Source organism: Saccostrea cucullata, unplaced genomic scaffold, assembly GCF_032062105.1.
Source record: "Saccostrea cucullata isolate Sc308-1 unplaced genomic scaffold, CSIRO_AGI_Scuc_v1 ctg348, whole genome shotgun sequence".
Classification (NCBI taxonomy): Eukaryota; Metazoa; Mollusca; class Bivalvia; order Ostreida; family Ostreidae; genus Saccostrea; species Saccostrea cuccullata.
In genome coordinates this window covers 387,362-448,309 of record NW_026933269.1, presented here as the reverse complement: position 1 = coordinate 448,309, position 60,948 = coordinate 387,362, and the positions used below count along the sequence as shown (strand labels likewise).

General features: G+C 31.5%; 4 protein-coding genes and 1 pseudogene across 4 annotated transcripts; all 5 read right to left on the bottom strand.

Annotated features, from left to right (window-relative positions):
- Positions 1-493: 493 nt before the first annotated feature.
- Positions 494-9,541, bottom strand: LOC134237860 (ryncolin-1-like). Its single transcript, XM_062720011.1, has 5 exons — positions 9,397-9,541; positions 4,002-4,147; positions 2,376-2,472; positions 874-1,038; positions 494-769 (listed from the first exon to the last, which is right to left on the bottom strand). The coding sequence occupies exons 1-5, from the start codon at positions 9,536-9,538 to the stop codon at positions 525-527; spliced, it is 795 nt and encodes a 264-aa protein (XP_062575995.1). The 5' UTR covers positions 9,539-9,541; the 3' UTR covers positions 494-524.
- A 10,826-nt stretch (positions 9,542-20,367) lies between these two features.
- Positions 20,368-21,643, bottom strand: LOC134237858 (uncharacterized). The gene is made up of 3 exons (XM_062720010.1): positions 21,440-21,643; positions 20,658-20,801; positions 20,368-20,458 (listed from the first exon to the last, which is right to left on the bottom strand). Exons 1-3 carry the CDS (start codon positions 21,621-21,623, stop codon positions 20,406-20,408), a joined length of 381 nt encoding a protein of 126 aa, XP_062575994.1. The 5' UTR covers positions 21,624-21,643; the 3' UTR covers positions 20,368-20,405.
- An 8,229-nt stretch (positions 21,644-29,872) lies between these two features.
- On the bottom strand, positions 29,873-38,315 carry LOC134237847 (ficolin-1-A-like; annotated as a pseudogene).
- A 4,288-nt stretch (positions 38,316-42,603) lies between these two features.
- Positions 42,604-45,578, bottom strand: LOC134237846 (ryncolin-4-like). Its single transcript, XM_062719989.1, has 6 exons — positions 45,525-45,578; positions 45,067-45,368; positions 44,405-44,550; positions 43,968-44,064; positions 43,568-43,732; positions 42,604-42,671 (listed from the first exon to the last, which is right to left on the bottom strand). Exons 2-6 carry the CDS (start codon positions 45,350-45,352, stop codon positions 42,604-42,606), a joined length of 762 nt encoding a protein of 253 aa, XP_062575973.1. The 5' UTR covers positions 45,353-45,368; positions 45,525-45,578.
- Positions 45,579-48,381: 2,803 nt separating this feature from the next.
- On the bottom strand, positions 48,382-51,703 carry LOC134237845 (techylectin-5A-like). The gene is made up of 4 exons (XM_062719988.1): positions 51,560-51,703; positions 50,394-50,490; positions 49,328-49,492; positions 48,382-48,629 (listed from the first exon to the last, which is right to left on the bottom strand). Exons 1-4 carry the CDS (start codon positions 51,701-51,703, stop codon positions 48,382-48,384), a joined length of 654 nt encoding a protein of 217 aa, XP_062575972.1.
- Positions 51,704-60,948: the final 9,245 nt, after the last annotated feature.

Here is a 60,948-nt window from a genome sequence, read left to right as displayed (position 1 = left end):
TTATGTTATTATTTTCGGAAGGAGTAAAGAAAGAGGAAAGAGAATGTACTGAAATTTGCCTTGTGTCTTCGTTTGTAAGGATTTTTATGAAGTTTTGGAATACACTATAGATTTGGTAATTCAAATCAATTCTGGTTGTTAGAAATATTAAAAATATTGAAATCTGACAAATGATTTTGAAGACTTTACTCCTTAGAAAGAGCGCTATGGGTATAAGTTAGATTCTTAGAGAATTAAATCCCAGTTCTTTTAGTATACATTTAATATACTGTGCCTTACACAAATAGAAAATGCTGTTACCTCGGCTGGTTTGTTACAGGTAGCATGGTAAATCATCATCTGACACTTTTATTTCAAAACAATATTTTATTCTTTTGAACTGTTGATATATAACGAACAAATATACACTTTTGAAGAAAGAACAAAAAATAATCAAACAAAATGAACATTTCCATGACTTTTTACATTCATATCTGAAAAAAAATTCTCATTATTTGTTTGACTCATTTCATATCTTTTACTATTTAGACTTTCGATTTCCTGATTTTCATATCGGCATACATCAAGGAATAATTATATCCTTTCCAATCAAACCAGTTCACACCGTCAGCAAATGATTTGTGCTCTCCTCTCAAGTAGAGACCGTTTAGGTTAGCTCGGTGACATCCTGTGTACCACCATCCACCTTTAAATCTATTTGCACACCTTTTCTCATTGTCATGATCCTTAGTGTAGAATCTGGCCTTAGTATGGGGATAAAATGAGTCGCCTAAATCAAAGGAAATTGATGAGATTAGAAATAAGATAAGGAATATAACATTACGCTGGTATCAAATAATGATAAACATAAAAAGGATGACGCAAGGAACATACCAGCATCTCCACTGTAACCCGAGACATTCAGAATGTATCCCGACTTCTCGCTTCCGACATTGAAGGTGCTGTAGCTTGCATATCGAGAATTTCCAGAGAAATCCTTCAAGTCGATTCGTAAAGTGTAATTCCCGGATGCTGTAATCGTGTGGATTTTCTCATTTCCTGTTAGAAAAAAAAATTAGCCCAAAATCAGACACATGTTAAGGATAGAAATAAATGCCGAGTGGATACCAAGAACGGAATAATACTTTTACATAAGTATAATACACATAAAAAAAACAAGTTTCGGTATTAAAGAGCTGCAAATCAATAAAACTGTATAATTATCATATTTAAAAAAAATAATCATAAACTTTTTTGGCATCAAATTTGATATATCCGAAACTGAACTTTAAGAAGCTGTTTTAAAATCAAAGTCAGCTAATTTTTAAATGAAAGACTTTTCAAAAGTATTGTCAGACTTTCCGCCACATTTTTACTTGCTTGTTTTCTGCAAGTATAGCATGTTCAAAACCCTAATGAATGTTAATTATGTGGAATTGCGTCTTTGGGTTACATTAAGACAGGAGTTAACGATATCGGAATGTGTTTCTTATGGAATTTTTACAATGTTCGCCATGTCTAATTGAAGTTCAGAGTAGAAATGGTTTAGATCGATTAGAAGCAAGCAAAGCTGAAAGCTGTAACTAGGCACTTAACGTATCCAAAAGAAGCGCATCTCGCCTTTAGGATAGCTATCGAGAACATGGATTAACTTTCGACCTTCCAAGGCTGATTAAAAGCACTTTCATAAAAAATAAAACAGCAACATCAACTGATTGAAAGCTTTCCAGAAGACGTACGTAGGATCTCCAACCGAACACTAAATAACCGAATATAAGATTCTGGCATCCGAACAAAATATCATTTGACATCTGTTGCTTGAATTAGAACGATAGTCAAAACAGAGTTTTATGATGAGTGTATGGAATTTGGCCAAAACAGTGTTGGAAGTGTTTTGTTTAGCGTAGAATCAATGTTTTGGTCCCCCGCATAGATGGACATCCGATTCAGACATAGATGTTTTGTTACTGCCTGGATCCAGGAAATCAACAGATTTGGAATTGGAATAGGAGTCTAGACTGCAATATCCCACAATGAAATAACAAGTCTTTACCATTTATATGAAAAGTCGAAGGCGGATTTTGCAGATGGATCCTTATAATGACCCCCACTTTGGTACCAAAAATACATATAAGTTTGTTTGCTAAGTCCTCTAATAAGTATTTGGAGTAATTATTTGGATTTTATTAATATTTCTCAATTCTTTTATTTTAGAAAATGTTCTTTTCACTCCTACAGAATTTTCTAGAAGAGGTTTGAGGTTATTAGAAAAAAGAAATATTTGATTCAATAAAATTGCAAAAACTTACTTTCCATCGATACGGTTTCCAAATATTTGTAAAAATATTTCCATAAAATGTAACAAATAAAATCATAATAACTACACCATACTTAACCTAGCCAAAACTCATTTGACAGATTTCCAAATCCAGTTTTGTAGTCATACAAGTTTCTGAAGAAATTTTCTGATCCGTCCTGCCTCCTTTGTACAACCTCCAATAGAAATATATGAAAAAAAGAAATTATGATTACAATGTACTTCTTTAATTCAAAGGTAATTTAAAAAAAAAACCTACTCTTACTTCTAACTGTTTAGAACCTTAAGAGATCAATCTGGTAGATGGAGAGAAGAAGCAACATAGTTTGAGATTGATTTATCGAGATATTCCATTTCAATCCATCATATTGTTGCATATTGTTGATCTCGGAAACATCAAAAGATGGATAGGATACTATGGGGGAGTGATAATACCCTGTTGATCGCTTACATCCGCCGTGACTGTATAATTCTTGTACGATTTATGGCTTGTTAAAACCAAACATATGTATCCGGAGATACTTAACAGGCTTCAACCAACAAGCGTATGGTTTTTTTTATGATATGATTAATAAAATCAATTTTACATTATGGAGAAGTTATGAATGAAATATAAATTTATTTAATTCATAAAAAAAATACAGATTATTATCCACCAATTTTAGAAGAAAAAAAGAAATTTCATCCTTTTACAACTGTGTCGTAGTTCTCTTAAAAATATTTATCGTTCTAATTCATTCTCTTGTTATTTTAGATAATTATTTCTTCTTTTAAATAATAATTAATTATATATAAATAAATATAAATAATATTTTTTAATACAAAAACAATCTGACGGACATTAAAATTTAATGAATCTTGCAATTTAGTTCTTTTAATTTTTTTTTTTTTGTTTTCGGAAAAAAAATAATGATATATTTGAAATCTCGAGTAGAAAATGATTTTATATTTTTTTCTCCTTTTTTGACAATATTCTCAGATATTTAGATAATGGGAGAAATTTTCATCAAAGGATGTTTCACTTAATTTTACTAATCATTGTTCAAACTTTTTCAAACCAAAACTATTCATAGCAACATTGTAGGTACAAAGAATTATTTTCAATTCACAAAGAATTATTTTGTAATTGTACTGTATGATAAAATGAAAAATAATAATAAACAAACAGGCGTCCTTTGTCATTTACATTTAATTTGTTCGACTCTAATAAAAAACCTAATATAAAATTACAAGTGATAAATACACATAACACACAAAACCAAATCACCAAAGCTTGTATGGAGTATGAATACCTGGACTATGCCGTTTTTGTTTAATCAAAGCGAAAAAAATTATGTCTGTTATACGATTAATTTGTATTTCTTTGCTGAAAAAATATAGCTGATCATTTTAGATTGAAAAAAGAAATTAAACTTTGATTATTGTGCATTATTTTTGTTTTCGGATTAAGCTGTTCCAAAGGCTGTTCTATCAATTGCAACTTACATGAAGGACAAGACGGGAATTTTAAATTGAAAAAAAAAATCAAACTTGTGGAAAATACAGAGGATACAAAATGTAAAAGTAAGCATTTCATTATCATTTTTTTAAAGATGCAGTCTCATAACTGCAATGATGAGTGCAAACAAATTGAGTAACGCGCGTTAGCAATTATATATGAGACTGCATCTTTAAAAAAATGATAATTTAATGTATCGTTAATTACCGTCCAGCCCCCACCGTCTGTCTTCTGGTCACAGAAAACTTCGAATCTAGACTCTTTCGTCGGAAAAATTGTGTACACCCTACTCTCCCCGTGACCTTGTAGCAAGAGGTCCTGACAATCTCTTGGATAAAATACGCCACACGTGTCTATAAAAATGTATGATTACACTGTGGTACATTTTATAATTCAAATGCTTGTTTCAATATGAATGATTGAATTGAAATTAAACAAAAATAATTTTAAAAGATTCAATAAGGGTAGCTGCCGAGATTTCCAATTTATGGATGCAACTAAATAAAAAAAAACTATTAAATCAATTATTCCGATGTGGGTGAAATTTGGCTAAACGTTTACATATGACATATAAGACGAATCATATACACTGTATATTTCTTCAAATTATACTCAATGAAAGACTCTTGAAACAGAAAAATAAGACAGGATTTTGATCTTGATTTAATTAACATAAATAGTGAAGTGTTCACACTTTAATTTATTGCGGTTCACGTAAGAAATGACTCTTTATAATAAATGTCAATATGAAAATAAAACAATTTTTTTTTACAAAAAATCTTTTTTTTTTATGATAAAGCGTATTTAGTCCTGTGCTTTGTGACCATGGTCAATCAATATTGTAATCATAGTGATATTTTGGTTTATTTCTCTTTTTTTTTTATTTGAACAAAAGTTTCACAACATATAAGATTTTTCTTTCAAATCACAAATTAAGACAAAATTAACTAAATTGACATTTAATGGAAAGTCTTAGAACTAAGGATTAAAAATAATTTAAAATACTTGTATTTAAAAAAAATATATTAATAATATGGCTTAATATGTGACCTAATTTTGCAAATTCATTGTCAACTTCCTTTGTAATAATAATAATAATAATAATAATAATAATAATAATAATAATAAAGCATTAATTTAATTTTTTTATTTTTTTTTTAAAGGGAATCATAAATTGCATATAAACGTGATTATTGAATTTTAACTTTAATAAGGAGATGCAAGATATGCAATCAAAAGTCAAATGAAAAAAAAAAATTCAGTTAACCTTCTCTACAGCTCTGTAAAAACCCACGCATTGACATCAATTCTTGTTTCATTGCTCTCATATCTTCTTTTTTTATTGCCCGCCTGGGGCAGGGGTTAAAGCGTCTGCTCTAGAGTCGCTATGTAAGGAGTTGATCCTTATGTCGCGGGTTAGAATCCCTCTGTGGGACGTGGAGACCTGTCCTTTTTATGAGACCCTATTAACCGAGGTCCCGTGTCGTAGAAGATGCTGGCACTAAGAAGACCCCCCCCCCCCCCCCGATCAATTGCCCTTACACTACTGAATTAAATATCCCCTTAGATTCCAAAAAATCCCCTGTTGTCCCCCTGTCAGTCCCTGACATTTTCCTGTCTCTCCCTGACGTTCTCCTATGATCCCCTGTCGTTGTCCCTGCTCTCCCAGTCCAGTCCCTGTCGTCCCCTGTCGTTGTCCCTGCCTTCCCTGTCTACTCCTTGTCGTCCCCTGACATTCTCTGCTCTCCCTGTCCAGTCCCTGTCATCCCCTGTCGTTGTCCCTGCTTTTACTGACTTGCCCCTGTCGTCCCCTGACATTTATTTTGGCCAAGAAAAGGAGTTTAGAATACATTTTTGTTGCATTTAAGAGTGAAAAATGATGTAGTTTTGAATTGAAAACTTCAAGTTTTTTTTTTTTTTTTTGAAAATATAGACTTTGTAAAAAATTAACACATTTTTAAATGCCTTGACAAAATCCCCTGTAATTTAGTTTCTATTACATATATCAATGTGATTTTTTTTAATTTTGGTAGCATTTCGGGGGGAGAACGGCAGAGAATAGCATCGATTCTAAACAAGAAATAGATTACCAATTTATTGCATCTTGTGATGCTAGACGGCATTTACATTGTACTTTATGAAGCTTTTATATATATTTATAAACTTTTTCATTTTTCATTTGATCCACTTTAAAACATCTTTGAGTGTAATAACTGTCTTTGTAAAAGAACTAGATTTGAACATTTAGGAATACATTATCAAATCTATGCATGGCATATTTTTTTCCCAAAGTATTAAATGAATAAAAAATTACTAGTAATTGAAAGGAATGATATATAAATGCATTAATAAAATAAATGTCTAAGTAATAAATAAAAATCATTAAATAAACTATTAATCTATTTTATTCATTTACTTTTTTTCGTGAATAAATCTACTAATCGACTGAATAAAGAATGAATGAATAAATAGATAAATAAATCAATAAATAATTAGAATTATATAAATTTATTTATTTTTTTTTTTAAATTTATCACTCATTTATATCCCCAAAATTTGATTTATTAGTTTTATTTTATTAATTTGATGAAATATGCTACAAAGTATTTTCTTAGCGTATTGAAACGACTTTTTATTACCTTAAGTCCATGATGGATATCAAAATAATCGTCTCATTATGCACAATATCAATCTGTCAATTAGATTTTTGATACATTGATTTGATTAAAAAATCGGTTTTCAAAACCCTAACACGGTTCTGAAAGAACATCAAAGCTATTGATGTTTACCAGTAATTAACTCGGGGTACACGGTCATGACACTGATTATCTTTTTCACTGACCGCTATACCTTGTTTTTTGTTGTGGCAGGACTAACGTGTGTAGTTTGCAGCTGTTTGAAATAACATTTTCTCTTTGAAAAATACTTTTATTTTGTTTTGATTGAAAAAATCAGTTCTCATACAAAGAGAAAATGTTATTTCAAACGTGTACATACGGTCGTCCTGCCACAACATAAACAAGGTATAGCGGTCGCTGAAAAAGATAATAGGTGTCATGACTGTGTACCCCGAGTTAATTACTGGTAAACATCAATGGCTTTGATGTTCTTTCAGAACCGTGTTAGGGTTTTGAAAACCGATTTTTTCAATCAAAACAAAGAATCAAAAATTTAATTGACAGATTAATATTGTACATAACATGCATAATGAGACGATTATTTTGATATCCATCATGGACTTAAAATAATAAAAAATCGTTTTAATATGCTAATAAAATACTTTGTAGCACATCTAAGGAACGTCTAAGCAACAGTTTATGTAAAATACCCCCCCCCCCCCCCCAAAAAAAAAACACAAAAAAAAACCAACAACAACAACAACAAACACCAAACAAACAAAAAACAAACAAACAAACAAAAAAAGCAATAACAAAAAGCCACAATTTCCTGCGGATATAAATGATTTACCAATTTTTTGTATTTTCAGTTTTAAAAATAAATGAATAAATAGATTGATACTTTGATAATAATTTATTTTTTCATTTATTCTATTTTATTTATTTACTATGTAATTATTTTGATGTAATTTGTTTTATTCATTAATCAATGGAGTGACTTTGTACCTTTTGTAAAAAGAAAAACAAAAAGAAAAGACAGCAGGGATAATGGCGCATTTTGGAAAATTTTAGTTTTTAAAATCAATGTAATAATGGATTTTAAATAGTTAATAAATAAAAAAATTAATAAACTAATTAACTGCATGTATTTAATCATTGCTAAAACAATCTTTTTATTTTTAAAATTGAACATACAAATTTAATAATTATATACCCGAAAATAGGATTTGTTTGGCTTATTCTATGTAAACTAATTTACGATATATATGTACCAAAGTATTTTAAAGAATACTTAAACTACTTCTAATTATTTTACTTCCATGATGGATATCAAAATAATCGTCTCATTATGCACAATCTTTACCCGTCAATAGTTTCTTTGATACTTTTATTTTGTTTTGATTGAAAAAAAAAAACAGTTCTTATTCAAAGAGAAAATGTTATTTTAAACAGCTGCAAACTACACACGGTAGTCCTGCCACAACAAAAAACAAGGTATAGCGGTCAGTGTAAAAGATAATAAGTGTCATGACCGTGTACCCCGAGTTAATTACTGGTAAACATCAATGGCTTTGATGTTCTTTCAGAACCGTGTTAGGGTTTTGAAAACCGATTTTTTAATCAAATCAATGTATCAAAAATCTAATTGACAGATTGATATTGTGCATAATGAGACGATTATTTTGATATCCATCATGGACTTAAGGTAATAAAAAGTCGTTTCAATATGCTAAGAAAATACTTTGTAGCATATTTCAGCAAATTAATAAAATAAAACTAATAAATCAAATTTTGGGGATATAAATGAGTGATAAGTTTAAAAAATAAAGAAATAAATGAATAAATTTATGTAATTCTCATTATTTATTTATTTATTTATTTATCTATTTATTCATTCATTCTTTATTCAGTCGATTTGTAGATTTATTTACGTAAGAAAATAAATGAATAAAATAGATTAATAGTTTATTTAATGATTTTTATTTATTACTTAGACATTTATTTTATTAATGCATTTATATATCATTCCTTTCAATTACTAGTAATTTTTTATTCATTTAATTCTTTGGGAAAAAAATATGCCATGCATAGATTTGAAAATGTATTCCTAAATGTTCAAATCTAGTTCTTTTACGAAGACAGTTATTACGCTCAAAGATGTTTCAAAGTGGATCAAATGAAAAATGAAAAAGTTTATAAATATATATAAAAGCTTCATAAAGTACAATGTAAATGCCGTCTAGCATCACAAGATGCAATAAATTGGTCATTTAATTCTTGTTTAGAATCGATGCTATTCTCTGCCGTTCTCCCCCCGAAATGCTACCAAAATTAAAAAAAATCACATTGATATATGTACTAGAAACTAAATTACAGGGGATTTTGTCAAGGCATTTAAAAATGTGTTAACTTTTTACAAAGTCTATATTTTCAATAAAAAAACTTTAAACTTTTCAATTCAATGCTATATCATTTTTCAATCTTAAATGCAACAAAATATATTTTAAACTCCTTTTCTTGGCCAAAATAAATGTCAGGGGACGACAGGGGCAAGTCAGTAAAAGCAGGGACAACGACAGGGGACGACAGGGACTGGACAGGGAGAGCAGAGAATGTCAGGGGACGACAGGGAGTAGACAGGGAAGGCAGGGACAACGACAGGGGACGACAGGGACTGGACAGGGAGAGCAGGGACAACGACATGGGATCATAGGAAAAAGTCAGGGAGAGACAGGAAAATGTCAGGGACTGACAGGGGGACAACAGGGGATTTTTTGGAATCTAAGGGGATATTTAATTCAGTAGTGTTAGTGCTGAGTAAAGGACAAAAATTTCAGCTCTACGCCAGCAAGTGATGGCGTCTTTATATGAGTGAAAAATTCGAGAGAGACGTTAAAGGATATAAAATCAATCTTTTATAGCCCATTCTATGTAATTTACCGTTTCTTGATTCCCTCAAATTGTTACATTTTAATTTTAAGTACCTTGTAGTTGTTTTACAAGTTGTGAGGCAAGTGAAAGGGACTTCTTTTCAGTCACACATGGATCCGTTTGTTCAGGTATATTTGCGGTTGTCAATACGAAGAAAAGTGCAAGTAGTACGATGCTAATTTTGTTGCTCATCATCTGTGATCTAGTTTACAATCAAAATCAATTAAGGAATGCTTTTACGTTTTGTGTGAGTTATTGGTGTGTCAATCACACAGATTTCTCACGTGGGCATATTTCATGAAGCGCGCTAGCGTTTTTCATAAAACGATGAAAAATTGTAGTGTTACTTTGTTGACGAATACTTGCAAAGTTTATAGATGGTTTTTTTTTAGCTGAACACCTCTTATGTATTTTGAATCTTGCAAAAGAAAATCAATAAACGAATTAGTTGACAATTTTATTACATAATGTAAAGAATGAAATCAAAAACAAAATTTTGAATTTTCCACTTACCTTTGATACGTTAGTTTGTTCTCTATAGCAAGTACGATGTATATGCATGAAGTTCAATTATACCGCTTGTTTTATTCCATTATTCTATAATAATCGTAACTCTTTTAATACAAATATGCATCATCTTTGTTGCACGTGATGAAAAACCGTGACTTGTTTCTCAAACTACCTCAAGCTTAATTTCTATCCTTCCTGACTCCAGCTGCTGGCTTCTAGTTGATCACTGGAACACATGTACCTCTGAGCTATGACATTGACTGATATCAACACACTTATCAATATAGTGACATTCTGCATACATTACGTCTTAGAGATAACGAACAGCATTCAAGCTCAAAAGTCCATCAAACAATAAGAAGTTTGAAGCAAAGTGAACGAACAGGAGCCTCTTTAGCATTAGTAAGAAAAGTTGCCATTGCAGAGTGACCACCACATAATGCCCGGTGACAACAACTGTGTGCTCTTTGTCATAATCGGAAATAATGGGAATTCTTTCAAAAATTAAGAATTTAAATACTGTAAAATAACATATTTTCTTGTGGTCAGATTTTGGAGGTTTGGGGAAATAATATTGTTCTGTGCGGATTTAATATTGCTGTTGAAAAATACTTAAAAATAATACATGAAAATTTGACATTTCGTGGTGGTCATAAATTTGTGGGTCTCTCCACACCTCTAAAACAAAGAGAATTCAACCCTCACGAAATTTACTGATTTCACACTAATGGCCTTACGATCAACAACGACTCAAGCATAGGTTTTCGAGCGTAATTTGCAGGTGCTCAAACCACTGAACTTTTAAGATTTAATATCTATGATTTAAATATTTACATTCAGTTCTCTACAGTGAATTGCCTATGCTTCCACAGTTATGTTGCGGCTTTTCAATTAATTTTTTTTTATATACAGGAAACGTAAACGTTGTTGGTTGGTCTGTTTCAGATTGAAATGTCTAAAATCACTTTTTGGTTCGATAAGTATTCGATATGTTCATAAAATGAATTTCTAATCAAAAACTATGTATACTCAAACTTATAATACAGTGTGACATGACAGCAGGATTTGAATGTTTTGAAAATTTATAACCATAAAAACAAATAAGTTAATGAGATCAACGTAAAAATAAACTGAGAAGAACATGCAATATAAAAAGAATTCAATTCAAGTTCACATACCACGAAAAGAATGAAAATTATGTAGCAACAGTTGTATCTCAAATTATTCTACAGCGTCCAGACCCAATAGATTTTTCCTTTATAAGGATTGATTGTATTGTTTTTAGTCCCATTCACTTTTTTTTTTGTTTATATAGAGACGTCACCATATACTGGGCTTAAAATTCTTACCTTTAAAAAGATGTACCTGGCACTCAGGGCAATTGAGCTGTGACGGATTTGAATAGTGTCATGTCATTTCTCTCTAAAACTTTTTTTCTTTCCAAGGTTATTTCTCCCTCCTACCATTTAACGGTAGGTCATTTCTCTCTCTAGGTCATTTTACCCGATTAATCTAGTCTGATATAATTATTTACAATTCCATTCTTGTGTTACTAACTTTTATCTTGTCAAATAAATTAATTTTATCGATTTATCAGTCGAGTTTGATCAGCCTCTACTGGCAAGGAAACCTTGCCTTGTATGGAACCCGTCCTCCCATACCATTTTGGAATCCATATTTTTTTATTGTGCAAACCATTCAAGTAAGGAAACTAAATGAACCAAGCAGATCCTTTTGAAAATAACATTCATTTCCTAAGTAGACATGGAAACCGAAATAAATAATGTGATTCGATAATAAAAAAAAAAGACACCCACCACCACCTCCCTCATTCAGAATTAAATTTTCGTCCTGTTAGTGGCTTTCATAATTTCTATCGGACAAGCTGGCATACAATGTCAAGATCTGACTCTAACTCCATTAATTAAATTCTTTCAAGTCATCCCAAGGTCAATGACCTTTTGACCTTGACTGTGTTCTATATGCTAAAAATAGTTTTTTTTAACTCTGTTGCCGCCGGGCGCATAATGTTTCACAAACACATCTCGTTTTATATAAGAAACTGATAGTTATATCAATTATTAAATTATATAAATGTATAAATGATTAAAGAATATGATTTTGTATCAATTTTGAAGCAGTATAGAAATAAATATCTTTTGAGCCAACGATGTTTTTGTTGTTACGTTCGAGAATGTAGAATCTAGAATACTTTACATAATAATCATAGACCCATAAACTTGCAATATCATTCGGAACTGCGAATGGGAAGACAAAAATACATGAGTGCTCCATCATGACAAGGAACACACGGCGGGTCTTACCGGTCAGCAGTGGATGCTCACTCCTCCATGGCACCATCTCGGATGTTTCTGAGGGCCGTGTTTGCTTTGCTCCTACTTTATTTTGTTTTAAAGACTTTGATATTGAATATCGCTTGTTATTTCCATATCCCTCTTGCATAGATATACTGTGTTTTGTTTTATAGACTTTGATATTGAATACTGTTCGTTATCTCCATATTGTTCTTCCATGGATATGTCTACTCTTTTTTTATTTTTCAAATTCTTAAGACACTCTACCGTTACTTCATTGGATTATGGTACTTTTTTATTTCATGATGCTGAAAAATCAATAAGTTTCTTTTTAAATCAAAGTAGCAGCCCTTATACGAAATGCCATTAGATTGCCATGACTGTATCACAAGTGCTGGTAGTGTCGAAATTCGCCCATCAAGAAAGGAAAAAAATCTTTTGAATTAAAACTTAAACATAAACAAATTAGTAAAAACCAATGACAATACCTTACAGAACTTTCAAGATTAGATGACAACAAAAGATATCACTGATAACTTTGAAAACAAGAGGCCTTGGGGCCACATCGATCACCTGAGCAACTGGCTAGTTAAAAGCAAAACTAAATATAAAAAGTATTGAAAAGTTTAACCATAAAAGTGGGTTCAGGGGAGAGGGGGGTATTTGAACAATCTATAAATTATACTCCCTATGGATGCTCTTAAATTATTATGATGCATAATAGTTTTTCTGTTAATAAGATAAGAAGAATAATTAAATTTATATCACCTTTATATTCCTTTGTATAACTATGACCCGCTTTAATGGCTTTTCTTTTTTCCTGGTTGGTCATTATTTGAACAAACTTAAATCTACATTAACTTTTTCATGCTTCTATATTGATGATAAATCATGGCTTTACTGTTCTTGTGCAAAATTTTTAAATAAATTCATATATATTCCTACATAAAACCTTGATCACCCATTGTGACCCCAGGGTCATGATTTGAACAAACGTAAATATACACTACCCAAGGAGGCTTCCATATAACTCATAAATATGAACAATAGCTTTGCTATTACCAAGAAGAATTTTAATGATTTTTTCTATGAAATACTTCTTAAAATTTTGATCAACCATTATGGCTCTAACCTTGCCCCAGGGGTCATAATTTTGACAAACTTGAATTAACACTACAATTAAGAGGATGCCTTAATATAACTATGAACAATCATCGATTTGCTGTTATTGAGAAGAGGATTTGTCAAAAAACGCATATGTATTCCTTTGATCCCTTATTGTGGCCACAGCAACTAACTTGGGTCTTCATTTGAAAAAAAGCTTGATTTTTTTTATTGATACAAAATCTTATTCACACAAAGTGAATGGGATCGGGCAGCAGGCAAAGCTTATTTTAGCCCTCTCCCTACAAGGTCAAATATATAGATTTGAAATAAATAGACAAACATAGTGAAAGAGAAACAAGAATGTAAATCAAAACGTTTGGTTGCTGCGATGTAAGCATGTACTGCTTCAATTTTTTAAATATTAAAACTTAGTCCATGATTAGGACTGCCATACAAAAACGAAAAAAAAAATTGAATCTACACTACCTGAGGATACTTTCATTTAACTATGACAATTCATGACTTTGCTGTTCTTAAGAAGAGGATTGTCAAAGACTTTTACAATGTAGTCCTATTTTAAACTTTGATACCCCCTTGTGGCCCCTGGGGGTCATGATGTGTACAAACTTAAATCTAAACTACCCGGGATGCTCCCACATGAATTTCATCTTTTCTGGTCGCGAGGTTCTTGAGAAGATTTTTAAAGAATTTTCATTTCTAGTCCTATGTTAAATTTTGATCCCCAATTGTTCCCCACCCTACCCCCGTGGGTCATGACTTGAACAAACTCAATTCTACACTACCTGAGGATGCTCTCACATGAGATTTATCTTTTCTGGCTTAGTGGTTCTTGAGAAGATTTTTAAAAGATGTCATTAAATTTTCACTAATTCAGACGTTTGAAGAGGGCATGGCCCTTTATTTGAACCAAATCTAATCCCCTTAACCCAAGGATATTTTGTGGCAAGTTGGGCTGAAATTGACCCAGTGGTTCTTGAGAAGAAGATGGAAATGTGAAAAGTTTACAACGAGGACGCCAACAACGACAACGACGACAGACAACAGACAACGGACAGTTTTTGATCAGAAAAGCTCATTTGAGCCTTTGCTCTGGTGATCTTAAATCACTCAAAATGCGATGGATAGTCGACATTTTATTAAAGGCGTCAAAATTTTGAATTGGAATATGTTGAATTCAATCACCTTGAACATCATTCCTTGCAGACCCGTTATACTACAGGGGGAGGGGGTACGTCTCGTCGTCTATGAGATTAATCAATACGACACATTTCTGTTGATCGACAGGCAGTAACAAACTTAATGAGAACTATTGGTAGGTTGGACGCTGTGCAAGGAATAAGATTAATCACAGTCTTTAGCCACAAGTAGTATGCAATACGTCTAGGTTATTACATTATGATACAAGATTTGATGCTTATAAACGATACAATGTTTAAATCTTATATAATGCTGTATTAACTACAAAAATATAACTCAGCCAAGTAAAAGTCATAAATAAAAGACTCAAAAATGTCATGTAATGCATTTATTTATTCATTGAAAGAATTTACTCTTACAACTGGTCTTCATTTAAAAGTCATTTGTTTCCTGAGTTTCATCTCAGTAAACATCAAGGAAAAGCGAAATCCTTTCCAGTGTATCCAGTTTATAACGTCACCAGATTCACGGTCTTTACCTTTCAGGTAAAGTCCGTTAAGGTTAGAAAGGTGACATAATTTGTACCACCAAGCACCTTTGGATGTTTTTGCACATGACATCCTATCATCAGGATCCTTTGTAACAAATTTAGAACCATTGTGTCGAGTCGCAAATGCGTTGCCTAAAGAAAAAAAAATATATCAGTGGTAATATTAGAAACATTAAATGTAATCAGATAAGTATAAGCTTATATTAAAGCTGAACACGACTCGTAAATAGCCAAACGTCAATTTCGATATCATTATCTACGATACAATAGCACCAGGGTATTCTCTTCAAATTCGTCATACCAGACTGCTTTATTTTCACGGGTATAGTGGTGGCAACACGTGTTCGTGCTGCTTATCTTGCATTACCTTTTTTACATTGTATAGCAGTTATGTGTTTCTGTGTTTGTTAGTATACTGCACTGAACTGTAAAACTATAATTGTAAGTTTCTGTGGTATCCTACTTTCCTGCATTAGACGAAGTATTACGTTATATTGTCGCTACCGAGTGCTGTATAGCAAACGTCCGTCTCCACCTTTGTCGGCTGATTACACTGAAGACAGAATACGTCCTACAAAATTCATAGGGGTCTGCAGATATAGCGATTTTCCGAACAAAAAGGGCGGACAAATTCTATTCACGAATCGTGTTCAGCTTTATTGACTGAAGGAACTTACCAGCGTCTCCACTATAGCCTGAGACCTTTAAAAAATATCCCGACTCCTCATTCCCAACATTGAAGGTGCTGTAGCTTGCATGTCGAGAATTTCCTAAGAAATCCTTCAAGTCGAATCGTATAGTGTAGTTTCCCGTGTTTGTAATAGTGTGGATTTTGTCATTCCCTGTCAAAAAAAAAATGTGTCGTTTGTTCATAAAGATTGTTTTGCATCATTTAACATATATGTGTGTATTTCTACAAAAAAAAAGTCTGAACAAAATTATGATAAACACAGCGAATCTTGTGTTACGCTTATGATTTCATTAAATACTTATTAAATTTAATTTATTTAATTAAACCAACGTTTATAAGGATTCAAATTCTAATAAAGGAAACAAATAAATTCTAGATGATACAGATCCCAACGATTCTCTTAAAAATTACCAATTGCATTTGCTAGACCTAAAACTACTAGGTCCAAAACGTACTGACATTCCCATTTTTTACTGACAAACTTAGAAAATTTCTGACGATGTGCTGTCTTTACTGAAAACTTAGAAAATTACTGACCTTTTTACTGCTGGTGCTAATAAACTTAGAAAAGTGCTGACAATCTTAGTCGGTGCTGATAAACTTTGACAATTACTGACCCGTTTACTGTCCCTGCTGAAAAACTAAGACAAGTGCTGACATTTACTGATAATTACTGTCCATATTGTTCTCGCTCTCGGGGAAGCTGCAGAAGTGTGATATTGATTTTTTTTTATTTTACAGAGATTTTTCTTTTATTTTTAATAAAATATTTTCATATTCAAATGATCAAATGACAGTTTTGAAAAGCTCTAATTATCAATTTATATAGAAAAAATATCATTATTCTCGAGTGAGGGGTAGCAACAATGATTTGAAAATGTGTGTGTTATTGTACTTTCAATTGAGAAACAGTCTTCTTTAAATTTATTTGAAACAAAGTTTCAGTTCTAGGAAAGAATACTTATTATTGATATCATATCTGTACAATAATTCATGACAAAACGCTTAATTAATTAATTACAGTGTATGTGTGTAATAAGTTTAAACAGGGACCTATATAGTATATAGGTCCCTGGTTTAAATAAATGTGTTGAATAATTTCACTTCATCCTTATCCCTGTTCAATCAATTTATATAAATTGCCGGTAACAAGATACAATGTAGTTTTCATCATATTATTCTTTTGAAGACAGATGCTAAAGATACCCCTATTTAATTAAATGTATAGTTGCATATTAAGTATTTCCTGTTTTCATCGATTGGATTGTTTTTTACATGTATGACAAAAAGACATCTTTAGTTCTATAAAAATCTAAATAAATTCTATTCAAATTTGAATTATAACTTAATTCGATAATTTCATTTCTAAATGGCCTTGGACATATCTGTTCAAGTCATGCATGTTACATATACATATACCGCTGTTTGGGATTTCCGGTTTGAATCGATCGATTATAAATGATCGCGAGTTTTCTACTGAAAATGAGAAACATGGTAAATTTCTAGCGCTTCAAAATATAAACTGCGCCCGGCAATTTTGGTCATAAATACATTATATTATAATGAAAGGTTTATACCTTATAATATTAGCACTTATGCATGTACTAGGTTACATGTAAAACGCAATATTTAGTACACATGAAGACGATTTATTTTGCATTGCACAGATTCCTCTGACCACCTGGTACAATCTACAATTGTAATTATTATATTTCAGGTTTGATTTATACTTTATAACTTTCTTTTTTAATAAGATGAACATTTTTAATGTTCACTGAATGTCCCCACCGTCTAACGTGTCGAGTTGCCGTTCGTCCCCCCCTCTCTCTTTCTCTCTTTATCTCTCTCTTTCTCTCCCTCTCTCTCAGAGAAGTTAAGAAAATATACAGTTATTCCCAGCTTACAAATTTAAATCATTTTGGAAGAATAAAATAAGCACATTAATATAATGAACAGTAATTGTAAAATGAATTGGTTCATTTATATACTGAACAAGAGTTCCTGATTACACTATGAATGGTCCATTATTATTCTATTTTTTTTATGTAAATGGCGTTGAGATTAATAACACTTTTTTGTGGTGATTCTTAAAATAAATCCTCGGAAAATAAAAGTTAGATACAAAAGAAGTGGATTTTTATGCATACTCAGGAATCTATATAGGCCAATAGGAAAGTTAGTATATACATGATGATTAATATGTAACTGTAGGTCCCTGATAGAGTTATACATACAAATACGATTAGTTTACATAGTATCGTTTAATTTACAGTATCAAATTAGGGTTAAAATGTTCTACTGCACCATAAACTAACGAAATGTACACATTGCGGTACGACATCAAAACCTCACCATTTAACCAAGCGAGAAACTGTCAAAAATTGTTCCGATTTTATTGACAGATCAATCGCCATGCAGCACAAAAAATTGAAATAAAGATTATTACTGGTTCAAAATCTTCACAGACATTGTAAATTATTACCTTAAACACCTTTGAAAAAGCTATCGGAATACTCTCTTGGTGGCAGAGGATAGTTTCGAATAAAGTACCGGTCAAAAAATAGAGAAACCTGAGGTTTGAATGCAAATTATAGGTAATTTTATAGCTAGAATATTTTATGGGTGCATTTGGAGGGAATTTGTGGCCTTGTATATTTTATTGAAATATGACACTTTAGTGTCACTACTACTGTTTATGGGATATGGACTAGAAATACGAAACTAAGCTCAAAACTCGCTCTACCGGTATTTCACCAGAAAAGCGGGGTGGGTTCACAGGATGAATTGTAGCTCGAAAACGAGGTGGTTGAGCCATTATCTCTTGCTGTTCACTGGTATGTACAAATGTTATTCTGCAATTTGTGCGGTAGCTTAGGTCAGGCGCATGGGCCTGGAAGCAGATGCGGCTGCGGCGAAATAGTGAAAATAGGCTTGATTCACATGAAATTTTGAGATTGTCCCTGCGCCATCTTTAGGGCTCGTTGTGTAAGTTGTACATGTTTTATTCCTAAAAGCTTTAAATTTCTCAAGGGACTACATCATACTATTATCACATGTAGAGGGAATTTAAAATTTTTCAATGCACATTTTTAAAGTAGCTCAATATTAGGTAAACCGTCAGTCAAACGTTTTGTTTGCAAAAAAAAAAAAACTATCCTCTGCCACCTTCTTGCCCATGTAATGATTTGATAATTCGAACTTTGAAAAGTTTGTCAAGTTACGAACGTTCGTAAGAGGTAGGGTCGCGTATCAAAACAGCTGATTTTATTCAGATTGATTATCTATTTGCTCTCTTTTTGTGTAAGCATAATAATGTAGGTATACCAAATTTATGATTCATCAGTGAGACATGCAAACGTAAGACAGAAAAAATAAATAGGAGAAATAATTAAACACGGTTATTACTTTTATTGACCTGCATGTGTGCCAGATTGTGAAAATTTATAATACATCTTGATTAACGATAGCATGTGTCATGCGCCCCCCCCCCCCCCCATTTCAAATTAAATATTACTTCAAAGAGTATTTTTCTTAGCTTGAAAGGCATGAATTGCCGTCAATATATCTGCTAAAGTTCTTTCTAAAAATAATTATTATCCATTTATTTATTTATTCTATCACACAATACAGATCGAATAAGTTGCCGTGCATTACAAATTATAATTACAGTTACAAATTTCAGACATAGAATTCGACCTGGAGATGTTTTCTGTTAAAAGAAATAAAATGAGTATAAATTGAATAAATGAATATTAAGGATTAATGAAAATGAATATAGTTTAGCAAAAAAAAAGAAAGAAAGAAAGATAGACATTATTAAGAATTACATTGTAAATTAAAGGAATATGAATGAATAAATAGATAATTTTTTTAGTCGGGAGTAAAAAAATTCATGGCTGTATTATGCTGTAAATATTGTGCTTCTGAACAACATAATTTTTTTTTATTAACATCTTTTCTGCTGAAAAGCTTGGAAGTTTTATATATTACCTTATGATATTTTTAAGACACATAATTCTTCTATAAATTGATCATACAATCTTTTTATAAATATCATTGGGGCATATTGTAATAAAAAAAATATTTTTCAATAATAAATAAAATTATTCACTTAAACAATACTTTAAAAAATCAAATAAACCCTCTTTGAAATAAAAAAAATCAATTTCACACCACACCACTGCAGCCTTTCCGAGAGTGAGAACAACAGGGACAGTAATTATTGATCAGTAAATGTCAGCACTGATCTAAGTTTTTCAGCAGGAACAGTAAACGGGTCAGTAATTGTCTAAGTTTATCAGCACCAAATAAGATTATCAACACCGGCAGTAAAAAGGTCAGTAATTGTCTGAGTTTTACAGTAACGACAGCACATTCTTAGAAATTTTCTAAGTTTGTCAGTAAAAAATGGGAATGTCTGTACGTTTCTGACTTAGTAGTGATATATTAATAGTATATGCTAATATAATTATATACTGCATAATTATACTTTTATTATTTCCATTGATCTTTAAGTTTTCACTGACTCTTTTTTACTATTATGGCAGAAAAACTGTGGCTGCTCTTAAAATATTTGCTATTAAGTTAAGTGAAAAGTGAATTGACTTTAATTGAAATAACTCGTCTTTGCCTAAACGAACATGTATGTTTCAAGTCAACTACCCTTGTACATGTGTTTTATAAATACCAAGCCAAAATTCATTTGATAAGTTTCCAAACCCGTTCTTGTACTCATTCCAGGTTCTGAAGAAATCCTCGGATCCATCCTGTCTCCTTTGAATTACCTGTTAATGATAAAATTAATTTAATACACTAATTACTTATAATATAGAAAAAAAAATCTTGAAAAAATAAACGTTACTCAAGAGAACACATGGCTCAAAGTATCTAATAGAATATGACCAAAATTACTATCCTGCAACAACTTAAAATCAGGAAATTGTGTATGTTGTCAATTTCAATTAAATGTCACGTGATGATTACCGTCCAACCCCACCATCTGTCTCCTGATCACAGAAAACGTCAAATCTAGACCCGTTGTTTGGAGAAATTGTGTACACCTTACTTTCTGTATGGCTTGTAGCAAGAGGTCTTGACAGTCTTGTGGATATGACGTATTACATGTGTCTATCAAAAAAAAATTATGAAAAAAAATCTAATATTTTTAATTACCAGTTACACAAGTGAATGCCTAGAAATGCCATTGGAAAAAAATGTATAAATTGCAATATCAGTTTGAAAATCTGTTGTATTTTAGGTTATGCAAACTTGGAATAAACTCAAACTGGGAATTAACTTTTTACGGACCTGTTCTTTTCATAGAAAATCTTCATATGAAACATTATTATCATTACTATCCTTCATGAACCATATCTGTTCTTGTATGGTATATTTAGCTAAAAAAATAATTAGAAAAAAACTTTTATCATCATATTAGGCAAAAATTCATTGACATGTTCTTATTTATTTGACCCATGAAAACATCCCACTCTGAGAAGTTTTCCTTCCGATATATTCGGCATTTTTTAAGACTAGTATAATTTCATTCTGAAATTGAGCTTAAATTTACATTTTTAAAGATCAACTACAATGTCTTAAAGAACGTCATGGGTGCAGTTTGTAATTTATGCAGACATTTGATGTGGTTAATAGTTAGTTAGAGCTCATAATGCTCAGATTTGCAAAATTGTATCTGGGACAACACTTTAATTGTTAAGAACTGATTTCAAAATAAAACGAAAATTAAAGACTTAATTCATTTTTACCTTTACTGCAACATTGACAACTTTGAAGTGAGTCTAGCATTGCTGTCATTTTCATGTTCATTTTACTGATATCCTCCTTCAATGTTTCACTTTTATTGTAGATAGCTTCCTGCACTTTTACAATATTTGAGGCAAAGTTGAGAAGTGTATGAATTGAGGTCTTTTCTGTCGCACATTGATCCATAGGTTCTGGTAAAATTGCACTTGTAGTTGGTACCAGTAAAAGTACAAATATACGTTCTTCATTTTAGTGCAAATCGTCTGTTAATAACATCAAAAGCAAACTAAAAATCAGTATGTAAACTCAGAATGTCAAATCTATAACGATCAATAATATATATACAATATAATCATAAATATAAAATCTATAACAGAGATAAATTGCAATAAAAATCAGCTTCCACCAGATCGCTTATTGTAATTTTTTAGTAAAAAAATGCTTGCGAAATAAAAGGATATCAAATGAACATTTATATCAATAGTTCAAAATTCCACGGAATTAGTTGACACTATGATTGTATAACATCAGGAATTAAATTAGCAGTTATAATTGAAAGCTTTTCCACTTACCTTTCCTATGTAAAACTTTTAAGCTGTAAAAAGTAAGATATATTAAAGTGTAGCACATGTGGTAAGCTTGTTTTATTCCGTCTCTCCCTACACATCGTGACGTCGTTCAATTAAAATTTGCAGCAAATTTGTTGCACAGATGGTGAAAAATCATATTTGTTTTTTAAAACGTGTTTAATTCCTTACTCCGCCTCAAAGCCTCTGGTGGATCATGTCAGAGCTTTTACCCCTGAGCTATTTAAATCAGATATCTTGACAGATAATCTCACACTAGTTAACCTGGTAACATGTTTTTCCTATTTATCAGGAATCAAACCTTGGACTTCAGGTTCACCTTGCTAGACAAGCGTTTTCACCACTTAGCCATGGTGATATATAGAGTAAAATTTAGACTTATGTAAAGCCGGAAATATATGTATACTTGCAACGTTAACGTTTCGCGGTTCTGCTGTTAAATAAAAGAAAGTTTTCCATGTCGTCAGGTTTATAATTCGAGGATTTAGGATGAAGGAGAATGCGCAATTTCATATCACGAAAAAAAACCAAAATTATATTCCTCCTTCTCCTTGCAAAATATCTACTTGTTGTTTGATTCTGTTGTTGCGTTTTAGTTTTAGTTCATTAAAAATAGACATGTATATGTCTGGTTTCGTCGTCGTATGTCTTACTTCTGTCTGTATGTCCTCAGTTATGATTTCCAACAGAGGTACTACTTTGTATAATTTTGGGGGTAAACATGTTTTTGATATAAGCTTGTTTAAGAGGTGCAACAAATCAGAATGGAACCATTTGAAGTTGCTGTTATTGTGCCTGTTGCTTATCTTTTTTTTCTAATGTTAAAACAATCATTGCGGGAATAATTAAGTAGTACGAATGTGATGATTAGTTGAATCACCAGTAAGTAATGTAAATTCATTCACTTAATACATTTCTACATATCTGACTATGTAGTATCAGTTTACTACCTTAGTATGTACCCTCCTTTTAAACCTAATAAATTGATGAAAGATACCACGGTATTCCATATTCCCAATTTAGTTGTCAGCTTCAGCTAGATTCTTTTTTAATGCGATATAGTTATTTACAGTGGATATTCTGTATAAAAGAGGATTTCAAAATCGATATTTTACCTTAAACATGCCTCAGATCTGAAAAGTGAATTTTATAAACAAAAAAAAACTGTGTTTAATCATTTTGAATGCTTTGATTATTTTTCTGTTCACTAAATATCACAGAAACCATTTTTTCAGTGAATAATAAAGTTTTAATTCAATGTTAAATCGGCAAATGTTGTTCTTAGAGGGTATCAAAATCTATGGGAGATAAATATTGTGTCTTAATATAGGGTATATTATAAAAATTCCTTTAAAAATAAATTACCTCATATATAATAGTACGAATATTTTCTAGCATTTTGCTTCTTTTCAGTTTTTCCAACAATCATGCTTCACACGCAAAAGAAAAATATAAAACTTAGTAACCTTCTTTATCGCGTACCACAATTGATAGTACACAAAATATTAAAAGACTTAATGTTCGTGCGTTGCATGTGGATGATTTGGATTGCAGATATTCGAAGACTTGATTCAACCTCAAAAACACAAGCAACGAATGCAAAACGTTTGCGAAAGCTCGAGCAAAGGTAAAACATTTATAATCCGTTCGTTCGTAAAGTCTTGTGAAATGCTCGTGCGCCAATTGAAAATGGCCCTTTAAGCATACATTTGTAAAAGCCAAGAAAATTTAGATTAAAAATCTAAAGCAATAAAGATTTTATCAACATTTTTATGAAAATAAATAGAAAGGTAGCCCTCCATCAGCAAGTCGTGGTGTCTCCATATGAGTGAAAAAATTTGAGAGGATCGGCAGCAATCAATCAACCAATTGATCCTAAAAAATCATAAATATTTTCATATTTGATCAGAGAGAGATAAAGAAAGACAGAGAGCTCTCTCTGTGTCCTCTCTCTGTCTTCTCTCTCTCTCTCTCTCTCTCTCTCTGATCTGGACGTTTTGTGAAACTGAATAAGAAGTACCATGAGTTGAATATCTCAAATGTTAAGCAAATTGTGCTTAAATGTTCAGTTAAACGAATTCACTTGCAAGAAATCGGTATAATGATGAAGTAAATAGTAATATTGATCGATCTAAAAGAATCTATAAGCATTAAACATAAAACACAGGAAATTCTAAAGTTGGGATCAGGTGGCTAGGGGGAGTACGTATTCCATGTGCACCGGCCTGTTAACCGGTCACACCTGACGTGAGCTTATATAACATAGAAAATAAAAAAGTAACATATGTACTTTCAACTAACCTTTCCAAAGTAAAGCTAGTACAAAAGCAAGTCAAAATATTGATGGTTGGCACAAGATAAACGATTCTCTAATTCTCGCCTCGCCCTTACAAACATCACGTTTTGTCCATTTATAAAGAAAAATGCAGTATATTTGGTCGTAAAAATGTATACTGGTGTCTCATTATATCTCGGTACTTAATTCTTTTGCATAAAACTTGTAATTTCTAATATTTACTGTAACTTACATGAAATGAAAAATATAATTCTAGCTTTGGTCTAACTTTTTAGTGTCCAATTATTTTCCAAGCTTGCCTCGTTTAATTTGTTGTCTATTTTTAAAACAGGAAGTCTTATTTACCTCCTAAATTGGAGAGTCTCATTGTATCGCAGTATGGGAATACAGGGAAACTTGTAAATGACACAGACCTCAATTTTTATTTTTGAATTTACTATGTAATTCTACATGAAATAGTTAACAATTGTATAAACTAAAGACTTTTAAAAGATGAACTTTATCATAATTTTTACGATGTTATAATTCTAATGGTCTAAATATTATTAAAACGGGACTGGAAATCTAAAAATTTGGTTTTATTTCTTTTTCAAACGGATGTTCCGTACTTCTTAATCATCAAAAACTTAAACATTCAGACAGCATTCAAATTGTCTATCAACAAAAGGAATATAGGCTATGTATCCACATTTTCGCGATATACCGCGATACAATGAAACCCGCGAATTAATAGGAATCGAGTATATATTTTCTAAAACATGTCTAATCAATTTCAGACTCAACCACAAGATATCTTCTAAATCGTGGCATCGCTTTACTTCTTAGATATTTCATTCTGATAGGCTGTATAATATGTACACACCTATTGCCTTGGTGACATTGTCAGTTTTATACATCGTCTCAACCGGGACTCAAACATAAGGTTTTGAGCTATCCTGGTTTGCCTGTTATCAATAAACTCATAAGACTTGATTTATTTAAGGGATGTTTTCAAGTTTCGAGTGAATTATTAGTGTGTAAATAACACAGACTTGATACGTAGGATAATACGTAAATATGCCTACGTGCAAGTCTTATGTGATTTACCCACCAATATTTCACACAAAACTTAAAAATATACCTAATATTAACATTTTACATGTTTCAAAGTACCAAAAATATACTTGATATTTGAATTTCTCGCTGCACTATATCGTTAATTTTTTACATAGCCACTTTGTGATGACACGCTAGCACACATTTCTCCGTATATATTTCTGAACGTGAGTATACACGAAAATGGTATTCAAATCAATTTCACAGTTGGTTAACTAGAAAAACACAGCAAATGTAAATATTGACTGATATTTGCATCAATGTTACCCTAAATACTCTATCAAACTGAGCATATTATCAGAATATGGCATTTATTTTACGTCAATGTGAAGATAGAATAAAAGTGTCATCGAAGTAAATCATACTGAGTCCGAATCAATTATCACAGGAAGAAACAAGACCTTTCAGTTAAAACTGAAAGGCGGCTTTCAGTAACTTTTCAGTGGCCATTCTGCCACTGAATGGCACATACATTTCAGTGACCTTTCAGTCACATTTCAGATACCTTTCAGTCATCATTCAGCGGACACATTTCCGTGAACTTTCAGTGGCCTTTCCATCAACTTTCAGTGACCTTTCCGTCGTCTTTCAGTGACCTTTCCGTCGACTTTCAGTGAACTTTCTGTCGTCTTTCAGTGACCATTCCGTCGACTTTCAGTGACCTTTCTGTCATCTTTCAGTGACCTTTCTGCCACCTTTCAGTGATATTTAAGTCTCAATTTAGCAATGTTTTCACTAGCGTATTATTTTATAATCAGATATTTTTCCCTAAAAAGGAAGCAATATTTTGAATAAAGATTTATTATTCAATCTTAATTGTGGTTTTTTTACTTATCGTGATCAAATTCGGGTACCTTAAAATATGTCTAAGTAATTATTATAATTTTATAAAATATGTGAGACTTATTCAAAATGATATTTAATTTTCTAGTTACATTTAGAAAACAAAAATTCTTCAAGTGATAAAAAATGATGATCCGATAACCGATTCAACATTTTAAAAAAAATGCATAACATTCTATAGTGCTTATACGTGTATTTTTTCATGGAAATATATAGTTTTGATTGATGAGACAGAACCAGTTCTGGAAGATTGCAAGTATTACTGATCAATTTCGTTTCTTAATTATGTCATTGTCAAAACTGCAGGATAGTTAGTTTTTGAAAGACATTATTTTAAATTCATTTTTAATTACAAGAATAAAGAAATCGTTTATACATGCCTCTTGTAGAAAAAAATATAGTAGATTTTAGCTTTCTAAATGATATTGATTTAATAAAATCATTCTACTAAGTTTCTAGATAGAGAATTTACAGCGATCTTAAATCTTTGACAAGGAACAGGTCCCCGTCTCTGATAATTGTCATCATCCCGATAGGAGATGTGTAATTAATTAGTCTGTCCCAAAAATCTGCGCAACTAACATAGAATATACAAAAGATATACAAGATATATACACATTGCAGCTCCTCGATACAACAGGTGAACTGATTGTTCCATCGATTTCTATAAATTAATTGATTTTAAATCCATATTTCTCAACAAGAAGTTTTAGGGTAATCGATAAGGTCGCGGAAACCTGAGCCGGAGACCAGGGTTCGATTCTGGGCATGGGAGCAATTTTTTTTTTCTTGTATTAATTTTTTTCCTTTTTTTTTTTTATTCTATTTTTTTTAGATACATTTAATGCTATTATACCAGGAAAAAGTGAAATAAAATTTTTAGGTAAAAAAATAAGCCGATTATTCAATAAAAAGATTCAACTGAATGATCACGGAAAGGTCACTGAAATGTATGTGCCATTCAGTCGACTGAATGGCAACTGTATGATCGCGGAAAGGTCACGGGAAAGGGTCTTTTCAGTGACCATTCAGTGGCCATTCAGCCACCATTCAGTCGACTGAATGGTGGATTTTCATCCTGTGTATAAAATTATGCTTAAAAAAATACAATAATTTTAAAGGTTCAAAAGAAGACAATTTCATGTCATGTGCTATTGAAAGAACTTACAAACGAAAACTTCAACCTACTATCATTCATTATTCCAAAAACAGCGTATCACTTTGCTTGATCGACTGTGGTGAAAATTTCACAAATTGATTACATTGTGTATCATATCATTCATCGATTGCATGTATGGTTTGAATGAAATCAATACTACTTTGCATATAAAAAAAACAATCCAACAATACCCCGATAACACTGACCAATCGTATTGAATGATTGTTTTTCAGCGCGGCATTTGTAGTCACCGGCAACACGTGGTCAGTCTAAGCCCGTTTACTGTTCACCTAAAAGCACGTGTCACATTTGTGGTGATTTGACCGAATGTAGTTAATTTTGATACGTATGTGAATATTAAAAGCATGAATAAGTATGGCTAAACTTTAAAATTATTATAATAAATAAATATCATATTGCAGCGATCAATTCCATCATTATAAGGATAAAGACTTGCGTTGTCTCTCCACATGTGATTATTGTTTACTGTATTCTCGTGAATAATCATTCAATACGATTGGTCAGTATTGTAAGTGGTATTGCTGGGTTCTGTATTTCAAATTAGTATTGCTTTCATTGAAATCAAACATCCAATCGATGAGTAATATGGTAATCATCATGTGAAACTTTGCCACGCTTGATCAAGCAAAGTGACACGCTGTTATTGGAATGATAGTATATGTAAACCTCTTACATGTAGGTGAACATTGCAGCCTTCATACCTGAATCAGAATGATCAACAATTAAACGGAAGAAAAAATGAACATAAACATTAATTAAATGACTCAGTTATATAAAAATGCATTGGTATCTTTCTGTATTCTAGAAATATTTTGGTCTCCAACACTTAATGTTGCTTTACCGCACACTCATTCTTCAACTTGGAATCACATAGTTAAAATACAATGGGTACATTACAATCAAATTCAGGTATATTTTTAATAAGTATCTGGATTACCTACATGTGTATTGACTGAATTGACAACATCTCATCATTTAATTACGATTCGGCGTCTTAAATCTAGTAAGATATTATATAATTATTAAATGTCCGAGCAGCTAATCATGGAAGCCCATTTAGGACCTATCAAAAAATATTTTTGAATTCGTTATAACGATTTTTAGTATTCGTTATAACGAATTTAATTTGCTATAACAGATTTATTGAATATGTTATAACGAATTTGATTTGTTATAACAGATTCATTGAATTCGTTATAACGAATTTATTTTGTTATAACAGATTCATTGAATTCGTTATAACGAATTAAATCTATTATTAAAGATTTGTTGAATTCGTTATAACCTATTCATGAATTTGTTTTAACGAATTTTTGAATTGGTTATAACGAATTCAACAAATCTGTAATAACAGATTAAATTCGTAATAACGAATTCAATAAATCTGTTATAACAAATTAAATTCATTATAACAATTCAATAAATCTGTTATAACAAATTAAATTCGTTATGATGAATTCAATTAATCTGTTATAACAAATTAAATTCTTTATAACGACTTCAATGAATCTGTTATAACAACTTAAATTCGGTCTAACGAATTTAATAAATCTGTTATAACAAATTAAATTTGTTATATCGAATTCCAATAATCGTTATAACGAATTCAATAATATTTTTGATAGGTCCTAAATGGGCTTCCGTAGCTAATACAATGTAGTCCTGAATATTTTTTCGTGGTTGCAGGGAACAGCTCAGTGTGTTCTATTGCTCGAGGCCAGCGGTCTGTTCCTTGCACCAAGGGGAAAAAATTGGTCTTTGACTGCTCAGACGTTAAAAACTGTTGCAAACCTAATTAAATTTTCATTAAAAAGTGTTAACAATTGTATATTACAAAAGTTTTCCATACTATTTCATGTATAATGTACTACAATTATTGTAAACTAATACATGTACCTAGATGATCTAAAGACAGATTTTAAGAATGCCATATAAACATAAACAGTGATCTTTTCATGTTTTATTAAGTAAAATGTATAATGGATAAATGAGTGTTTGTTTGCCTCTGACGTCTGGGTAATGATACATATAAATCTAAAACCCAGATGGATTTTTCTTCCGAAAAACGTTGCCAGTCCAATGGATTGCAGTCCATTGACTGTCATTTCAATAGATCGGTTTTAAAGAGAAACAGAATACACTTACAGAATAGATGAAAATATTATGCAATTATATGAAGGTTTAACGCTGTGCTAGGAACATGATTCAAAGATAGCTTCAGGTCACAAGGAGAATGCAGAATGTAGACCATTTGAAAATATTAAACCATTGCAAATTTTCTATAAAAAGTCCATTTTATGATTTTATGCATTTGGTCGATACAAATCCAAATTCAAGGCTTTTCAATTGATTTTATAAATATAAATATTTTCGAGAAAAAGGGCATAAAAATAACACAATAAATAAATGCAATATCTTTATTAAAGGTTCTGGATAGTTACATGCCTAAATTCAGTCTTCATTTAGAGTCTTTTTATTTCCTGATTTTCATGTCAGCAAACATAAGGGAATAGTGATATCCTAGCCAGTTACGCCAGTTAACACCATTAGCGTAGGATGAATGATTTCCTCTTAAGTAGAGACCGTTGAGATTAGCCCGATGACAAGCTCTGTACCACCACCCCCCCCTTTGAATCTATGGGCACAAGTCTTATCATCATCACGGTCCCTTGTGACAAATGTTGCACCATTATGTTGGGACCCAAATGCGTCGCCTGAAGATAAAGAAAATCTCGATTTAAGATACATCGATACGTAATCAGATAAGGATAAGATTAAAATGATGAGGCATGTCACACTAACCAGCGTTTCCACTGTAACCTAAGACTCTCAATAGATATCCCGATTCCTCATTTCCGACATTGAAGGTGCTGTAGCTTGCATATCGAGAATTTCCGGAAAAATCCTTCAAGTCGATTCGTAAAGTGTATCGTCCTGAATTTGTAAGTGTGTGGATTTTGTCATTCCCTGTCAAAAAATATTTTCTGCCGTTGTTATTAAAGTTTTATTTGGCATTATTAGAACTGTGTGTTGATTTCTAAAAAAAAAAAAACTTCAGAACAAACTCATCATAAAAACAGCATTCAAGAAAATAAAATATTGTTTATTTTATTCTGTTATGGGTCAGAATAACCCTAAATGCCAGCAAAGATCAATCACACAATTTAAACTTAACAATAATTTATTAACATTAGTATATACAAATCATAAAGTACAAACTTAGCAAGAATCTAAAAATACATACATCAGAGTGTCCGTTGCTGCACACAATGTCCAGTGTAATTATATCCCAGTCTCTTTATACACCTGTACATCAATGTTACTTATACGACAAATTATTGTTTATGCATCGAATTGACAGGGTATTTATACAGTACTATAAATCTAGAAAATTCTAGAAGTTGTAAGTACATGATGTAACTGGAAAGTTCTGGACATACACAAAGTTCAAGAATGTTCTAGAAAAAATGACCGAACATGTTGACCACTCTGGAATGTTCAAGAAACTTAATGTTACTAATAATATACATGATGAAACAATACAAATACAACACACCTCACAACACCTCCCCCCTTAAAAAGTTTGAATGTCTATGAAAACTTAAATTGTTAAAATAAAATATATGTACATTAATACAAAATCTAAATTGTTCATGATACTCTGGACAAGGCATCTGCAATAATATTGTCTTTGCCTTTGATATGCTTAATTGTTATGTTGTATTCTTGTAACAACAAACTCCATCTAGTCAGTCTATGATTTTTGTTTGACAATTTATGCAAAAATGTCAGGGGGTTGTGATCAGTATATACAAGAATTGGATGCAATGTAACATTCAGATAAACATCAAAATGCTGTAAGGCTAACAACAAAGCAAGGCATTCCTTTTCAATGGTGGAATACTTTTGTTGACATTTTGTAAGTTTCTTTGAAAAATAAGAAACAACTCTATCTACCTTATCACTATGTTCTTGAAACAAAGCTAGCCCGATTCCAACATCACTAGCATCAACAGTTAACTTAAATTGCTTAGAAAAATCTGGAGTCGACAGAACTGGATTGCTCATAAGGACATATTTGATTTTATGAAAGGATTTTTCACAGTCCTTTGTCCATTCAAAGTTAACCCTCTTTTGTAAAAGATTTGTAAGTGGACTAACTACTGAGGAAAAATTTGGACAAAATTTTCTGTAAAATCCAGCCATGCCCAAAAACCTCATTAACTCTTTCTTGTTTGTAGGAATCGGGAACTTTGCAATAGCTTCCACTTTAGCCATAATGGGTGTAACATAACCTTTACCTACTTTATGACCTAAATACTCTACATAAGCATGACAAAATTCGCTCTTTTCAAGGTTCACAGTTAAGTTTACTTTAGCTAAAATGTCAAATAAAGCACGCATGATTCGGATATGTTCGTCCCATGTGTTGCTGTATATGATGACATCATCAATGTAGGCCTCGCATCCCTCGAGGTTTTGAAGAAGGGAGTGAATCATCCTTTGGAATGTAGCCGGTGCATTTTTCATACCAAAAGGCATTACTTTATACTAGTAAAGTCCATCTGGTGTAGCAAAAGCAGATATTTCTTTTGCTCTTTCTGTTAACTGCACTTGCCAGTAGCCTTTCAACAGGTCAAATTTACTGACAAATTTCGCGTTTCCAATGTTGTCAATACAGTCATCGATTCTAGGTATTGGATATGAATCAGTTTTGGTAACAGAATTCACCTTTCTAAAGTCTGTACATAATCGTTAGGTTCCGTCCTGTTTTGATACAAGAATACATGGTGAGCTCCAGTTACTTTTACTAGGTTCGACAATGTCATTGTCTAACATGTACTGCACTTCCCTTCTTAGGTACTGCAATTTTATTGGATTAAGACGGTACGGATGTTGTTTGATAGGCAGAGCGTCACCCACTATGACATCATGACAAGCTGCATTAGTTTTCTTTGGAACATCCGAAAAGATCTGATGATACTCACTCGTCAAGTTTTTAACTTGTTCATTTTGGTGAATGTTCAAATGTCCAAGTTTAGCATCCTAATTAGCCAAAACTTCTGAGTTTTTCAAACGGACACTCTGATTACAATCTTTCTCATTCATTTCTACACTCGTATCACTTTCAATACAATTTTGAACAGTCTTAGCATCGGCTAAAGTGGAAACTGGTTTTACAGAATTTCGGTCACGCCTTTCAAAATACTCTTTCAACATGTTTATGTGACAAACCCGTTTCTCTTTACGTCGACCTGGTGTCTTAACTACATAGTTTACATCACTAATCTTGCTTTCAATTTCATAATGGCCGTAATATCTGGCCTGTAAAGGATGACCAGGAATAGGTAAAAATACAAGAACCTTATCACCTGGCTTAAACACCCTATTTCTGGCATCTTTGTCATACCACATTTTCATTTTCATCTGAGAACTCTTCAAATTTTCTTGTGCTAATTTACAAGCATTGTAAAGTTTTTCTTTGAAATCAGACACATAATCTAAAAGATTAAGATCACTAGTCTCAGTCAGCCACTTTTCCTTCAACAATTTCAAAGGTCCTCTAACTGTATGACCAAACACCAATTCAAAAGGACTGAACCCAAGAGACTCCTGGACTGCTTCTCGTGCAGCAAATAGCACAAGATGAACCCCTTCATCCCAGTCTTTCTCATACTGATAACAATAGGTATTCAGCATTGTTTTTAAGGTCTGGTGAAAACGTTCTAGCGCCCCCTGGGACTCAGGATGATAAGCAGTTGATCTATATTGCCTTATACCCAACTCATGCATGACTTGCTGGAACAACCCCGACATAAAATTTGAGCCTTGATCCGACTGAATTGCGTTGGGTGCTCCTACAAAACTGAAAAACTTGGTTAGGACCTTAACTATGCTCTTTGCCTTTATATTCCTAAGAGGTATGGCTTCAGGAAATCGAGTGGATGTACACATAATGGTAAGTAAATACTGGTTCCAAGATCTAGTCCTAGGCAAAGGTCCTACACAATCCACCAACACTCGACTAAACGGTTCTTCAAAAGCTGGAATTGGTTGGAGAGGGGCGGATGGTATCTTCTGATTCGGTTTACCTACCATCTGACGAACATGACATGACTTGCAAAACTTCGAAACATCCTTTCTTAGCTTAGGCCAATAAAAATGACTCAAAATCCTATTATAAGTCTTATTGACACCTAAATGACCTGCCATAGTGTATCATGAGCTAAACTCACTACATCTTGACGATAAGCAGCTGGTACCACTATTTGGTGAACAACACGCCACACTTCGTCTGGGGAAGCGTCAGGTGGTCGCCATTTTCGCATAAGGATGCCATCTTTCATATAGAAACATTCTCCAACTTTAGTGGTCTCTTCTGGTGGAAGTGCCCTCTTACTAAGTTGAATGATATCTGGGTCTTTATGTTGTGCTGAAAGTAACTGCTCTCAGCTTATGATATCCTTGCCTTGGCTTTCCGGTAGATTTAACTCATCTTCATCACCACTAAATTTTGATAAAGGTTCATTCGTCACCGACTTCTTGATATTGTGTGGTTCCATGCTTGTTTGAGTGCCATCAAGGTCAGATAAGAAAGTGTCATTCAAATCAATATCAGTAGAAGAATTTGCACTGTCAAAGGCTTGAGTATGGTCTGTCTCCATTTCTCGTCTTTTGGCCATTGCTCTGGATATATGTCATCATCTTCATCATTACACATGACATCTGAAGTGATTTTCTCACAAACTATAGGATCTGGTACAACTTTTCCACCAGCTTAATCGTTGCCAAGCAGCAAGGAAATTCCTGGAACGGGAAGAGTAGGTCGAACTCCTACAGTAACAGGTCCAGTAACTAAATCTGACTTCAAACAAATTCTATGCAGGGGAACATCAATGACGCCTAGCTCCACACCCTGTAATAAAACTGACCCACCAGTAGAAGTCTGCTCAGACAAAGGAAGCACGTCCTCTAACAATAACGTCTTTGCAGCACCAGTATCTCTCAAAATCTGGACAGGTTTAATTTCGCTAGAGTCTCCGAGTGAAACAAATCCCTGAGACATAAAGGGCTTATAATCCTCCATAGAATCAATAGAACTGGACTGTGAACCCTGGACATCAGGAGTGTCAGAACAAATCGAAACTAAGCCTTCTCTATCACCTCTAACTGCTGCACAAGCGTGTGGTTGAGTTTTATCAAAATCATTTTTTCTCTTAAGTTTAAAGCATTCACTGATCAGATGACCTTTTTTCTTACAATAACTACACGTAGGAAGCGACCCTATTCCAGATGATCCTTCAAAACGTCTTGAACCGGACTTAAAACCACCTTGGGATGGAGACTGGGAAATTGTGGAAGACTGAGACCCTGAACCACTCTTTTTATATGTGTCTGAATTTGTAGAATTATTGCTAGACTGAGATCTTGAAACAAAATTCTTTTTATGAGACAGAGCATAAGTATCAGATATGACTGCTGCCTCTTCAAGAGTTTTCACATTTTTATCTTCTAGATGTGTTTTCAAATCTTGAGGAACACATTCCTTAAACTCTTCTACCAGGATGACTTGGCGCAAATTAGCAAAAGTTTTATCAAGTTTCTTAGATCTAAACCAGTGATCGAATAAATCTTCTTTCTCTCGTGAAAATTCAACAAATGTTTGATTATCAAACTTTCTATACTTTCTGAACTTTTGTCTATACGCTTCAGGTACTAATTCATATGCTTTTAATATTGCTGCTTTGACCTCCTCATAGTCTGAACTCTCAACTACCCCTAATGCAGAGTATACCTCAGCCGCTTTTCCAACCAGTAACATCGTTGACCAAACATTCCGTGGCCATTTAAGATTCTCTGCGACCTTTTCGAATTGGGGGAAATATTTGTCTACAGATTTTTCTTGAAATTTTGGAACTAATCTGATATTTTTTGCTGTGTCAAATTCAGTTTTGACATATTGACGGTTCTGGTTGGTGCTGTAATTTTAATTTCTCTAATTCAAAGTTCATTTCACGCTCTCTTTCTCGCTCTTGTCTTTCTAATTTGTCTAATTCAAATTTTCCTTCACGCTCTCGTTCTTCTCTTTCTCTTTCTCGCTCTTCTCTTTCCCTTTCTCGATCTTCTCTTTCTAATTTTTCTCTTTCAAATCGCATTTTCTCTAACTCTACTTGAAACTGATATTCTGCCATTTTATAAGAGCTTAACTCTGATTTAACTGTGTATTCTGGAAGTTCGTATTTTTCAAAGATGTTTTCTTCTACTTATTTTTGTGCAACCTTTATTCTAATATCTTGCTTTTTCTGAGAGGATTTAACATCTAACCCAAGATGAAAACCTAATGCGATCAATTCATCCTTTTTTAACGTATCAAAAACCTGAACACTTGGTGAATTAAGAAAGTCTGTGACCACCGAAAACACCATGTTGATTTCTGCTGGCTTATAATTTAATTTAACGATTTAATTAACAAAATTTTGACAATAAACTGCAAAAGTGCAAGAAATTCTTTATCCCGGACGAGCCCCCAATTCTGTTATGGGTCAGAATAACCCTAAATGCCAGCAAAGATCAATCACACAATTTAAACTTAACAATAATTTATTAACATTAATATATACAAATCATAAAGTACAAACTTAGCAAGAATCTAAAAATACATACATCAGAGTGTCCGTTGCTGCACACAATGTCCAGTGTAATTATATCCCAGTCTCTTTATACACCTGTACATCAATGTTACTTATACGACAAATTATTGTTTATGCATCGAATTGACAGGGTATTTATACAGTACTATAAATCTAGAAAATTCTAGAAGTTGTAAGTACATGATATTACTGGAAGTTCTGGACATACACAAAGTTCAAGAATGTTCTAGAAAAAATGACCGAACATGTTGACCACTCTGGAATGTTCAAGAAACTTAATGTTACTAATTATATACATGATGAAACAATACAAATACAACACACCTCACAACAAAAAGCTAAAGATGAATGAAATTACTGAGGAAACATAAGAAAATAATTAAATACTGACTAAAATGTTACAAATTAAATGAAACCAAGGTTTAATGAGGATTTAAAGGTCATAATAAAAATATACTCCAGATTATATCAATCTCAGTTATTCTCTTACTAATCACTGATCACATTTTCTAGATCACTTTTAGGATCACACATAATAAAGCATAAATGTAATTATACTTTATTTCTTTTGTAAGTTTTTGCCGACTTTTTGTATGAATGACGGAAAAAGAACATGTGGTTGCATTAAACTGTATGCTATTTAAATCAAGTATATAGTGATTAGTATATAGAAGTAGTAATATGAAATATTAAGTCTTTACACAAACTCATTTTTTTTCGTATTAAAATAAGTACATTAGTAATTATAAATACCTAGCCAAAATTCATTTGATATGTTTCCGAACCCATTCTTGTACTCATTCCAGGTTCTGAAGAAATCCTCGGATCCATCCTGTCTCCTTTGTATTACCTAGAGTAAAATTCATTTAATACACAAACTACTTATTAGGATGGATAAATCAATTATTTTGAATAAAAATTTGAATTTTCAGTCACAAAACACATATCATAAAATATTTCCTAAAACATAACAAAACTCATTTTCATGCAACAACTTAAAAGTAGGAAATTGTGTATGTTGTCAATTTCAATTTGATGTCACGTGGTCATTACCGTCCATCCACCTCCAGCTGTCTCTTGATTACAATAGACCTGGAATCCAGTTCCTTTATTTGGGTAAATGGTATACACCTTACTCTCTCTGTAACCTCTGTTTAACAGGTCCTCACAGTCTTGTGGGTACATGTATAACGTATGACAGGCGTCTGTCAAACAGGAAAAACAATGATTACAAGTAAGTGAATGTTTAAGAGAACCATTGAAAAATAATAGATTACAATAGAAGTCGGAAAAGTCTTCTCTTTTTTATGTTTGAAAATCATGCAACCTTGAAATAAACATTTGGTGACCGTGTTTTATAATTTTTTTTAGCAAATCTGCATATGAAATATTATCATTTATGAACAATATTTGTGATTATACAAGCTGGGAAAATGTTTGCTTACAAAAAAAATCAAACAACATATTTAGATAAAAATCATAGACATGTTTTTTATTGTTCGACACATGAAAACAACGAGCTTTTTTGAGAAAATCCTTCCAATGTGTTCGTTATTTTTTTTTTTAAATAATTTCAATTTAGATCAACTCTAAGTTTATACTTTTAAAAGATCACATACAATATGTCAGTGTAATATCTTTGTTTGAAAAATGAAAACATTTTTTTTGTAAGGTTTTCTATACGACGTGTTTGGCATTTTGAACCATAAATTTCATTTTTTGGTCAACCCTAAGTTTATATTTTAAAGAACATAAAATGTCTGAAGTCGAATAATAGGTCAAGTACAATTACGTACATTTATGCAAAATTTTAACTTAAATAATAATGTATCTGAACCTGGTTATGTACAGATTTGCAAATTCATATGAAAGACAACATTTAATTTGATATCAAAAATGATTTTTTAAAATAAATGGAAAAAGACTAGCAACTTCATTTTTACCTTTCCCACAACTTTGTAGTAATCCAAGTATTGCTGCAAGTTGCATGTTTATTTTTCTGATATCCTCTTTTGTTGCCAATCCTGTGTTATAATCAGAAATCTGTCCTCCTGATTTCAGTGTGTCATTGCTATTGCAGATAGCGTCATTCACTTTTACAATATTTGAGGCAAAGTTAAGAAGTGTATGAAATGAGGTCGTTTCTGTTACACATTGATCTATTGGCTCGGGTAAAATCGCACTCGTAGCTGGTACCAAAAATAGTACAAATAGTATGATGTTCATTTTAGTTTAAGTCGTCTGTTAATTAAAGCAAAAGTAGAATTAAAAACAGTATGTAAAATCTCAACCAATAATATTCAGAATTATATATAAAATATTTAAGCTCTTTTATATAAATATGACTGTTGAACAGAGATAATTCACATTAAAATATTGCCTCTGCTAGACCATAACTACATGTAATCTTTTGTCTGATAAAAATTCAGTGAAATATGATCTTTACAAGACCATAAGTACATGTAATCATTTGTCTGATCAAAATTTCAATTTAAGGAATCAGGTGAAAATATGACAGTGAAACCGGGGAAATAAAATCAACAATCAAAATGTTCATTTTCACCTACCTTCTTATGGTACCACGATATTTCAAAATAAAATATGGAAGGTGCGCTTCTTTTATTTTCTCTCGCTCAAATCATCGTGACTTTGTAAGATTTAAATTTGAAGCACGATTCTTTCACAGATGGTGCAATATCATGATTTATTTCTAAAATCATGTCTAATCCTTTACTCTGACTCAAGGCCCCTGGTGATTCATGCCAAACTTCAACCTCTGAGCTGTTTAAAACAAGATGTATCGGTTGATATTCAACCATCAATCAACCTGGTGAAATGATTTTCACCTTTGTAGAAGGTCTCAACCTGGAGTCAAACCTTGGACCTCAAGTTCACTTTATGCTTGCTAAAAATCTCATCATGGATAAATTGCAAATTTTAACTTTTCACGTTTTTGCTGTTATTATTATTACAGTTTTTCATGCACAAAACTTTGAGTCTAATGATTGACGTTTTCCTTAAAATTTGTTCAAAGGAAAAAACAATGTTGTTAATTATGTTGTAGAACCGAGAAAAAAAAAATTTATCAATATAAAAATCAACAAATATCTTGTTTGTTTTATAATTGTAAAAAAAAAATCCATAAATTAGAAAGGATAATTATTTTTTTATATTTTAATTGAGACTGCATAAAAGATTATCTAACATCGTCTCAGTAATCCCAATCTTGCATTAATATTAAGAAAATATACGACAAAATAAAGACATACATGTAGTAAGTTGTAATATAAAAGAAAGTTAATTCAACATCCCAAATACAGAGTGAAAAATATTACAAAAGCTACATGTATATACCAAAAAATCACATTAGGATGAGCATCCCAATAGCATTTAAGGCTGCCTTAAGGACGATGCATTGATTATTCAGCTGGCATTTGTTTTAGTTTTTTGTTTCTTTTATGTAATATATACATATATATTTTTTACAATAAAACACGCTTGTTAAAAAAGGGCCAAGGACGGGAATTTTTGCTTCTTTGTCAGCTTCTTTGTCAGGATAATTTTATATTGCATTAAGATTACAATATATTCCAAGGACTCGAGGAATTTAAATCAATTCGCTGAAAATGTCAATTATTGTTAGTGCATCAGTTGTAGGCGTCATTTACTGTTACAGTAGTACTTTTCTAAAATTAATTTTTGATTTTCTCTAAAATTTTATACGTGAAAAGAAGAAAAACAATTGCAGTGACCTTAAACTCGACATTTAAATATATCGCCGACGTATAGTACCAATTACCAATAATCAGTTGCTTCCTTATATGGTATATCCCGGTTAGGTTGAGAAAAAGATGCCACAAAGTCTGACACATCGGTTTCATATTTGCATACTTTACTAGAAAAGACGTTAATGGTAATTTAACAGCCGATCTCTATGATAAACATGGTGGCTTTAACTTTCCAATCGCCAACTTCACCCGGACACCTACACTGTACTTATGCCATAATATATCTTCATAACTCTATAATTATATCTCTCAGTTTATTCGATACCTGAAAACATGCACTTTGCAACTAAAGTTTCAAAACGAGATAAATTATTGATAAACATATTGATGAAATATGAAGTTCTTTGATCGATTTAATGACCATGTCAACAAATATAATTTATCATTAAGTCAAATGCTAACTAACGTTTGTCATGCTAATTGTTAATCGAATATTTACATTTGCTTTACTTTACTTTTGAGCTTAATATTGTTATCCTTATATGTTTCATTCACGTCAATGTTGTTTCAAAATTATAAATGTATGTTCAGAGTACTCTTTATAATAATCTATTATAATTCTGAAATATTTTAATTTATTTTATGAAAATTGCTCATGAAGATGACTATTTTCAGTTGCTCTGCTTTTGATCACGTCTACTTTTCCTCGCTAGATCACCAAACACTTGAATAACGAACTAAATGTCATTTATTTGTTTAGAGTGGATCTTGCATGGTGTAGGGGTACAGTCACGACTACCGCAAATTTTGAATTTCGAGGGCTTAGAATCTAGAGAACATGAGATTAAACCATCAAAATGTACAGGAAAATAGGAATTTCTTTTCATGTACATACATGTAAAGATAAAAAAAAAATAATTTAATATTATCTGACAAAAAGGAGACATATTCTTGAATGTTATTATCTATACGTTGAAGTTTTTTTTTTTTTTAATTGAATATGTATAGACCTAACAAAAAGCCGCAGTAAGGAACATTTCTACATTTACATATATCAGAATGAAAAATATTTCACCTTGGGATCCGAAAAGATCAACAATATCCGCTTTGCTATAAATTACGAGATTTTAAACACTTTTACATGTAGCTATTATCAAAAACAATTTAAATTGATGGAAGCTTTTTGTGCGTAGTTTTTTCTTTTTTTCGATAATTTAACATAGTTTTAAATTTGCATTGTTAATCGGGTATTTTTTTTTGCGAAAGACAACATTTTTTTTTTTTTTTCCAAATTTTCTGCATGAGGAAAATTCCTCATAACATTCTTCATGTTAAGAAATTTCTCTCAAATAAATTAAAATCATTTTCATATTGATTCCGTATATTGTTTAACTCTTTCGATCTTTGTAGGCGTATATTTTTTTTTTATAATGTTAACGTGTCACGTGAAAATTGCAAACAGCAGATGCAAGGGAAGTCACTTTGGCCAAACATAGAAGATATCTTTTATACATACGTCTGCAAAAAGGTCAACCATGTACAGGTGAAGGACTTCACATTTAGACCTTTGCTCAGCACATTTAGCAATAAGGGTTCTTTAAATATTTTCCCATTGCTAAGCATGACCTATTATTTTACAAATTGAGAATTGAAACACACGTTTGGTATATTCAACCATGAAATTAGAACAATCAAAGATTGCGTTTTTATTTTTTTTTCCCGTTTCCTTTGTTTCTCTAATGTTTTTTTTTAAACTAACCAGAAAAACAATCCCTTTTCATCCAAAGAATTAAAGATCGGGGATAGCTTTATTTATCAAATGAACGTTGTTATCAGATATTTTGCTCATTAACAGAGGTAATTGAAATACCGTATAAGTTTAAATTTTAGCGAGACTTTAGTTTGGCATTATTAGCGAGGGTGCTGCGATCGATAAAAATGAATATCGCTAAAAATTAATTGCGTTTTATTTGTAATAGCGTCTATAGTGAGCATTTGATGAAATCGCTAAAAATTAATTGCGTTTTAATTATAATAGCGTCTATAGTGACATTTGATGAAATCGCTAAAAATACTTCTCGCTAAAAAAAATTACCAAATTTAAAGGAAAAATCGCTAAATTTGTGTCTCGTTAAAATTTTCACTTATACGGTATATGACATATTTTTCTCAGCATTGTGAGTTTTGTGACGTAAAAATAAGTTTAAATCGTCTATTGCAACTATTGAAAATAATTGTAATTATGATAGAAAACGATTTAAAAAAATATAAAATTCCAACTTTATTTGGTCTAGAAAAATGTGAGGATATTGACACGAATTTCGGATGATGAATAATATCTCAATATCAGGTGTAAAAACTGTATACAGGGAATTATTCGCCCCTTTCGCCCTATCCACACTTAGTAGAATTAAATCGGGACGAATTTTAAAAAATAGTATAATTTCTTTTATTTAAAAAACAAAAAAAACATTAGCTAGGCTAATTTAAAACGGGACAAAATTTTTTGCAAGTATGAAAGTATGAACACGGGGCGAAAATAACCATGTATACAGTAAATACGTAATATATGATAATAAATCATTGACAACACAAAATAAAGGAAATGTAAAGGAAAAATTTATTGTCTTGTGTCTATTTTTTTTTTCACATAAAAGGCACAAAGCTCATCATCATTGTTATATTTACTTTACCGAATTTCCGACAATTCCTTAATATATTGCCCGTCTCTATTTCTGAGTCTACACTCTAGGCATTTGTCTTCCGGATTTTCATCTCAGTAAACTTCAGGGAATAGTGATATCCTGTCCAGTAATACCATTCCACGCCGTCAGCATACGATTTATGCTCTCCTCTTAAGTACAAACCATTCAAGTTAGCTCGATGGCAATTCTGATACCACCAACCACCTTTATATTGTTTTGCACAACCGTGTGCATCATCACGATCCTTCGTGGCAAACTTTCATCCTTAATGTCTAGTCATCAGTGAATCTCCTGAAGAAAAACAATGATGTTCCATTTAGTTAACCGTCTTAAAAAAAGAAACGATAGTTGTATTTCATTTGACCTGCCTGAAAAATTATGTTTTCTTCTGTTATTATTATATTTTTTTTTACTTTAATCGATATATTGTAAAATTGATATTTTAACTATTTTACTATCAACAAACGTATACTAATTATACATATATGAACGTGTATAATTTCTAGGTTATTACATGTTTCATTGATTAAATGCACATTTGCGACTTTTTTTTGGAACCAATTAAGTGTTTTAGATTCTAGTAAAAAAAAAACACTATTGCCCTAACACACTGAATTGAGATGTAATGATACTTCGTAATAAGCAATTAGAAAATTTAAAGCAGTAAAATTATTTTGACCACTTATTTGTCATGGTAGATAGAGTTTTTATATGTAAGAATAGGCTACAGAAAGACAGAAGGACATTTCAAAGACTAGTTGTAAACATTAAAGAATAGAAAAGAACACAATTGAATACTCTTCTTTGCAAACTAATCAACTGATATTTTCCAAATCTAGGTTTTTTTCTTGACTAAAGAGAAAAGATTCAAAGAATTTTCCACTTTTCTATATCTGTAAGATGTCATTAAGTCTCCTACATAGAAAACATCTGTTTGTATCATCTGTCTTTAAGGCAAAAATTAGAGGAGAAACTAGTCAGTGGATTTCATAAAATTAAATAAATTATCCTATTAATCAGTTATAAGTATTCATCATCAACTTACCAGCGTCTCCATTATAATCTACAAGGTTTAAAATATACCCCGATCGCTCATCTCCAATACTGAAGGTATTGTAGGTTGCATATCGGGAATTTCCGGAGAAATCCTTCAAATCGATTCTTAACTTGTAGTTTCCCGATGATGTAATCGTGTGGATTTTATCGTTACCTGTAGAGGATGGAATAAGATTTTCTTTTTATTCTCAGAAAGTGACTTAACATATAGATGTAGCGAGAGAGAGAGAGAGAGAGAGAGAGAGAGAGAGAGTAAAATTGTAGTGTCAAAGAAATATAAAGAATCATTTTTGAAATTCTTTGGTATCATATGGTCTTTCTAATGAAATTGCCTACTAATACTATCTATCATATGGTCTTTCTAATGAAATTGTCTACTAATACTACACCTAGCCAGAATTCATTTCCCAGACTTCCGAACCCGTTTTTGTACTCATTCCAGGTCCTGAAGAAATTTTCTGATCCATCTTGTCTTCTTTGTATAACCTAGAGTAGAAACAAATATAGATTTAGGAAAATCATTATTTTTATTAAACTTTCTTATTTATCCATATTCACAGTTTTAATTATTATTGTCACTTCTTTATTTTTATCTTGTAACCATTTCTTTACTCTACTTAAAAACATGAAAATATAGATTGGGTTTCAATATCTTTGTTATTCAGCTAAACAAAGTACAGTAAATTGAAAGGTATAGGCCTTTCCGATATAAAATATAATTTTACCCAGACTTTTATGCATCAAACTAATTGATGTAATGATAATGAGTAAGAAAATGAGACTATATGTCCTTTGCATTTAAAACATACAAAAGAATGTTTATTACCATCCATCCACCTCCGTCTGTCTCCTGATCACAATAAACCTGATATGCAAGTCCTGTCTTTGGGAAAATTGTGTACACCTTACTTTCCCTGTATCCTTTCAGCAAGAGGTCCTGACAGTCTTCTGGATAAAACTTGTTACACGTGTCTGAAAAAAAATAACGTCAGTGATTTTTATGAAAAAAATCAGATTGAAAATAAAGTCATTTGAATATTTCATAAGTTATTGTGTTTTAATAAAAAAAAATATGTTCAAATATACAAATTGGAAAGCCAGTTTCTAGAGAAAAAAAACAATCTATTTAAACATTTGTACTTCTACAATGTAATTTAATGGCATATTTGCGTCACTAATGCATGACTTGTTTTATGCCTGTTCCAGTTATTTTCTGAAAACCTTCAGTTCTAGATCACCTTTGATCTTTTGTTTTTAAAGACCAGATAAAATGTCTGATATATGAAATTTGAATCCTTCTACGTTGGCATGCAATTAGAAATCAAAATATATCTTATTGCATGAGGAACTAAAAATGTCTAGTATATGTTATTGATGTAAAAGAATAACAGGTGAATTTGATGCATCTGTGTCTTTTTTCTTGATTTTCCCTTGAAACACTGTGACATTTCAGAAGATTCAAAACTCAAAAAGAAATATTTGCATTACCTCTTAAACAGTTTTGGAATAAACTATGCATTAAGACCAGTTTTTGTTCAATTTCCTTGATATCTTCTTTTGTTGCGAACTCATTGCTGTGCCCATTTCTTTGGTTTATTCCAGTCGATATAGTTCCATTTCCATTGCAATTACCGCCCTGTTGTTTAACGACTTGCGAGGCAATGTTTTGAAGCGAATGGAATGAAGTTTTTTCTATAACACATTCATCAGCAGGTTCAAGTATACTCGCAGTTGCCATGGCTCCTAAAAACAGTAAAAATTTCAAGGTGTTCATTTTAATTTTCTTTAAACTGTTAGAATAGAATGGATATTCAAAACTGAAAAGTAAAACATAATTCTAATAGATATTGCTGAATAAAATAAATACAATAAAATAATGAAATAACAACAAAAAGGGATGATTCTACTCATAAAATAACAAGGAAATGGTAAATGTTTTAACGTACCTTTTCCAAGTAAAGCAAGTAAAGCTTGCAAACTGTATCAAACAAGACTCCGATGAGGTCCGAGATGTGGGATTGTTTTATTCTCATCATTCAAATGACGCTGTTTTTAGACTCATCTATGAACAATTTACGTGTGACAGGTGGTAAAAGACATGTCGATTTTTTTTCAAAACCATGTGTAATACCTGACTAAAAAGCATTGCTTCTCATGGATCGTGCCATCACGTTTACCTCTTGGATATTGCAGATAAATTGATTGATATACTCCAACATATTAACCTGGTGACATATTCTTCATGTTTTGCAGAAATTCAAGTCTCGCTTTAGACTCCATGAGCAAACACCTTAGTAAAACAAAAAAAATCATTTGTTTTTGTTTTTTTTTTCTCACACTACAGATTTTACATTCGATCAAAGCAGGAACACTGGCAAGGCTCTGTTTCTAGAGAAAAAAATTAATGCATATATTATTTTTGAAATTATACAAAAGTGATTGAAAAACCAATAAAGCCTAATTTATAGGAGTAAACAAAACGCACATGTGCGTCATTCAATTAGCTAAAATCATCTTTACAAACAGAAAAAAAGTGACGATGAAGGCGGTGAACATTGTTTTTTTCGAAGACAACCAGACAAGGAATGGTATTTACCTTAGCTGTGCTGGGAAGGGTAATGATTTGACGGATGCGGAGGATTGCTCTTATAGGTCGTGAGAATTGGAAACGAGGATACAAAAATTTAACTACATTTTCAAAATAATTAACCCTTTGAAATAAATGTGGTTTAGAAAAATTTTATCATAACAAAAACGTAGTTTTTAAGAAGGGGTGGGAGAAAATGCATTGCGAGTTGTAAACAGTGATTTGACAAAATCTAAGATCGGGTAGGGGGAAATATGTATGAAAGCCAGAAACATTGCAAACTTCCCTGAGCAAAAAATGTTATGTCAATGCCACATAGTAATATGCCTTGAAGCCAGGGATTTTTTAATGTATATCAGTAAGCAATTGTCGACATTTGTATGAAAGTAACGCCGTCAGATATATACTCTAGAGGGACCTTAAACAATATACAATCGATCAATATAGTTCTCAAATTGTATTAAATTTTACGTCAAATAAATCTTGTGTCTAAATTAGGGGTAATCTATAATAAGTACAATGAACTTTAAATTAATAAATCACCTCATAAGTGATTAATTAATTTATTCAGTATTTTCAAAGCTTTTTTCCTTCTTTCTAGCTTTTTCGAAAAAATTATGCTTCACACTCATTTAGAAAATCTATCAACCATCTGATAATGTTAACCTTCTGAATGATTCTCTTAATTCTGCATCAGTTGTATAATTTTGATTACATTGGAACCTTATAGTCAATATTAATTTTTTTTTATATATCCTTAATGAGATATATGTAAATATTTATAGCAAATAGTATTCAATATTAAAAGTCCATGAAACAATACAAAATAGGACCAGGGCAGACACGGAACTCCAAAACATCGAATTTGGGATCAGGTGCCATGGAGGAGTGAGCATCCCCTGCCCATTGATCATATCCGTGTCATAAAAGGGAAATCACACAAAAATCCTTCGTCAATTCAGTGTTTAAATAATGGACTAACAATATATTTACAAGAAAATGACAGTCAGCATTTAATTTAAATGAAAAAATGTATTTGCTGACAAGGTTATTATACATATATCGACCACAGAACTTTTAAAATCATGACTTTAAAGGGGACTGCTGAAATTCTTGTGTCATTCACTTGTTTGTTAAAAATTTACTTTGTTTTAGACATTGTTCATACATAGATCATGATCTTGCATATGGAATCAACTGAAATATATGAACTTCGTATGCAAGTGATGAAGATATATTGCTGCATAAGAAAGGGAAGTTCACAATAGAAATGTTAAAGAAATCACGTTGTTGTTAGATTACCACTAGCGTCATTTTCAGGTAAAATATCCAAACACAAAACTAATATGTCAGACTCCGTGATATCTTTTATCTCAAGCTCAACAGGATATATCGTATCGAAATATAAAACTTGTTAATTCACAGTACGTCTTCGATATATCTAAATGTGGAGTTGAATGCAACAGCAAATGTTTTCTTTTTTTCACAAAAATAGGCCTGTTAATAACGGTGCACAGTTGCTACTCATAGGAATTCCAATAGATTGTTGGAAGACCTGGTTTCCAAGAACCACATAGTATTGTCAATCATAAAATCAATCATTTTTAATGTCAACTTCAGAGTTCTTTTGTGTATAATCAGAATGTTTTTAATAAAATAAATTTGCAAAGACCAGTGACAAGGTAAGTAAATTTACGTGTTTTTTTTTTTAATTGAAAAAGTAGCTGTCAATGACATCAAAAACCGTACACTTTAATTCATCCTTGGGATGGTTATGTATATAGTTGAACATTCGTAAGTTTGCAAGCTATTGATTTTGGTTCTTTGCGATATTAGAAATATTAAAAATTGACACAATTATGTTTGTAAAGAATTTCTTCCATAGAAAGGGAACTATGAGTGAAAGGTGAAAAGAGGTATAGTAACCAACGTATATATTCGAGTCAATCGCTCCTTCTCACAGTTGTAAATGAAATATTAAAAAAGAACATGAATTCTGAGTTTGTCATTTATGTAGACATTAAAATTGTAGAGCATAAACTATCTCTCAAATAAAACTACCTCATCTTCTTTGGTCAAAGATTTATGCTATGAATTTGAAAACGTAGATATATGTAAACTTTCAAAAAAAAAAATGTAAAGATAATCATTTATTTTTTTTTACATTTCAACAATGATATATTCACACTCTCTGGGGTTTTTTTTGTAAACGATTCTCAGATTTGTGATTTCCGAATTTTCATCTCCGTAAACTTTAGGGAATAATGATATCCTTTCCAGTGATACCAGTTCACGCCGTTGGCATATGATTTATGCTTTCCTTTCAGGTAGAGTCCGTTCAGATTAGAAAGGTGACAGGACTTGTACCACCAACCGCCTTTATGAGACTTTGCACAACCTTCCCTATCGCCATGATCTTTGGTGACGAATTTGACATTATTATGTCGGGACATAAATGAGTCGCCTGAAGAAAAAAAAATCTTATTGGTTTAGACAGTAAAATACTAATGTGGGAAATTATGTTTTCCGTTCTAAAAAAATATTTTTTATGTAATCATAACAGCAATTTAATTGTTATTCCTTTGAAGTTTTTTTCTAGTCTTGTCTGACCCCCTTATAATATGTGTATATTTTGTTTTGCGTCATTTACATCAATAAATGACATTTTTTCACTTTCACTACTGCTTATATTTTATTTTTAGTCCATCAAAAAGCTAGCTCAGTTGATTTGGCTTCGTTCTTGCATTAATAACAGAGGAACATAAATTTAATTGTTTTCCCGTTTAGAAAATGACATGTAATTGACATTTAATGTTTTTATTTATATCTGTAAAAATAATTGTATACAGTAAAATTTGTTAGACATTGTATAATTTATTCATTGAAAAGTACGCTTCTTAAATACATTTTAAAAAGATTTGGCTTTAACAAACTCATTCTACCTAGTGCATAACTTATGACTGAGTTGATTATTATAAGATGAAGGATATGGAGACAACGAAAAGTATTAAATATCAAAGTTCATAAAAGAACAGAGCAAACACGGACCTCTTACACATGAGGTGGGATCAGGTGCCATATATATATATATATAGAGAGAGAGAGAGAGAGAGAGAGAGAGAGAGAGAGAGAGAGAGAGAGAGAGATAAACAAGAAACTTACCAGCATTTCCACTGTAACCTGAGACCTTCAAAATATATCCTGATGCCTCATTTCCAACACTGAATTTCTTGTAGCTTGCGTATCGGGAATTTCTCGAAAAATCTTTTAAATTTATCCGTAAAGTGTAATCCCTTGAGTTTGTAATTGTGTGGATCTTTTCATTTCCTGTAAAATATGTTTATAATTGATTAATAATATTTTTTTTCAAAGTGAAAATTAATATCCCTCCGCTTTCAAGTGATTCAATGTAATTCAAATAAGATCCACAAATATTTTTTTTCCTGGATTATTCGAAATAAAATATTCTCTATGAAATGATAGTAAAATGTTTTAACAAATGTAAAGAAGCAAAAATGGCCCATTCGCCCATGTATGGTAAGACTATTCTTCCATCTATATGTAAAGTCTGCCTTAATTATCTTTACTTTATGGGGTTACACGATAAGTAAAACATGGTACTACGCCATTAAAGCACGCAAACGTAGTGTTTGCTTGGTTCTGTGCCCATTGCGTGCAAAGCTTTCCTTTTGATCCGGGAAATGTTTCTTGTAAAACCCAAGAATAATATCGTGGAAATCTTGTAACGAGCATGCGAAAAAAGCATAAGAATCATGCGACTATCCGGTAAGAACTCTGTAAGTAAATTATCATAGTTTATAGGTAAAGTGAATAGTTGATTCTCCATATTAAGCTAGAGTGAAAACATGTAAAAGGTAATTATTTATGTGTACACCAATTTAAAAAATATTGACTTTGCAATTTATATACACAACATGATTAATAATCCTAGTTTTTATTCATCTCTTTTCCTTGTGAAAGCAAAGTTCAACAATAGTATTTTCTTTAAGTTTTGTTTTTCTTACAAATACTATAATAGGGGGTACTTGTGTGCTGGGGAATTGTTGGGAAAGGAAATGGGTCATCTTAAGTTCATTTATCAATTTCATTTCTTCTTTGGAAATCCACTGATGCTTTTAAGCCTGTTAAAGTAAATTGTTACTGAAACGTCCAAACCCTAGTCGTGTAACTTACACGAGTTTCTTCGCAACATTTAAAGTCATTATACCTAACCAAAACTCATTTGACAAATTCCCAAATCCGTTTTTGTAGTCATTCCAGTTTCGAAAGAAATTTTCTGATCCATCCTGTCTCCTCTGTATAACCTACAGTGAAGAAAAATAACAAAACGTATTGTTATACCCCTGCTTGTAAAGTGTGAGGGTAAATAGTAATCAAGATGCTCGTCCGTTTGTACGTCCGTCCGTCCATCTGTCCCTCAGTCCGTCTGTTACGCTTTGGGGTACCCATAACTTATTCGCAATTCCTATTATACCACTGAATGAAATTGGATGAAACTTTATTATATATTGTCATCGTGCACCTCATATTTTACTTTTTGATCCGACACATATTTTGAATTTTCCAACACTGCCATTATATTCAAATTTTTGTCATTTTTATCTTAGAGTGATTTCCCTTTACCCGTCTGAGTTGTTTACACGTATGAGCAAAACATGCATTTTGCCATTATATTCATATGTGGGACAACAAAGTTGATGAAGCAAGAATATTAGCAGTCTTCTTTCAAGAAACCATTTCACACTATACGCGATACAATGACCTTGTCATCAAATTAAAATTTATCAAAAGTAAAATATTGACTGACTTTTTTTCGTAACGATTGTTAGGTCAATATTTATATACTGAGTTGTCCACGATTTTTTTCTCTTTTTTTCTCCGAGCAGACAAGGAGCAAACAGCGGCATTGACAGGTCGGAGGGATATGCTGACCCTTCCATGGCACCTGATTCCACCTCTGGTTTTAGGTGCGTGTTTAATATCCTTCAATTTTGTATTGTTAAATTAACTTTTGAGTTGAAGTACTGCTCGGTATCTCCATATATTTCATGCACGTCTATTCATTCGTACGTACTAAATGTAAAATGAGACAAATGCTTTCATAGAATGCAATATATATTATTTCAGAATTTACAACAGTATTATTGATTTCTTTCTTGAGAACTGCAAAACATTTGGGAAAAAATGTTACCAAAGTTCTCGGAAAAATATACGTGTATGGCATTCCCAATGAAATTGAAAGAAATTCAAAGGATAGCAATATTCTGCCGCCTACCTCCAAATTAATTTCAAAGACATTTAATATTAATTAAGATTCAGCAATTATTTAAAAATCAACTAAACTAGTTTAAGTCGATTGAAAGTGTTTATTACCGTCCATCCACCGCCATCATTTCTCTGATCACAGTAGACCTGGAACCCAGTTCCTTTATTTGGGTAAATGGTATACACCTTACTCTCTCTGTAACCTCTTAGTAGTAGGTCTTGACAGTCTTGTGGATAAAATCTATAATTCATATCTATTAAAGAATACAATATGATTTCATTCATGTCATTTGTAACGAAAGTTGAATGAATTCAAAATCGTGCATATCTTAGAAAAATATTTCTTTTTTTACCTTGACTACAGTTCTGTATCAAGTCATGAATCGATGCTAGTTTCTCCTTTATCTCTCTGATATCTTCTTTTGTAGCCCACTCCGTATTGTTTTCCTTACATTCACTGTCCGTAATTGTCTCACTTTTATTACAGCACGTTTGCTGTAGGTTCACGAGTTGAGAGGCAAGGTTAAGCAGTGTACGAAACGAGTTCATTTCCGTCATACATTGATCTGGTTGTTTACATTTAGATGAATCTTTCATTGATTCAACAGTAATTGGCACCAGGAAAAGTACAAGTAGTACAATATTTAATTTCATATTGATTGCCTTTTCAAAGATGACCTTAATGCAAAAAAGAAGAATAAACTTTGTTTTTGCCTTTGAAAAATGAACAATTGATTAGATTAATTTTGATATATTCAAAAAATGCACTTATATATTACATGTACCTTACATTTTATCATATTTTACAATCATTTAAAATAAGTTAAATGATTCAAAAATTACTACAATCATGATGAATAAAAGTGTAATTAAGAGTCAAGAAACAGGTATCCATTATAATTGTAAGGAATATAAATATCTGAATATTCAGGGATCTGAAATTATAATTAAATCAGGCATTTCTTTTCCGAATAAGCTTTCAATATTTTTTTTTTTTGTTATTTTAAAAAATAAATTATGTTGAGTTTTTTCCCGTATTCTTTTCAATAATTTGTAAAATATTTCATTCGATTTTTCATTGGTATTTACAACATAAAAAGCTTTGAATAAAGGAATTTTTAAAAAATAAAATCTTATGGAAATTTATTTTGTTTTTCGGTTCACTTCTTATGACTTAATTAAATAAAATCATGAAATGAATGCTATCAGCAAATGGAAATGTTTTCAATGCGAACTTACCTGTCAAATGTAAAGAGAGTTAATTTGATGCAGATAAGATATAAATACTAACGTTAATAAAAGGAAGAATGCCTGCTGTACTATCCCAAATTATTATAAAGTTGCAACATATGTTCGAAATGTGATACCCTTTTAACGTCACGCTAAACAGTAATCAAATGTTAAACTTTGATAAGGGTTGCTTTCAGTTTTATTCCTGTCATAAAAGAGGCTTTTTACATATTTCTCTTTTAATGAGATGACAATTAATATTGTAATTAAATAAGAAAAATTATCCTGTTTTGACTTTTTTCACCTATGTATATCATTCATTGGATTTTTTAATATCCTGATGTAAGAATTGTTTTGAAGTGATAGTGTGATGATATAAAACAATATGGATTGCTTTGAAAAAAAATAGTGTAAAACTTAAATGTGATGTATGAACATTGGATAAAAAAAAATATGATTTGTTGTTGGATATGATTTTATTCCACTTTTTTGTGTGTTTTTCCCCAGAGGCTAGCATAAATCTACACATGCTATTATGACCAGGTTTGCAAAAATTGTATTATTAGTGTTTAAAAGCAACGGTTTTCTATTTTGCCTTGTAAACTACAATAGTACTTTGTTTTCTTAAAAGTAAAAGAATTTTTATTTGCCATATTCTTTAATTTAGTCATTATGTCTGAGACCCTTTTTACAGTATAAGGCTTTCACTTAGTCAATTAGGTTCAGTATAATTAGCTTTTACCCGTGTGGCGAAGTAGGCAACATGGCTATTGTAAAATATTTTAAGTAAGTTTCTTTGAATGTAACGAAAGAGCAATTAATATTTTTATGTGTAATTAGACGTTTGTAACTAAAGTTCTTACTCTTGTCTGTGCAAATGAGTGAGGAGGAGTATTTCGTTTTCAAAATACTAGTATTGCAGATTAATAAAATTTTATGTTTCATTTTTTTTAATTTACAATCTTTTTTACCTTGTTTTTGACAAATTTAAATTAAAATTGCAGTTGTTATTGATATTTAATGTATTAAGAACGGGGTTGACTGCATCGGGATCAAATTGATGTTTGAATCGGGTTTGGCTTGACCGGGATCGAGTGCTCAATTAATTTAAGGACGCTCTAAACACTGCACACTATAGAGCTCTATTTATTGGGTAGTTTTTTTGCAGTTAGGGTGATCTGCCCTTCGATGTAAGATTAAAGAAATTGTTATTTAACGTTACCGTGATTTTTTTTAAAATATGTACTATTATGTATCATCATTTTCAAATGGCTTATAGCTATATAGTTTATTGCAAATCTCATTGTTGAGTAAGGTCCGCCAATCAAATTAATTAACCCTGCCCATAGGGATGACTTAGCCTACTTTTGGGACGACTGCAGGAACTACTGAGACCACTGTAAAACTGTTCTTAAAATGTTTTGTGTTTGGTTGGGCCTGGTTGGTACTGTAAGTTTCAAAAGATATTGCATCGGTTTCAATGCACAGGGCATGAAAAGAATACAATTTTTGGTTTAAAAATTGTTACACAGGATTTGAAAGTTGCATGGTCAGCAAAACCTGATTTATTGATGAGCGTTGTTTGATAGTTCTTCTAATTCCAAACCTAATGAAATTGAATATATGAAGAGAACGAGCAGTATTCACTTTAATAATGAGAACTCACAAGTGTTAAAATTCACAATGTCATTATGACGTTACGTTAAACGTACGAAATTCATTCATATACATATGCTATTTTGAAGACCTCTTACAGAAAATATGAAAGAGATATTGAAAAAAGAAAGTTGGTTTGAAAAAAAATATATAGTCTGTAGATATATTCAGAGGCCAAATTGTCCTATTTTGAAATCAGGCGAATTTGTGTACTTTCTGAGTCAAGTTCTTTCATTGAATAATACAATTGCGAACAAGATGAACACAGACCTCCAAAACATCATAGTTTGGACCAGGTGCTCATTGTCATGATTGGGAAATAAAGGAAAATCCGTTGACAATTTAGTGTGTAAAAATGGAAAGTAACAATTAGTATGAAAAACGCCAGACGGCATTTGTTTTAATTATAAAATTTATTCGCTGAGAAAGTAAATGTATCGACCATAGACTTACTTAATGATGATATTACACAAGACTGCTGATTTTCTTATTTTGTCAACTTGTTTGTCAATAATTTATACCCCGTTTGATAAATTCTTAATGCGTAGAGAGTGCAATTGCGTATCGAATCAATGAGAAATACTAATCCCGTATGTAGGTGATGAAATTACGTTGTATATTGCTGCATAAGTAAAAAAAAAGTTGGCGATTAAAAAGTTTGTCATCACTTTTATCATAAAGCTTGGTTGATATATCACCATTGACATCTTATTCAACTGAAATATGCAAATATGAAAGAGATTTGTCATACTTTGTGCTATCTTTTATTTCAAGTTCCCCGGGATATATATCGTATCAACAAAAGAGTCTAGAAAAAAAGCTCTTAATTGACAACCAGTCGTCAATAAGAAATTATCTAAATGTCCAGTTGAAGGTGACAGCAATTTTTTTTTCACTTATTAAAATTTGGCGACATTCTACTTAATATGAATACAATGAATGTCTTATAATTTGTCATTATTCAGTAAAAATAATGATTTTTTTTTCTAGTGGTACACTGTGAAAAATGTGTTTAGATGACAGATTCTTTCCTAAGCACATTCTTGTCGCAAATTTTTTATGCATTGAAATTCTAAACACATTGAATTTCATGACGTGTAACGGAAAGTGGTTAGAGACTAAATACTTAGATGTTTATACTTTAAATACTTTACAAAATATGATACATGTTAACAAATTAAACACTAGGATGTTTTCATTGTCTTCCTGCAAGAAAACTGAAAATATAACAATTGTTTACATTTATAACTTTATTTAATGAACACTCAAACATGTATTTATAATAAAGCATTTTAAGTTAAGGGGGCCGACTGTGGTTTCCATTGCGCAATATTTCGCGCATCAGAGAAAAATGAAGCGTATCTTCTGTTTTAAGGCAATTTTTTTTCGTTGAATTATTAAAGTGAAAAAAAATTAAGAAATTACAGGTATTAGATTGTAATTAGAATTTTCTACAACTGATTCTTTAACCGATTTTGCAATTCATAGGTAGGTTGACGTCTTTGCTGTGTGTTTTTGACGTTAGGATAAACTGAAGCTCTTTAAGAAAGGAGTACTAAAAATGTTATTAAAGAAAAAGTAATAAACATAGTACGTTCTTGACATTTTAGATACTGAAATTTCCGAATATCTCCATTATTTTATTAGATTTTCATATGAATCCCTTTTGTCCGTCATATTTTGTAGTACTCTATAAAAATAGGAAAATTCGTCAATTTTTGGTATTTCAAGACGGTAAAATTTTGTGTTTCATATATATATTGTATAATATAGTATTACGCATCAAATATTATATTTTGAACAAAAAGTCTATTGTAGTAATGTATAATTTGCTTTAAAGTGCAATAAATTGGCATTTTCTTATATAATCCTATAGTAAATGTACCTGTAGGTTGAGAGGGTCCCTCAAAATATCTGGACTGTAGATTTCCCTCAAACTTTGCATGTACACTAAAGTTAAAATAAGTCATTTATGGTGTAAAAGTGAAGAGTTTCGCTATCATATACTTTACACAATAAAACCCCAGTCGGCCCCCTTAAATATACAAATATGTTTAAATATATATTTTTTTTACATGCTGGCTTTAATTTCAATAAGATTGGCAAGCAGTAATTCCTTATGTCTGTATCAAGTTTAACTTCCAGCATTTCTTTTACTAAGCAACTTTAACACATACATAATTTATCTTCATCCGTGACCGTCAGTAAGTACATGTAATCCACTTACATATTAAAAGAATATTTTGGATTGTATAAAGCTTTAACGAACACCAGGCTTCACAAAATTCAGTTTCCTCTAGAAAGTAAGAAGTGTTGAAAAATGTAAGAGCGATGGCACATCATTGTGGACTTGGAGATGGCAGCAGTTACTCTGATACGTGTACTTTAGCTTTTAAGTTCGATGATAACCATATCCTGTAAGAAAGAATTTTATAAAAATATGTTCCTCACAAGCTGAAGTTGTATGAAATTTTTCATATGTTTGATAGCTATAATTGTGTTACTTTAATTGAACCTCATTTAGTCACTGATACCGATATAGATATTATTAATGACATTCTGTATACTGTACTCCTTTCTAGATTTCAGGAATGCAAAATATAATCTAAGGGAATCTTGATCTAGAACTATATGTGTAACCGCATGTCTATTTACGTATGCCATCGTGGTCAATTAATGTAAAATGAAAATAGTATTAAACACAATCTTATACATGTTTAGGTTTGAACACGTAATTGAAGCGTTTATTTTCCAAGCGCAGTTTTTACAGTATATCATTGAGGTTGAAAACTATTGTACAAAATAATGTTCTTATTTCTAAGAAAGTCTTTGATATTTACATATATTATCAGTAGGGACTAAAAAATTAAAGAAAATATCTAGGGAACATTTAGTTCCAGGAAGTCACGAGAAATGCAAATATTTCAATTTATCTGAAAATGATGGACCTAATACATGTAATTTAGTCAACCAGAACGAAGTCAGGAGACATTTTGCTACTATACACAAGAAAACAATGCCCGGGTTCTTTCTCTCACATGACTGGGGAAATGTTACCGAAACTTTCCATAAAAATGATGACATGTATGTGTGCGGAAATTTTTTTTTTTAATTTAAACACGGCGACCGTTGCAATAGAAACGCTCGAAAAATAAAGAACTTTGTACAGAAGTGTTCTCGCTGATTCCCGAACTAGTTGAAGCTTGTCAGGATTGTTCCTTGCATTCCAAAGTATTTTCAATTTAAAAAAAAAAAAAAGAATCTTTTGCAACCAGTTACCTTAGGAATGAAATAAGCAGAAAAATATACGCAGAGGTGTCTTCTGAGGTGGCTTGAGGACAATTTTGATGAAAATTTATGAAAATTATGGTGGGACACTTTAATTGTTCAATCAATATTTTAAAAAAATATTCTTAATTTCTACCGTTATCAAGGATACAGGAAAGTGGCACATGTATTTTTTTTACAATATCATTTTTCTTCGTAATTACCACAGCAAAATTTTCAAAATTTTGTTAAATCAAATTAGTTCTTTGAAAATATCTCAATGGATTCTGCATAAAATTGAATTGATGGTCAGCGGAAGAAAGTCGGGACGACATTTTTTTTCTATTCACCTTGCTTTTCTCTAGGATCGAGGTTTACGTAGAATGCATGAGAATCTTATAAAATTTTACAGAAATAAAGTTCAACACATACCGTTGTGCGGATGTATGTCATTTTTCAAAGCTTGTATAAAAGTTTATGCTTGATCTTTTTAAAGCTATTAATAATTCAATTTCTTTGTCTGTTTAATGTCCTTTTCTTTAAATTTCCCGAGGTAAGGAAATGTTAATCTATTAAGCTTATATATTACCAGTTTCTTGATGTGATCAGGAAAAATAATATTTATGTTTGCATTTCAGAAAAAAAGTGGGACCTAAAGTTTCTTAAACACTGCAAATTATTCATATTATTTGTATTTCAGTAGTTTACGAAAACTAAAGTGCAGCAATACACATACATTTAGAATAAAGTGTAATGTTAGTAATTTTTTGGTGACACAAAGGAGAAGAAAACACTTCTTAATTTTGTAGAGGTGAGTTTCAATTAAATGAAAAAAAGTTGTGGTATAAATTTGGCAGACACATTTTATTTCCCTCTTTTCAAATAAAAAAGACCTGTTCATAGTTTAACCCCCCTCCTTTTAAGAGACAGCTTGACCAATACACAAATATGTGAATATAATACTTACATTCACAAAATTATTTTTCCTTGGTATAGGGATAAAATATTATTTTATATTACTTACATATATGCATATTTTTATTCAATGATGGTTAGAATCATTAAAATCTAATTTCCGATACTTTTAATCTGAACTTGGATCTGCCTCCGCACTTACAAGATGGCTTCACCATTATTTACTGTTTAGCACGCCAGGAAAATACAGTTATTATTCTGCTATACTAAGAAAGTTTAAAGGAATATGAGCTGCAACTTTGACATGGAAAAATTTTGCTGCCAATTTGTAATTAACTATTTCAATGAGAGAGAAAAAATAAGATTTATAAACCTCCGATGTTTTATATTATACATTCGACTGTGCAGAATTATTTTTTTTTGTGAAATAATTTTAAAAAATTGCTTTTGGTTTTATTGATCATAAGAGTTTTGAATACACAAAACCTAATCATAATAACACATTTTAACAACACAATGAATTTTTCAAAAATGCAGCTCATATTGCTTTAAACATGTATCATCTCCCTGTCCTATATGAATATGCCCGATATGAAGAGAAAAAATCTAGAATTTTTTTACTTCAGCAATGTTTTCACGTGACCTTTGCTGTTTTAAATTAAAGCCATAGCGAAGGTAGTGAAAATACAACGATATAGAGCAGCGAAAAATTCAAATATTTAGATTTTGTGCTTTTAAACCTACAAAATTTTAATATAAGGAATGTTTTCAGTTAAGTGTTAGCGCACTTAATGATGTATTTCTACCTGAGAAGTCTGGGTGATTTACACACCAAAAACTCACACAAAACTTAAAAACATTCCTTAAATAAGTCCGTTTGGAAGTGAAAAAAAGGTCAGTAAGAATAAATCGAGAAGAATAACCCCTGTCCTATACAAAAATATCATTCATACAATTCGTAAATGAAACAGTCTATATAGGAAGATTGAAAATATATAATTAAACATTAAAAAGATATAAGAATTTGCTAACTTTTAGTCTCACGATAATGTTATAATCTTCAATAAGTATGAGATGCAATACTATACATCGATGCAAGATGAACGATTATTTTAAGTGCAGTGAATATTACTTGTTTTTTTGTATGTCTTATGCATCCGAATCTTAAACGGAAATTACCGTGTTTTAAAACTTATTAAGGAAATGTGAATCTGTACAAGAGAATTCCAAATTCAAGGTTGTTCAAGTACATATAGTATATAAAAGCAGCTGTAACTCCATTACAATTGACAACACAGTTATACTTTGGTGTTTATTGTAAACGGAAACATGTAACACTTGATTAGAGAAGGAGCTCTTGTGTTTGAGGATGTCATAAAAAGAGCTTCTTAACTCTGTAAGAGTAGACGTCCACGTGACACAAATGGATTTGACTGATGCCATTCTAAAGTGTCCATAGCATACCAGAAATTGATGTGTTTTAAAAGTAGATATACAAAAGTCATATTTAAGAGGTTTTTTTTAAATAGTATACCATCACTGACTGTTATTTGCTAAAAGTTGAAGTCACAGAAAGGAAAAGTTATACAAAAACTTGTTTCCATAACTGAAAGAATTACCCTTGCATTATTGGTCGATTATTCTAAACCGGATTTTTAATAACAAAAAACCGGATATATCTCGATTTTATGTAATATATTTTTTTGGGAGGGGGTGGTCGAAAAATTTTTTGAATATATGAGTAAGTCAAGTGACTCATTCAAGTTATTTTAAATTGCATTCACCCAATAAAAATCTAACGTATGCAGGTAATTTTATCGTAGGTAATTAGGAGTATTTTGTATCTCGATAAATCTAAATCAGTCTTCAGTATTGGTGGTCTTAATGTTCAACTGTTATTCTAACTGACCAATGTAAACATATAGTAGAATTGTCTGTACTGCCTATGTAAGCTTTGATACCATAAAAACTCTCAGGATGGATTTCTTTTGCCACTTTACAGTTATCCACCTTTAACTGACAGAAAATACTGCATGTTAATTTTTTTCCCTTATATCTTTAACTACAGTGCATCTTAAGACATGGCATACAATGTAATCAGAATATGATATTAGGTGGAAATATCCTTTTGGAAATTGAAGAAAACTAAGATCTTATCCTTTACATAAAGGTTCTTCAGAAAATGCATGTTGTACAAAAGATAAATAATAAAATAAATCTGTCTCCGTTACATCAAAATGTTCAAAACAATATCGTTTAGGATGGTGAATATATGATTGAATTAAAATTTGAAATTGCTGAAATCAAAATTTAAATATTATGCATAATTTAGATAGAAAATTAATCCAATAATTAACGTCTTCTGAAAAATTGCTTGAAAAATGCAAACAATGCATCGATACACTTCTTCCGGCTTTCAGTTTGCCCCA

Bases quoted from the DNA above. Each gene is read 5' to 3' on its own strand.
- LOC134237858 (XM_062720010.1), bottom strand. From the start codon at position 21,623: ATGGATCAATGTGCGACAGAAAAGACCTCAATTCATACACTTCTCAAC. The intron at 20,802-21,439 runs GTAAAAATGAAT...TTTTTTTGATAG, and splicing joins TTGTCAATGTTGCAGTAAAG to ACACATGTAATACGTCATAT. The intron at 20,459-20,657 runs GTAATCATCACG...TATCATTAACAG, and splicing joins ACAGATGGTGGGGTTGGACG to GTAATTCAAAGGAGACAGGA.
- LOC134237846 (XM_062719989.1), bottom strand. From the start codon at position 45,352: ATGAACACCTTGAAATTTTTACTGTTTTTAGGAGCCATGGCAACTGCG. The intron at 44,551-45,066 runs GTAATGCAAATA...ATTTTTTTTCAG, and splicing joins ATTCCAAAACTGTTTAAGAG to ACACGTGTAACAAGTTTTAT. The intron at 43,733-43,967 runs GTGTAGTATTAG...CATCCTCTACAG, and splicing joins GGGAAATGAATTCTGGCTAG to GTAACGATAAAATCCACACG.
- LOC134237845 (XM_062719988.1), bottom strand. From the start codon at position 51,703: ATGAATTATAGATTTTATCCACAAGACTGTCAAGACCTACTACTAAGA. The intron at 50,491-51,559 runs GTAATAAACACT...TCTTCACTGTAG, and splicing joins ATGATGGCGGTGGATGGACG to GTTATACAGAGGAGACAGGA. The intron at 48,630-49,327 runs GTAAGTTTCTTG...TTTTTTCTTCAG, and splicing joins AGGTTACAGTGGAAATGCTG to GCGACTCATTTATGTCCCGA.
- LOC134237860 (XM_062720011.1), bottom strand. From the start codon at position 9,538: ATGATGAGCAACAAAATTAGCATCGTACTACTTGCACTTTTCTTCGTA. The intron at 4,148-9,396 runs GTACTTAAAATT...ACATTTTTATAG, and splicing joins ACTTGTAAAACAACTACAAG to ACACGTGTGGCGTATTTTAT. The intron at 2,473-4,001 runs GTAATTAACGAT...TTTCTATTGGAG, and splicing joins CAGACGGTGGGGGCTGGACG to GTTGTACAAAGGAGGCAGGA.